The following is a 71,652-nucleotide window of genomic DNA, read 5'->3' as shown; positions in this document are numbered from 1 at the left end:
CTAGGTGTCCATCAGCAGATGATTGGATCAAAAAACTATGTTATATCTACACAATGGAATATTATGCTGCCATAAAAAAGAAGTAATTCTCATCATTTGCAGCAACCTGGATGGAATTGGAAAACATCATGCTGAGTGAAACAAGCCAATCTATGAAAGAGAGACACCACATGACCTTACTCATTTATGTATGATAAAGAACACTATAAACTGAAGAACCAAAAGATAGATATAAAGACAGTAAAGCAACAAACAGACTGTCAAATTATAGCAGGGAAGAGAGGGAGATCTGGGGGAGATAATAGATCAACCGAAGGACTTGTATACATGCATGTAAGTACAATCAATGGACACAAAACTCTGGGGAGGGAGGATATGTATGGGGGGGCAATGGTAAAATATGTACAAGATAATAATTTAATTTAAAAAAAAAGAGAGAGAAATTTTATTTAGAAAGTCACATAGGTAGAAGAAGTGAGCCATAGAAGCAATGGGCTCAGGAAATAAGATACACACAGATAATAATTTAATTTAAAAAAGAGAGAGAGAAAATTTATTTAGAAAGTCACATAGGTAGAAGAAGTGAGCCATAGAAGCAATGGGCTCAGGAAATAAGATACACAGGCACAAGAAGGGCTCTTGGACTTAGGAAAAAGAAGCAAGGAAGCCATGCCTGAGGGGGAGGGGATGGGGAAAGGCTTGGGGAAGAGAGAAAGCCACGCTGAAGCTGAAGAGTCCTAAGGGCTTCTAAGGGTAGAGGATTTTATGGTCAACCCAGGGGAGAATCTCAGTAGAATATTCATCAGCTTTCCAGGTATGAACTTTTAGGGTTGTGGTCTCCACTGTCAATGCAGCTGGCCCTGATGTCACCCATGGTGTGGGCATTGCTGCTTTTCTAGGCCTGGAGCAGAAACACAACTGAGGCCCAGGCATTATCCCTAGAAGTTAAAGCTTAAGGGAGTGGTCATGCAAGGGTCTCCATGGGAGTCACATGTGGCCACTTTTTGGCCCCTTGTTCTACCTTCAAGGGTGTCTACCACAGGATTATCAACATGACAGGGGAGGAAAGGTCGGGAAAAGGTCAGAACCACATGCCCAGTGACCTACAATAGGGGTCCTTGTTTTCCCAGTTTTGCCTATTGCTAAGCACCCAGGGCTTTCAGCCCCGTTGTCCTTCTGCATCAGGCCCATGTCCTTGCTCTGCTCATGCCTAACTGTGTTACACCCAGACTTCATGATCCCCAAGGACCACCAGGGAGCCGAGTCCGATGCAATAAACAAAAGAGCCTTTTCCGTGCTAGCATGGGCTCTGACCCACTCACGCCAGCAGCATGGTGGAAAAGACCAAATTTCGCCCAGCCCAGGGGTTTTACTCTGGTCTGTGGTGATGTCACTGCCTCGGCTAACCCTGATTGGTTGGGTGAGAGCTAGGGTTCAGTTACAAAATGGAGAATAACTCCACCCTGCCCCACAGTGGAGACAGGAGTTTGTCCTCGCCCCGCCCTGCCCTCTTAACTGTCCACCACAATATCTTTTGCACCCTCTGGGGGACTTCTCTTTTGTCCATAAAGTTGTTCAATATTGGCAAGGAATATTTACTGTTTGTACCAGCTGATATTGGAGAACATTTTTTTTTTTTTTTTAAGTAGCTCCGGGGTCAGAAATTACCCAATTGGAAGCTGATATTCAGAGCCTGATAGGAACTTTTTAAAGACTTTCGCCCCTACCCATGTGAAAATGAAACTATGTACCCTGAGGGAAAGAAAAACATTCTAAAGCCATTGTGGAAACATTTATAAAAACATTCCAAAGACACAGAGATCTACAATAAATCTAGAGTATAGAAATCTTGACTTCTTTTTTTTATTTGGAAATCTTCCTGATACAGGGGAGCAAATTGAAAATAATGTAGTTGGATGGCTGAGTCAGTCTCCCAGTATCATTGAGGTTGCAACCAGTTCTTGGAGGAATAAAAAACAATAGTACTTGCCTTATAAATCAAATTTTTAAATGAACAGATATGCAGTTCTATGAGCAATATTATGCCTACCCATCCTTTTCACCAATCCCAAAACGTCCCTATTCATCTCAAAGGACTTGGAGATATGGTAAAAGATCTGGGTTTGGGAAACAAAAAACCTTCTGGGAGAAACTCATTCTTTATAAGTGGCTTTCAGATTGAAAAATCAACATGGTCTTCTCAAAGAATGCAGATTTACCTCTTTGAAATGTTACATTCAGATATTTAATGTTAACTATAATTTTTTAAAAATGAAATGCAAACTCAGGGAGGTAATTCTTTGTTGTTGTTGTTTTGTTTTATCCTCACCGGGGGATATTTTCCCATTGCTTTTTAGAGAGAGTGGAAGAGAGGGAAATACAGAGAGAAATATCAATGTGAGAAAAATACATTGATTGCCTCTGCATGTATCAGGATGGGGTCCTTGACTGGAATGGAATCTGGGACTGGCTAGGGCAGGGAAGTGATTTTTATCAGAGGAGAAAAAGAGAAGCTATTTAAAAATTAGGCAAATTTTTAAAATCTTAAAAGTGTTTCCCACAAATTTAAATAAAAAGCTTAAGCCATCTGCCCTAGCTAGTTTTACTTAGTGGATAGAGTGTCGGCCTGTGGACTGAAGAGTCCTGGGTTCGATTCTGGTCAATGGCATATGCTTGGGTCGTGGCTTGATCCCCTGTGGGGGTTGTGAAGGAGGCAGCTGATCCATGATTCTCTCTGAACATTGATATTTCTCTCCCTTCCTTTGTGAAATAAATAAAAATAAAAAATATATATTTAGCTGAAACCTGTTTTGCTCAGTGGATATAGCGTCAGACTGCAAACTGAAAGGCCCCAGGTTCTATTCCGGTCAAGGGCATGTACCTTGGTTGCGGGCACATCCCCAGTAGGGGGTGTGCAAGAGGCAGCATATCGATGTTTCTAACTCTCTATCCCTCTCTATTCCTCTCTGTAAAAAAATCAATAAAAATATATATTTAAAATATATATATATATATATATATATATATATTTTTTTTTTTTTTTTTTAAGATAAACATTAAAAAAAAAAAAACACCTTAAGCCATCTGAACAGGCACTCTTTACTTATTTCATCAGCCAGAGACACAATTTCCATCCAACTATTCTTTTATAAAACTAGTGAGTTTGGCATTAGTTTACCAGTCTTATGGCTAAAATTTTAAAACATAGTTGAAGATCTCTGTATCTATCTGTACATTTATGTATATTAATATAACTATGTTATAAATGTGTGCTTTTTTCCTACCTTCAAATGATATGCCAAAATTAATTTGTAGAAAAGTGTATTTAATTGACTTTTTAAAATCTATGCTTACATAAAAGAAGTATACTCTCAGAAATATAGACTTACCTCAGTGTTTTTTAAAGCTCATGTGATCTAGCATAATTTTTGGTCAAAAAAAGCGGTTTTTAAGTTTGTTGTTTAATTAAAGCACACATGTTGCCGTGGCTGGGTAGCTCAGTTGGTTGTCCTGATATGCCAAGGTTTAAGGTTCAGTCCACCAAAGTAGGTTTGGCTCAGTGGTAGAGTGTCGGTCTGCAGACTGAAAGGTCCCAGGTTCGATTCCAGTCAAGGGCATGTATATTGGTTAAGGGCACATCCCCGGTAGGGGTGTGCAAGAGGCAGCTGGCCGATGTTTCTCTCTCATCGACATTTCTAGCTCTCTATCTCTCTCTCTTCCTCTCTGTTAAAAATCAGTAAAATATATATATTTTTAAAATCTATTAAAGGTTCAGTCCCTGGTCAGGACACATACAAGAATCAACCAATGGCCCTGACTGGTTTGGCTCAGTGGATGGAGCGTTGGCCTGCGGTCCCAGGTTCGATTCCAGTCAAGGGCATGTGCCTTGGTTGTGGGCACATTCCCAGTGGGGAGTGTGCAGGAGGCATCTGGTCGATGTTTCTCTCTCATCGATGTTTCTAACTCTCTATCCCTCTCCCTTTCTCTCTGTAAAAAAATAAATCAATAAAATATATTTTACAAAAAAGAATCAACCAATGAATGCATACATAAGTCCAACAACAAATTAATGTCTTTCTCTCTCTCCCTTCGTCCCTCTCTAAAATCAATAAATACTTTTTAAAAAGTAAAATAAATAAAGCTCACACATAACCATGCAGACACTTCATTTCTTCAATATGCCCTTTTTCATTTCTTTCCTTTTGATTCAGAATGGTCTCACCCAGCACCCTGACCATCTGCTTCCTTCTCTCTTGCATATCCACTCCCATAATCAGTAAGCCCTCGGGACAATGAAGCCTGGTCAGCATCATACAATGTTGAAACAAAGTCTGGAGTCTAGTGACCACAGAGGAACATAACATCTAGGCTTCAGTTGTGTTTCAGCTCCAAACCCAAGAAAATGGAACCTCCTATTGATCAAATCCTTACAAAACCAGACAGAATGATACCATGGCTGACACCAGACTGCTGGCCGAAGGACCCCACCAGTGCATGAATCCATGCACCAGGCCTCTAGTGATACTATAATGGTAGATACATATTATTATATATTTAGTCAAAATCCATTGAATATACAACAGGATGTACCAAAAAGGTGCATTTATTATAACAGTTGAACCTACAATGACACATCATTACTACTCAAATCCTAGAGTTTACATTAAGAGTTCATTTTACTGTTGAACATTGTATGGAGGAGAATGTACGTAGATGGGGCAGAAGTAGTGGTATAAGGGGACTCTGTGCTTTCCACTCAGTTCTGCTATGAACATAAAACTGCTCTAAAAAATAAAGCCTATTTTAAATGAAAGGGGGGGAAAGCAATATGCTTCAGAGGAGCATGCTTCTCCGGCCATCCTAGAATTGCCTGGGTTAGAATTTGCTGGTTTGGTGGTGATCATGCTTTTCAAACATGTCAATCATTTGGGAGATCCTAAGTTTCTATTTTTTAAAATATATATATTTTATTGATTTTTTACAGAGAGGAAAGGAGCGAGATAGAGAGCTAGAAACGTCGATGAGAGAGAAACATCGACCAGCTGCATCTTGCACACCCCCCACTGGGGATGTGCCTGCAACCAGCATACATGCCCCTGACCGGAATCGAACTTGGGACCTTTCAGTTCCCAGACAGATGCTCTACCACTGAGCCAAACCGGTTTCGGCCTAAGATTCTATTTTACTTGTACCCAACAGCTCACTAACCTCTCCATTGTATTGAGCAGCCATTGCTACTGATGAAAATGGTTTAAATCACTTGTTTCTCATTTGTCAGGGAATAAAGAAAATTCAGTCACTTTCCTTTCCCATTCAAGTCTTAATTCCTTGAATTTGGAAACTGTTTCGTGTTTTTAAAAATTACCAATACTTAGGGAAGTGTGTGGTGTTGAGAAATGAATGAAATTCAGTTATAAGTCATTAGGAATCTTCCATCCTGTCAGGTATAGCTCAAGAGTCGTTCTAGTTATGAACTACATAAACAACACGGTTGAAAGAGTAAATGGGATGTAGGAAAAAGCAAACTGTTAAGAACAATACTGGTCTAGAGAAGTTATTTGTTGCCCTCTTGTGTCCAGTTTTAGAAACTACAGCCTCTCCCCTCCACGCAACGCATCTTTCCGGTGTACAGTGTGTGAGTCTCTGTGCTTGGTTTGGGGTCTACAGCGGTAAACAAAGCATCAGTCCACAACAAGGCACACACCGCCCTGGAGACCCTCTGGAAAGTACTCCAAAGGGGTATTACCTAAGATGGATTATAAAGTATGAGTAGAAATTAGGCAGCTGAACAACAAGGATTAGGGGGAAATAAGAATTATGGTGGAGGTGTTGCAAATAAAATATAGCATGTCTAATGACTTAGAAGCAAACAAGAGCTTAGAGCTTTTTGCAGAACTGCAAACAATTCATTATGGCTGGAAATCAAAGTGCGAATGTATGGATGGAGTGAAGAGATTCCTGGAGAAAAGAAATAAAAGCATTATAAAGAGCTATGTGTGCCAGACAAAGGAGTTCCACCCATATCCTAAAAAGTTTTTTAAGACTTTAAAAAAATATATATTTCTTTTGATTTCAGAGAGGGAGAGAGAGGAACATCAATGATGAGAGAGAATCACCAACCAACTGCTTCCCACACGCCCCTGCCCCCCCCTCCCGTATGAGCCTGCAACCTGGTCATATGCCCTTGACCAGAATCGAACCTGGGACCCCTCAGCCAGCAGGCCAACATTCCATTTACTGAGCCAAACCGGTTAGGCAAATCTTTAAGACTTTTAAGCCAGAGAATTATGTAATCATATTCATGTTAGAAATCTTACTCTGGCAATGGAAATAATGAAGAGAATGGACAGATTTGAAAGATAATGAGGTAAAATCAATAGGATTTTGATGACAATGGTGTGTGTGTGTGTGTGTTTGTGTGTGTGTGAGACGGAGTGGGGGAAGCTAAGGTGAGGGGAAAAGAAAAATTGTGGAAGCTGAATCATATATTTCAGTTGGGTAACTGGGTAAACATGATACCATAGTCCTGTGGTTGGGGGCTGTGCAGGGAGCATGGTGACTCAATTTTAGACATGCTAAATATTATAATTTAGCTTGCTCAACATTTATTCAAACTTCCTTCTTGTGTTCCTTCCTGCATTACAGAGAGTGGCAAACTAAAAAGTACATACTCTAGATCCTGCTATCGCTGGAGTTTTCATGTGAACTAGGTTCCAGCAGCCATGAGCACATTCATGAGACTTAATTCAAAATCAAACTAAATGAGGAGAGAGGCAGAGAGTGAGGATCCATCTTGCTGGTATGGATTATAGCAGAGCCAGGGTGGTTCTGGAGCCTGAGTGGAGACATCTCAGTTTGGAAGGTGGCCTCCAGCTGGTAGGAGGAGCAATTTATTCTCTTGATAGCTGCTGTTGGAAGCTCAGCCTAGAGACTGTTCTTCTGTTATTGTTGTAGTTAATATATTTTTATTGATTTCAGACAGGAAAGGAGAGGGGGAGAATCATTGATCATCTGCCTCCTGCATGCCCCCTACTGGGGATTGAGCCTGCAATCTGGGCATGTGCCCTTGATTGGAATCAAATCTGGGACCCTGCAGTCCCCAGGCCAATGCTCTATCCACTGAGCCAAACCAGCTAAAGCTTAGAGCATGTTGTTGAGCTTTCCTGATTAAGGATTCTATCTGCTTAAACATTCTACTTTCTATAATTAAGGTTTGACTGACTCAAGGTGCCTATGGACATCCAAATAGAAGTGTGTTCCTATACATTCTGACAAAGAACTCAGGAGATCTTGGTACATATCTTGGAGCATCTATGTATACAAAAGTCTAAAATGCAACTTGTCCCCCCGGGAGTTCGACAAGGAGCCCAATCGCTTGCTCTGACATGTGCTGACCATCAGGGCATGGTGCGGAATGAAGGAAGGCCCTGGTTGGCAGCCAGAAGTTGGGGAAGGGAGGCCCTGATGGCAGCCAGAATTGGCCCTGATTGCTGGCCAGGCCTAGAGATCCTACCCATGCACGAATTTCATGCACCACGCCTCTAGTAAAACCAATAAAAAGTAAATAAAGACATGGGAGTGGGTGTGATTAATAAAAATGAGAGCATAGCCTGGCTTAGTGGTTGAGTGTTGACCTATTTCCGGTCAGGGCACACGTCTGGGTTGTGGGCTCAATCCCCAGTAGGGGGCATGCAAGAGGCAGCCGATCAATGTTTCTCTATCATTGATGTTTCTATCCCTCTCTCCCTCTCCCACCCTCTCTCTGGAATAAAATAAAAAGAACAAGAGTATAGTCGAAAGAGAGGTGGCCAGGGCATGAACTTTGAAAATATCCACATTTAAGTGTAAACAAGAAAAATAAATGTACAAGAACACTGAGTGAAGCTAAGAGGAAAGCAAGGGTGGTGATGTGATAGATGTCAAGGGAAGAGGACATTTCACAAAGGAGGTATTGATCAACAGTGCTTAATGTTGCAGAAAACAAGAAAATAAGACTGAAATTTATCTATAATATTGAGCCTCAAAGAGGTGCTCGTGTGACTGCTTTTCTTGAGTCGTCAAGAGAAGTGAATTAGGTTTCAGGGAAAGAGCAGGCTACAAATGCCCATGTTTGTTACTTATCTAGTACACTGACTTCAGAGGCATTGAGATGGATTTGTGAAGGTTATTTGGGGTGCAACCTAAGTCTGTGCCCAGTCAAACCTGCTTTCCAATGCATATGCATACAAGTCTATATTTAAGCCCCAACCCCCCTACCTCCTAGCTAGCCTTGCAAAACCTATTTCCTTGTGTCCTAGCTAGCCTTGCAACACCTATTTCCCTGGATGCTTATCTTAACAGGAGCTATAAACCATACACAGCCCCACAATGGGGTTTGACTGCCAGCACCAGACAGGGTCTTGTTCACTATCTCACTTCCCCCCCTTACAACCGTCACAGGGGCTGCAAAAGCCGCAAAAAGTCCAAAAGCCTGGTCCATATGTGGGAGACAAGAAACTGGGGAGATAAAAGGGAAAGCCCCGCTGCATTCAGTGCTGTTTTGGGAACTGATTCCACTGAGACACTGGCGCTCCTGCTATTAAAGTGCATTTTCTGGATCTTCCGAGTGCCTGTTGGGTGTCTTCCCGCTGCCTGGTAACTTCTATAACAGATTGAGGATGCTACACACTTTTTGCCACTCCTCCCATCAAGGGGAGGCATCTTTCTCCGGCCCTTGCATTGGAACTGAGTCTGTACACTGATTTGGACCAATAGAACCCGGCAGGAGTATGCTAGGTAACTTCTAACGCTGAATCTTAAGAGATCTGCAGCTGCTTCTCTTGCTTCTTGGAATGCTCCCTCTCCCATGCTGCCAGCAGGCCGTGGGAGTTAGGTCGAAATACTACATGGAAGAGAACTCTGGCTGGCAGTCCCATCAGAGATTCCTGATGGCAGGCAGCACCAACTCGCCACCTGAATGAGGCCACTGTGGATCTTTCAGCCATCACCATGAAAAGCAGAATTTCTGCCTGACTGGCATACAATATGAGGGAAAATAAGAAATTTGTCTTTTTTAAATCACTAAGTTTGGGTGTGGTTTGTTAACACTATTAAAATAATTGGGAAGAGGCAAAGATATCCAAGGTTCACGGTAACCAAATGGTATGTAGTGTTTGAAAAAGAAACACCATCAGCATGTTCAGGACAGCTCGGTTAGCCTTATTCACTCATACCAGACACTTCACATGGTGCAGGTGATCGAACTAAACAGCAGGCAAATTCCGACTTCCCCGTGATGAGATTCAGTTCGAACCTTTAGTAATCATCCAATCCATCATTCTGTTTCTAGCAATATATCAAAGCCAAATCACTAGAGAAAAAGTCTATCTCCAAAGAACTAATTCCTTAGACAATGTAAGCAATATAAAAGTGAAATGTTGTCTACTTTATTTCTGCTATATCCCAAGCGCTTATAATGGAAAAGCTAGCATATAGAAAGTTTTACATGTTTGTTGAATGAATAAATGAATTATTTGTGGTTATTTATTCAGGAAGTCACTCCAATATATAATTTAAGCTCCAAAATAAATTTATTTTCTTTTTAAACCATGTTTTAAGTTTTTCAATTATAGCTGACATACACTATTATATTATTTTAGGTGTACACCCCAGTGATTAGACATTATATAACTTACTGAGTGACAATCCTGATAAATCTCAGACCTATCTAACACTTACATAGTTATTAGAATATTATTAACTATGCTGCACTTATGCTGTGCTTTACTAAATTTATTTTATTCTGTACTAATTTTTGCAGAAGCAGTAAATATTATTAAAGTTTGATTCATAGCGAATATTAAAGGATAATTCTATGGTTTCTACAAATTCTGTTTCTCCCTCCCTTTTTTTCATTCTTAGTGTCCATGTCTCTCCCTTTTTTCTGTCCTTCCTTATATCTTCTTTCTTTTAACCTCTTTTTTCTCTCTGCTTTCCTTTGAATGGACTAATTCCAAAAGGAGCATAATCATACTTATGCTCAGGACCTAGCATATTGTGTTTCATAAACATTAGTTAGTTGTTATTATTAACTAGCATATAATAACTAACATAATTAATAGTCTTTCATATTAATAAAGTTATATCAGTATCATGACATTACTATAAGCTAGTTATAAATATATACATTATATTTATATAATAGATACATAAGTATGTACAGTATTATAGTTATAGGACATACTAGTTATCAATTTAACAGCTTAAAAAAGCAAACATATATTTTGCCAAAGTTTCTGTTGATTAGGAATCCAATACAGTTTAGCTGCATACTTCTGGCTAGGGTTATATCATAAAGCAACATAAGTCAAGATATTAGCTGGGAAAAACAAATCTTTTTTTTTAATTGAATTTATTGGGATAACATTGGTTAATAAAATTATATAGATTTCAGCCCTGGCTGTTGTGTTCAGTGGTTAGAACATTGGCCCAGACATCTCTGTCTCAACCCATCCCTTCTACTCTCTCTAAAAATCAATGGAAAGAATATCCTCAGGTGAGGATTAACAATAAAAACAAATTACATAGGTTTCAGGTGGACAATTCTGTAATACATCATCTGTATATTGTAGTGTGTTCCCCACCCCAAGTCAAGTCTCCTTCCACCACCATTTACCCCCCTTTACCCTCTTCTACCTCCCTCCACCTTTCGGGTAATCACCTAACTGTTCTCTTTCTCTGAGCTTGTTTTTGTTTTGTGTTGTTTTTTTCACCTTTTCCACTCAGCCCCCCAGTCTTCTTCTCAAGACCCAACAGAGAGTATCCACTTCCAAGTTCATTCACAGGGCTTTTGACGGGCCTTAGGTGCCTTTGTTTTTATTCTTACCACATGGGCATTCCTATAGAGTAGCTCACATTGTGGCAGCTGGCTTTGTTCAGAGCAAACAAGCAAGTTAGGGGTCAGGAGAGAAGCCTAGAACGAGAAGCCAATCTCTTTGTTATCTAATCTGGGACATACACCACATTGTCTCTGCTGCATTCTATTTGCTAGTGGCCCCTAAATTCATCCTGCACTCAGGGGGCAAGAATTACACAAGGGGGTAAAAAATAGGAGGTAAGGATCATTGTGCCCAGCACATATAATCTATACAAAATATAAATATATGCCCTGGCCGGTTTGACTCAGTGGATAGAGCATGACTTGTGGACTGAAAGGTCACAGGTTCGATTTTGGTCAAGGGCGCATGCCTGGGTTGCGAGCTTGACCCTCAGTGGGGGGTGTGCAGGAGGCAGGCAATCAATGATTCTCTCTCATCATTGATATTTCTATCACTTTCTCCTTCTCCCTTCCTCTCTGAAATCAATAAAATATATTTTTTAAAAGCACTAATTTTTGCAGGTATAAGTTACATATATTTTATATGCACTGATTTTAATTACAGCCTTTGTGCTAAAATCCCTTTGTTAAAAAATAAATAAATAAATAAAATCCCGTTGTTCCTGGAATAACTTGCTCACTTCCTCTGACTAGTTCCCTTCCTTCTGTTCCCCTCCCATCACACTTCAATGCGTTGGCTAGTTGTTCCACTTGCTGTGCTCTCAAATTACTTTCTTCTTTAGACCTTAATCCTCTACTTCTTTGCATTTGACTCCATTTTTGAATGTTTCTGTCTCAAAATAGGAAGTCACTATTTCAAGTCTTCATCTCAACTCAATTCAAATGTTGAAATTTTGAGTTGTCAGGTACTGATCGTGCTGTCAGCTAGAGATGAGTAAAACTGAGCCTCTGCTATCAAGGAACTCTCAGTCTAACCCGAAATATGAATAAGTAAAATCTATATCATAAAAACCTAAGCAACTGTTACAGGGGGAATGACTGACCAAGGGGGGGCAGATGCTCGACTCATGAGCTGCCCCCTGGTGGTCAGTGTGCTCCCACAGGAGGAGCGCCGCTCAGCCAGAAGCCAGGCTCACGGCTGGCGAGCACAGCAGCAGTGGTGGGAGCAGTGAGTCCAGTGGTAAGGAGCCAGCAGGTAGGTGGTAAGAGCAAGGGGTCCCAGACTGCGAGAGGGACTCCCCACCCCAGTGCACGGTTTTTTGCACCAGGCCTCTAGTAAATAATAAATAAAGATGATGGTATAATCATAAAAACAAAGAGGTCCCTCCGTAGAGGGGATGGTTAATCCTTCAGAAGCAAGGAGGTCAGGAAAGGTTTCTGGGAAGAGGCAGGACTAACTAAGCTGGGTTGTCATGTACATAAGCATTTAGTGACCAGAGTTGGGAAAAGGATATCACAGAAAGTGTCGTGTTCAGAGGCAGGTCTGGGGTGCTAAGAAGCAGAAAGTTCTCCCTTGCCCAAGTTTTCTGAGGACATATGTTGGCTGCCTCTGAGTCCTGTGGTGAGTCCATCTTTTAGGTTTGGCTGTCTCTACTCTGTTGCTTCATTCCTCTGTGCACACTGTTTTCTCTTCCCTCCCTCTCTCTCCCCCACCTCATATAAACCCTCCTCCCTATTTTTCCTTCCTTTTATGGAATATTTTTGTGTGCCTCTTTGGGCCCTGGATTTAATTTAGTTGGATTGGACTGTAGTAATAACGTTTCTGTACCTTTGCCCAGATGCCTTCAACTAACTAATGGGTGTATTCTTGCAGGCCAATAAACAGATGAATAAATCCAGTGTGCTGTCTTGTATCTTTGCCTCCCTTCTCTTCCTTTGCACTTTGCTCCATCTTCCACATTGCTTGGAGACCTTTTTAGAAAACTAAAACTTTCCTAGGGTACCGCAAACATCAGGTTGCCTTCACGAAGTCACTTGTGCACCTGCCGCTCAATTCCATGGAGGACTTCCCATTAGAGGGACCCAGCTTGTGTCTAATGGGAGTTCTGCTGCCCCTAGGCCTCCTCCCCAGTGTCCGCGAACCTCGGAAAGTTATAGGTTCACATCTGTGAATGGCACCTGCTCATTTTTGACCACTGATGCTGATTATCATGTAACTCCATGTTAAACTGATAATGTGATAGAACAGAGGCCGACCAAATCACCTTGGGCAAAGTAAATCGGAGGTTCTTCGAACAGGGGGATACAAGCCTGGGCTCTAAAAATAAATGGGGAGCTGCCATGAAGGGTGGGGGGAAATTAACCAAACTACTTTAAAACCAACTGCACTTCTGCATGTTGATTAAGCCCAAGAATAGATGGTGGTTTCTGTTCTTCAGCCAGTTCTTGCCTTGCTTCGTCTCCTTTCCTTTTCTCCCTGTCTGCCTTCTTCTTCTGCGCTGCTCTAAACATTCTGTTCCATTTCCACTGACCTAACTTCAGGCTCCCTCCCAGGACCCCAGGAGAGTGCCCCCTCCTATTGCCTGGGGAGGCTTTCTTGCACTCCAGTCTCTAGCGAGGCCAGTACATTGAGGTCATTGCTCTCCCTGCCAAATGATTGGCCTGAGTTCAGTTTCTCCATCTGTCTGAGCTTCATGGAAAACATGATTGTTGCTCTAGGCTCTTTATTGTATGACCTGCTTCAGATTGTCTGCTTTGCATCTGCTTTTTTGTTTTTCCCCCCATCAGCACCCCTGCCTTTCGCCCCCTGACTCTCCCCAGACTAGAATCACATCTGTTTTCCAGCCTCTGCACTCTCACTGCAGAGCAGATGGAAGGAGAGCAAGTTCTGGGCCAAGCAGATGAGGACAGAGCTGGGTTTGTACTCAGATTTGTTCTAGGGACTCACCAGAATACATGTATCTCAAAAATGACACAGAGTTCCTTCAAAGGAGTCAGAGATGTTATTCACTTATTTCTCATATCCATCGCTCTCTCTTCCTTCTAGCTAGACAGCTAGTTATCTTTCTTCTTTCTTCCCTTACTCCATCCTCCCTTCCTTTGCCTTCCTTTCCTCTGGTCTGTCATTTGTTAATTCAATCTGCTCTGTGTCCATCTGTACTTTTCTCTAAGTCTGCTCATCAGAGTGATACACATAGGAGCTAACAGATGCCTTCACATTTGACAATTCTAGTGCACATGAGATTAACCACTCCTCCTTATTCCGTTTCTATTGATTCTCTCTAAAGTGGAGATATTTTATGGTCTAACCACTAGGGTTTCTATGAATAAGAGCAGATATAAAACGTTTTTAATAAAAATCCTGGATCTGAGAAAATGTCATCTGTGGAGAAGCATGGGACTTGGTTGGAATGTCTGTAGGAGGATTCTCAGAAAGGCCGGGGACTTCAGGGGGGGACCTCGCCGAAGGTGGCAGCCCCTATCTTGACTTTTCCAAACAAGTCCAACCCCCACACCCCCGAGGTACTTTGTTAAAATCTCTATGTTTAGTGTTTCAAGACCAGACCTTATAGAAGCATATACTTTCTCAAGGATACTTACCCTGCTGATTGTATCTAGGGGTTAATTTTAGTTCAAGCTGTTGTGATGATAAAAGCCCGAGCAGGCAGGCGCACAGGACTGCTTTTTACTCCTAAAGCAAAACAGTCCCCTAGCCCTCTCTTTCACAGAAACGTGTGCCAGAGTCATCTGGTCATCTGTCACTCAGGGTCTTCTGGTCAGCCCTGGCAGTGATCTACATGTTACAGATGTGAGAAAAAGCACTGGTGGAGAGTAAGTCAAGCAGAACCAACATAAACTTGGCCCTCAGTTTTCTTTGGGCTTCTGATGGCATTTTGTCCTTAGGATTCCAGACACCAAGATTCTTAGCATAGACTTAGAGAAAGCCAAAGACCAAATACAGCTGGCATCTCGTCCCACAGAACTGCTCCACATTCCAAAATGATTTAGATGGCACTGTATCCCTCAACTTTTTTTGAACCCTAAGACAGACAGTATAAGTATCCTTGAGAAAGCTCTTGGGCAAAGCTCATGTGGTGTCTGTTTTTGCTTGGATGTGGGAATAAATGGGATTTCTAGAGGAATAAAACAACAACAAGAAGAGTCTAAATGAGTGGGTCAAGAGAGAGGTACAGAAAGAAGATAAATTCAGGGATGCAAAGGAGTGTGTTGGTCTTGAAGAGATGCATGTCCAAAAAAGAACAAAAATGAGAAGGGAAGATGCAAAAAATGATTCAAACATGGAAGAGAGTCAGAGATAGGAACATTTTCTGACGATGTGCAGAAAAACATTCCAAGGATGAGGTAGAATCGATTAGGTAAGAAGGAACCCAGGGAATGGGGTGGAGGGTGCCAAGGCCAGATTGCGAGAGGGAAAATAGGCTCCTGGAAGAAAGGCACATGTGGGTTTGGGCCAGCCCTTCTAGGGAGCAGCAGCATCTATCACCCATGTGGTAATAACCTTTGGAATGAGGGTGTGAGTGACTACAAATTCCCATCCCCCTTCTCATCTCAACCTCATTGCCTCATTACTCTCCTCTAGCCTGCCTCTCTCTCTCTCTAGCTCTCCCTCATCTCATTGTTTCAGGAGGCCAAGTTTGAAGTCCTTCCCAGGGAGTGGCCCTGTTCATCTTATTCTCCAGCCAAAGTAGGAATAGCGTGAGAAGGAGAGAGACACAGTCAGCAGCCAAAGGACACTGTGGAAAGAGCAGAGGACCATAGACAGTGAGTTGTTTCATTGTATAAAACCCTAAGTGAGGGGGGAGGGGGAGATTGGAATGGGGGGTTGAGGACAAATATGTGATACCTTAATCACTAAAGAAATTAATTTAAAAAATAAAAAAATAAAACCCTAAATAAACAGGAGGAGTGTGTGTGTGTGTGTGTGTGTGTGTGTGTGTGTGTGTGCATGTATATACATTGAAGGGCTGGAGGGGAGCAACTGGGAATCTCATTGGACAACTTAAAATTGAGCAGACATCTCAATTAGCCACTAAATTCAAATGAAAGAAGACACAAGGTGAGCAGATGACATAATCAAGTCATAGATGCAGAAAGAGAAGGAGATCAGACCCTAAGGGTGAAAGAGACCACCGGGCAAGGAGAAAACATGGACCATTCAGCATGTGAAATTTCCTGTGACTTGGTAGGAAAGAGTAAGGAGAGTGAAAATAATGGTAAGTGACCAAAGAATAGAATTCGAATTGAGAAATAAATGTCGGGTGAAAAATACGAAGAGGGAAAGGGTTTGAGTGATATGGGGGACCAGGAAAGGTCCTGGGAAGACAGAGATGTGGGCCACAGACATCCTTCCCTGGAACTAAAATGCTGATGTGTCCCTGAGTGTCACAATCTCTACTCTCCCCACCATCCCTGTTAGATATGCTGCTATTTGGACCCAAGGTGCTGCTATTTCTCACTGCACTCATCATCCCCTCAGGTGAGTCCCTACCTTTATTCTTTTCTCCCTAAGATGCTAGCTTCCCAGCTCTACACGTGTCTGGAGGTGTGTTTTACAGAGTGAAATGGAAGGAGATTGGAGGGGAATTGGGAGAGAAATGCTTGCTCTTGAGTTCTAGAATTGGTATCAAAAAGAAAAACAAAATAGATTTGTGTGTTGTTGTGTTGTTGTTGTGTGTGTGTGTGTTTGTGTGTTATTTTTAAAGGCAGAGATATGGAGAGAGAGGACCTCAGACTTAGGAAAAGGTATCCTGAGAAGTTTTGAAATTAAGGTGAAATACAAACTAACACATATTAACCAAAAGAGACTCACACACATAAATACCCAAGTACACAAATATCAAGGGGAAAAGCAGCTCACACACACACACACACACACACACACACACACACACACACAAGTACAGACCACCTAATGATGAAGAGAACAAATTTAAACCCTATAGAAAAAACAGCAACACATACCAAACACTAGCACTAGCATATACACAAGTATATTCACTTGCACAGCAAAAATATGAGCCAAATCTATACACAAAGTAAAATGATCTTCACAGATTTCACAGAAGCTGGCTAGAAGTTTAATCATGGAAAATATACTTGGGTTTAAAAAGAAAATCCTACTCTTGTTTTTCTCATTCTGCCACATACGGACTGTGAGAAAATAATCTTTTTGACTTGTACCGTAGTGTAGCTAGTGGGATGGCTGTGGGCATAGAAGGACAGGACAGGATAGAATTGCTACTGGCTCTCTCAGTGAGACAGGTCCCCATTCCTTCTGGCTGGGAATGAGGGCAACAGGGCAAGCTGAGTCAGGGCATAACAGAGCAGGGGTTTGTTCTCAGAAATTTGTTGTCTTGCTTAAGCGTTTCCACATTTGTGTGTAGCACTACTGATCTGAGTAATTTTGTAATGAACCATATAAAAATAAAACACAGAACGATAAAGTAAAACTATTTCCCCATCATTTTCTGGTTCGTTTTATAAAAGCTTTCTGGGGCTCTAGCTGGTTTGGCTCAGTGAACAAAGTGTTGGCCTGCGGACTAAAGGGTCCTGGGTTCCGTTATGGCCAAGGGCACATGCCCTTGTTCAGAAATCAATTTTTTTAAAAAAATTTAAAAGCTTTTTTGGGGGGGTTTGGGCTGGAGTCACTCACATCCCTTTTCTCTTTCCTTTGATACAGACTGGACACCTCTAGGGGTCAGTGGTCAAGAAAGTAAGTGAACTTTTGAATCTGGGCTTTGCTAAGGTTATGTAAATGAATGGTCAGAATTAAAAAATCTGTAATACAACAGACATGTATTGCCACAATGTGGGAAATAGGATCTAATTCACCAGTTTCCCTAGTCCTATCATCCTATTCATAAAATCTTGTCTACCGAAACACTTTTCCCTGAATCTCCTCTTTACTCATCTCTTCCTTACACTCTCTTTTGTACATCTCTTATCTCACCCAGAAAATGCCCACTAATCCTAGCAGAAAGCTTTTTCCTATCCATGTGACAATGGAGAAACTAAAATGAAAAAGACAGGATTAGAAATTATCTCAGTACTACAGCCAAGTTGTGGCATAACTGAACAGAACTCAAAGGTTTTGGCTTCCAAAGTACCACTTCCTTCATCCTAATGAAGGAAATTCCAAGATATTCAACAAAATTATAATTTATCTCTTACTATTCCCAACCCTTGTGAGTACAACATATACAACTCACTAATGGGTCATATAATCAAGTGAGTGGGTCACAACTGGTATTTTTATAGAATTAGGATAGACTAATTTAAAAATAGAGTACAGGCAAGTCCATTGAAACAGTAAAGTATTATCTTTAAACTTGTTTCAGTTTTATGTGTGCCCTCAGGCATGATATAACTTCTTCTATCATGAGTTCTAGATGGAAGATAAAAATATAGAAATATAGATTATATATAAAACTTCTTTTCTGTTGTGAGTAAATAGGTCTGAATCCCTAAATTTCTGAACCTATATCAGATTTCAGTGCTAGCAAAACGAAAAACCTGGATTCATTTCTTTGGCCCGGGTAACGTCCAGTCTGGGACCTTATAACTAGAGGCCTGGTGCAAAGATTTGTACACTGGTGGGGTTCCTTAGCCTGGCCTGCACCCTGTTGAAATCTGAGACCCCTCAGGGGATGTCGGACTGCTGGTTTCAGCCTGATCTCCAGCAGTCTGTCATCTTCTGAAGGATGTAATAGTGCACAAAATGGCAGGTGGCCAGGGAGGAGCCCGAGCCTGGGCACCTGGCTACTCCAGCTAATCCCTGCCGGGCTGTGCCTGTTGCTGGAGTGCACTGACCATCACGGGGAAGCTCCTGCATTGAGCATCTGCCCCCTGGTCACTTAGGCTTTTGTATATACAGATATTTATGACTTTGTGTTGTTGGGTTTTTTTAAATTAATTTTTTATTAAGGTATTATATGTGTACATATCTTACCATTGCCCCCCCCACTCCCATACATGCCCTTACCCCCAATGTTTTACATCCATTAGTTATTCTTAATGCATGCATATAAATCCTTCAGTTGATCTCTTTTCTTTCCCACCTCTCCCTAACCTTCCTGCTGTAATTTGACAGTCTGTTTGATGCTTTACTGCCTCTGTATCTATCTTTTGGTTCATCAGTTTATAATTTTTTTTATTGTGTTGTTTTTCTATCAGAAATACTATAAGATAAAATAAAACTGTCTCCTTAAAGATTTCTTTCAAAGAACATAAATTCTAGATAAGTATTTATATGGTGATAGCTCATGGAAAAGGGGGTGAATTGAGGAATATGCAGAGAAGCAGTATTCTGCCCTGAAATACTCAACCCCTTTGCCCTCACTGCTTCTCTTTGTTTCTGTGAGTGGCTGGACTGGAATATGGCTATAGAGAAAGGAAACAGGGCCAGATTAGCCTACACCCCAGAGGTCCCATAGTCTCCGGAATGATTCAGGTCAGTGGTTTTTTAAATATCCTGTAGGACTGAAAGAAACCTGGATTCCTCTTATCAAGAGTTGCTCTAAAAGGAGAAAGTTTATACTGAGCAGTAAAGATAAAAATGCTCTATTGTCATAGCTGATTTATTCTTCTGTCTGGAATTTTTTTTTAATGAAGTAAGCAGTTATCAGGGGAAATTCCTTTATAATGCTTTATTTTTGTTTTTCCCCTACTACAATAATCAATAACTCTTGTGTACTTTATTAAAATGCTATTCTCACTAACTTTAAATCTGACATTTAGACTCTGAAGTTAAAAGAAAGTCAAACCAAATTATGTGAATTTGCTGACCCCTGGTGGGTAAAATAGATTATGACTATAAGCTTTCTACAGTGGAGGATCATTCTAGCTAGGATATTTGCTATTAGATATTAACACTGCTGTGCTAATTTTTTAATTGAAACAAGTTGTTCTAGGAAGTGCTATTATTTAGGGTTTTAAATACAGTTTTATTTATTTATCCCAATAGATTCCACCTTAAGACCTGGACCATTTTTATTCCTCTTCCTCCTGCCTGTACTTTTCAATGATCACCTACAAGGCATTGTTGACTAACACAGGCATTTCTCCTCCCCTCCCTTCACTTCGCTTCTCACTGAGCATCATAAAATTACCAACATGTAAACACTCCTGTATATAAACATATGAGCAGACTGATATCCAATTACATCAGTTATAAACAGCAAAATCAAGGTTTTTGGTAAAGATAATTTTCATTTTCAGTAAGCATTGCTAGAAGGTCACCAATCCACTGTACTTATTAGCAAGTTCTCTGACTTTGTGTAAATTATTTATTTTTCTGGTGCTCAGTTTTTATCATCTGTAAAAATAGGGACTTAAACAGTGTCTGGCACATAATTAACTTAGATTATGTAAATTGTATTATTATCTATTAGGACAATAAAAATAATAGAAATTATTCCTGAAGTCTAATGCTTAATCAAAGTCCAACTGAGAAAGGGGTATCTCTGGAAGATTATCTGATGGGCATGTAGTTTAACTTATTTGTTTCTCTATAATACAGACAAAGGAAAAAAAGACATTCTAGGTCAAGGACTACAAGAGCATATTCATGAAAATAGGAAAGTGACATTTGTTTGGGTTAGTGGGGAAAGAGAGGCAAACAAAGAAAAGCAATGGTGGAATATTTACTCCGTGTTGGCCACTGTGCTAGGCAATTTCACTTACTGGGAGGGGTAAAAATAATACTCAGAGGAGAAAAATGCTCAGAAAATGTTTTCTGATTTATTTTTTTTTTCACTCCAGCAACTACAGAACCATTAACAGATGCACCTAGTAAGTTTTCCTGTACTTATTTCCTTGCTTTCATATTGGGATTGGAAGGATTGATACTGAAGTCTGTAAAAGAGAGGTTGGTGGGCACTCTGAGTTCATGTGGAGCTCCATTGTCTATCTTAGATGCCACCGATGCTGTAAGCATGCCCAAACGTTTTCCCTCCTCCATTTTCTTCCTTGAAAGCCCCTTACATTTACCCCCACAGTCCACATTCTTTCACCTCAATCTTTCTTGCCTCCTTTTAGACCCTCATCCCTTATCCTGCTCCCCTTTCCACTTTTCCTACTTGCATTTTTACATTCTCTGTGTTTTTACTATTGCAGGTTTGCTAGTTGGACCCTCTGCAGGTCAAACAGGTAACTTTTACTACACCTCTTTTCCCAGGACCTCCTCCATATCCATCTCTTGCTTACACTCTCCTCTGTACATCTCCTATCTCACTCAGAAAATGCCCACTAATCCTAGCAGAAAGCTTTTTCCTATCCATGTGACAATGGAGAAAATAAAATGAAAAAGACAGAATTAGAAATTATCTCAGTACTTTAGCCAAGTTGTGGCACAACTGAACAGAACTCCAAAGTTTTGGCTTCCAAAGGACCACTTCCTTCACCCTAATGAAGGAAATTCCAAGATATTCAACAAAATTATAATTTATCTCTTACTATTCCCAACCCTTGTGAGTACAATAGTATACAAATCACTAATGGGTCATAAAATCAAGTGAGTGGGTCACAACTGGTATTTTTATAGAATTAGGATAGACTAAAATAAAAATAGAGTACAGGCAAGTACATTAAAACAGTAAAGTATAATCTTTAAATTTGATTCAGTTTTATGTGTACACCGGGGCATGATATAATTTCTTGTATCGTGAGTTCTGGATGGAAGATAAAAATATAGAAATAAAAACTTCTCTTTTCTGTTGTGAGTAAATAGGTCTGAATCCCTAAATTTCTGAACCTATATCAGATTTCAGTGCCAGCAAAACAAAAAATCTGGGTTCATTTATTTGGCCCGGGTAAGGTCCAGTCTTGGACCTTATCTTATAACTAGAGGACTAGTGCACGGATTTGTGCACTGGTGGAGTCCCTCAGCCTGGCCTGCACTGGGGACCCCTCAGGGGATGTCGGACTGCTGGTTTCAGCCTGATCTCCAGCAGTCTGACATCTTCTGAGGGATGTAGTAGTGCGCAAAATGGCAGGTGGCCAGGGAGGAGCCCGAGGCTCATCCCAGGCCAACTGTTCCTGCTATGTGAATGCACTGACCATCATGGGGCAACTCCTGCGTTGAGCACCTGCTCCCTGGTGGTCAGTGCATGTCATAGTGACCCGTTAATAGGTCAACAGGTTGAACAGTAGAGCCACTTAGGTTTTATAATATATAGATAGATATTTATGACTTTGTGTTGTTTTTCTATCAGAAATGTTATAAGATGAAAATGTCTCCTTAAAGATTTCTTTCAGAGAACATAAATTCTAGATAAGTATTTATACGGTGATAGCTCATGGAAAAGGGGGTGAATTGAGGAATATGCAGAGAATCAGTATTCTGCCCTGAAATCCTCAGGCAGCTGGGATACACTCTCAACTCCCTTGCCCTCACTGCTTCTCTTTGTTTCTGTGAGTGGCTGGACTGGGATATGGCTATAGAGAAAGGAAACAGGGCCAGATTGGGCTACACCCAAGAGGTTCCACTCCCCTCATAGTCTCTGGAATGATATCCTGTAGAACTAAAAGAAACCTGGATTCCTCTTATCAAGAGTTGCTCTAAAAGGAGAAAGTTTATACTGAGCAGTAAAGATAAAAATGCTCTATTGTCATAGCTGATTTATTCTTCTGTCTGGAATTTTTTTTTTAATGAAGTAAGCAGTTATCAGGGGAAATTCCTTTATAATGCTTTATTTTTGTTTTTCCTCTGCTACAATAATCAATAACTCTGGTGTACTTTATTAAAATGCTATTCTCACTAACTTTAAATCTGACATTTAGACTCTGAAGTTAAAAGAAAGTCAAACCAAATTATGTGAATTTGCTGACCCCTGGTGGGTAAAATAGATTATGACTATAAGCTTTCTACAGTGAAGGATCATTCTATAATAGCTAGGATATTTGCTATTAGATATTAACACTGCTGTGTTAATTTTTTAATCGAAACAAGTTGTTCTAGGAAGTGCTATTATTTAGGGTTTTAAATACAGTTTTCTTTATTTATCCCAATAGATTCCACCTTAAGACCTGGACCATTTTTATTCCTCTTCCTCCCGCCTGTACTTTTCAATGATCACCTACGAGGTGTTGTCGAATAACACAGGCATTTCCCCTCCCCTCCCTTCACCTTGCTTCTCACTGAGCATCATAAAATTACCAACATGTAAACACTCTTGTATATAAGCATATGAGAAGATTATACCCAATTACATCAAAGTTATAAAAAAACAAACAAACAGCAAAATCAGTGTCTTTGGTAAAGATAAACAGTGACTTGAACAGTGCCTGGCATATAGTTAACTTAGATTATGTAAATGTATTATCATCTGTTAGGACAATAAAAATAATAGAAATTATTCCTGAAGTCTAATGCTTAATCAAAGTCCAACTGAGAAAGGGGTGTCTCTGGAAGATTATCTGATGCGCATGTAGTTTAAGTTATTCATTCCTTTATAATATAGACAAAGGAAAAAAGATATTCTAGGTCAAGGACTACAAGAGTATATTCATGAAAATAGGAAAGTGACATTTGTTTGGGTTAGTAGGGAAAGGACTTAGGCTGGGAAGCAAAGAAAAGCAATTGTGGAATACTTACTCTGTGTTGGCCACTGTGCTAGGCAATTTCACTTTCTGGGAGGGGTAAAAATGTTTTCTGGTTTTTTATTTAGCTCCAGTAACTATAGAAACATTCACAGAAGATCCTAGTAAGTTTTCCTTTGTTTATTTCTTTGCTTTTATATTGGGGATAGAAGGATTGATTCTGTCATCTGTACAAAGAAAGCCTAAAAGAGAGGTTGGTGGGCACTCTGAGTTCATGCGAGCTCCATTTCTATCTTAAATGCCACCAATGCTGTAAGCACGCCCAAACGTTTTCTCTCGTCCATTTCCTGCTATAAAAGTCCCTTACATTTGTCCCCACAGTCCACATTCTTTCACCTCAATCTTTGTTGCCTCCTTTTAGACCATCATCCCTTATCCTGCTTTCCTTTCTACTTTTCCTGCTTGCATTTTTCATTCTCTGTGTTACCTTGGCAGATTTGGTAAATGAACCCTCTACAGATGAAACAGGTAACTTTTACTACAGCTTTATAAAAATGGCATGATTCTCACAGTATTTATTCCAGTTCTTCAGTGAATCCTATATATATATATTTATCTCTGGGAAAGGCATAGAGAAATTGTGGGCATGTTGTTCAGTGACAGTGGGGTAGAAAGAGGTGGATTAATAGTTCAAATAAGTCATGGATGATAAAGGCTCCCCAAATTAGTATAATGCCAATAGGACAAATATTTTTCAAAAATATTCACAATTACTTCAATTAACTCTCTTTCATTGGACATAATACACAAACTCAGCCAGAGCCTTGACCTTGACCTAGTATTTCCATTATCCTTAATTCTGCCTTCCCCCTTGCCAACTCAAAGCCCTCCTCCTCACACCTGCTGTTTTGTGCCTTTTCAGTTCTGGCTGATATCGTGCCTTCCACAGATGACCTGGGTGAGTTCAGATCTGGGATCCCAGGGCCACCGGGGCCGTTCTGGGCTCTCCCCAGAGCCTATGATGGAAGGCATTACAGCTGGTGAAGGATCCTAACTAAACAGGGTTACAGTGTATTCAGTTTAATGACCTTTTTTTTTTTTATATCCTCTAATAAGCATAACTATGGCAAGTGTTTGATGTACAAAACCCCAACCCATGATCTTTTAATGTTTCTAAGACTAAATGAGTAAAACAAAATGTACAAACCAAGAAATGTATGGGAAGATAAAGAAGAACTTTCTAGAAGTAATGGTCACACTAAATCTTGAAAGAAGAATTGGAGCAAGCCAGTCAATTATGGGACGGGCGTGCATTCCAACCAAAAGAAATAGCTGTTCAAACATGTGAAAGCAAAAGAAACTTGGCACACTGGAAAAACAGATTTTTTTTTAATTTATTTATTTTTAGTGATTAGGGTCAAACCCACAAAGAATAAGTGGTAGGACATGAGAAAAGTAGATTGCAGCTAACATTATTTTAAGCAAATATTTACTGAAAACCTGCTATGTAGGTGCCAGGGATATAAAGGTAAACAAAACTAATTTTCTTCTACTAGATATTTTTTGTCTAATAGACAAGACAGACAAATGAACAGATAAAAAAGAGCCCTTGACTCTATTCAGTGTTGGGAGTGAAGAAAGGCTTTTCTAGAGAGCACATTGTCTAAAATGCTTCTTGGCCAAAACCAGTTTGGCTCAGTGGATAGAAAGTCCATCTGTGGACTGAAAGGTCCCAGGTACGATTCCGGTCCAGGGCATGTACATTGGTTGTGGTCACATCCTCAGTAGGGGGTGTGCAGGAGGCAGCTGGTTGATGTTTCTCTCTCATCGATGTTTCTAGCTCTCTATCCCTTTCTCCATTTCTCTCTGTAAAAAATCAATAAAATGTACTTAAAAAATAAAATGCTTCTTAGAAGACAAGTAGAAGTGAATCAAGTGAATAGAATGGGAAGATGTAATGAAAATAAAGTGGGCATAGGCTTAGGGTGGAAACAAAAACCAATCAGAGTATAGTTCATGCAAAGAAAGGTTCAAATCAGACTGATGGATTGGAAAACCAATGAGGATGACATTGCGGTAGTCCAAATACTGATGTGTTAAAAGATGGTGGCCTGACTGGGTGGGCGTGGCTTAGTGGTTGAGCTTCAATCTATCATATAAACCAGGATGTCATGATGATTCCCAATTACAAGCTTCTCCCCCAGTAGGAGGCGTGCATTTGATTTCAGAGAGGAAGAGAGAGGGAGAGGGAGAGGAAGTGGGAGAGGGGGAAAGAGAGAGAGAGAGAGAGAGAGAGAGAGAGAGAGAGAGAGAGAGAGAGAGAGAGAGATGATGATGATGAGAATCATGGATCAGCTGCCACTTGCATATCCCATACTGGGGATGAAGCTTGCAACTTGGTCATGTGTTTTTGACTGGAATCCAACCCAGGTCAGTCCACAGGCCGATGCTCTATCCAGTGAGCCAAACTGGCTGGGGCTGAAATCAATAATTTTTTTTTTTTTTTTAAAGATGGTGGGCTGAACTAAGGTAAAGGTAGTGAGAATTGGATGTGAGATGCAAGAGGGAGAAGACTGTTGTCATGATGTTCAACTTTCCATCAGGTAGATGGTGGCTATTGTGTGGATGGCACTACTATTCACTGAAAAACAATTTGAATTGGAAAAAATAATTCCATTTGGGAATGATGGATTTGAAAAACCTATTAAGTCTTTTATAACACAGTGGCTAGATTTATAGGTCTGAAGCTTAGAAGAGATCTGGGCTAGAAGTACAAATTTGAGAATTCTCAGAGTATAAACTTGGAAGTGAAACCATGGGATAGATGAGATCACCTAACACACTTCCTATAATATCCTGTTAGCAACTCTGCCAATCGCATTTTTTACTGATAACTCCCATAGTTAATTCTCTCAAGGCCCATTTTGCTCCTTAATTTGTTCTCCAGTCTTCAAATTAGGCTATGGCCATGAACTTTGCTATTCTTTATTGAATAAATTTTTATCAAACACACATAATAGTGTATCTGTTTTAACAGAGAAGAAATTTTCTTTTTTGAAGAACTTTTACAGCAAAAATCTTTTCTCTTTTTAGCTCTAGGATGGAACTCTTCTGAGCATGTGGCTCTTTGTTGTGTCCCTACTAAATTTGTTTATTATCAATACAAAATCCTCAATATAATAAAATTTTCACCTCCCTAAGAAAAGCAAAAATCATATTTACCATCCTAACTTCTAAATCACTGCAATTGTGTGAATCAAAACAAATCATTATGGGTTTGCTTGTTCCTTAGAAGTTGCTAAAGAGTTAGAGGCACTAGAGGCCTGGTGCACAACATTCCTGCACTGAGGCGGGGGTGTTCCTTAGCCTGGCCTGCACCCTCTTGCAGTCCAGGACCTATGGAGGGATGTCTGCCTGCCACAGAGGTAGGAGAGGCTCCCACCACCTCCGCTGTGCTCACCAGCCATCAGCCCGGCTTCTGGATGAGCAACACTCACCCTGTGGGAGCCACCTAACCAGCAGAGAGTAGCTCCTGCATTGAGCGTCTGCCCCCTGGTGGTCAGTGCGCATCATAGCAACCAGTCTTTTTGTTGTTTGGTTGATTTGCATATTAGGGTTTTATTATATAGGATTTGTTTCTTATCTACATGGTTGCCCCACATGGGTCTCAGATGAGGTAACATGACAGTTACAGAGGTAGTTACTTCTAGAACAAATAATAACTGAATAAAATTTCTGCCTTCCAGTCTCACCCAGTGATAAAAACACCTCAGGTATGACTGTCTTTTTCCTAAGCTTCTTTTTTGTGTGTGCGTCTGTGGGTTGATTCAGAGGATTCCTTATCTCTTTGTTCTTTGGAGAGTATATATATATATCTATCTTCTAGTTTACTTGCAATTTTTTCTCAAAGATTATTTTTAGTGTCCTTAATTCTTCCTCCCACAGCCCCACCCTTGCCTTTTTATATAAGCTTCTGTCCTAAAAGCCATAGTGAAAAGATTTGACCGCCCCTTCATGATCCCGAAGCAATCCTTTGGACTTTATTTGGTTATGGGGTTGGGAACTGACTACAAGTACTCAATACTATTATAGACATCAGGACTAAAATTGCTTTCCCTAATGTAGTGATAATTCTAATGTGCAGCTAGAGTTGAAAACTATGGGGACAGAAAAATGATTACCCATCTTAGAATTTTCATTTTTCAGAATGGGATTATCAGCACTTTTTGTTTGATATATCACCTGTATAATGCTAGGAGAACTTTTTCCTAGAAAACCCCTCAGCGATTATTTTAGCCACATCTATTTCCAGGTAGGAAAGCACCTAAATTTCATTTTAGTCAATTTTCTATCACTCTGCTTTGGTGAGCAGGAAAGAGACGCCCCAACTTACAATGATCTTCTGTAGAGACTACCTTGTATGCTTTTCCCAATTTTTCTCTCAAATTTTATCTTTCTTGTTGTATTACAGATGTCCCCCCATTGTTTGTGTGTGTTTTTTTCCTCTTCGATCTCTTTAATCCTTTGTTTATAACTCTCATGTTTGTTATACCTCTCCCCATTTTTTTGTGTGGGTTTCTTCAGAGTGCCGGGATGAAAAATTTGCTTGCACAAGACTCTACTCTGTGCATCGGCCAATCAAGCAGTGCGTTCATCAGTCATGCTTTACCAGGTAAGGGGCACTAGAATACCCAGAAAGCATCTTCCATGATAGTGTTTTCATGTCAGCAACTATTTAACGAGCTCCCACTATGGAATTTGTTTTTGGACAGACAGAAGATTTTAGCATAATCCTCTAGCTCTCACTGACAGTACCAAATAGAACCTGGAGTCTGGACTGAGCTATTCAGAGAACTAGCTGACTAACAAGTCTAGATGCTAGAGGGCAAATAAAAGTAAGGGCTGGAGGAAGGATAGTCATGAGGTAAACACAAGTATGTTGAATTTACTACCTCATAGAAAAAGGCTGAAATGAAAGATTCAAGTATGAAGTTAGAAAATAGTGGGGAGGAGTTAGTATTAAGCTTGATTCTAGGGAGAGTATGCAAAGTGTTGCTAAGAAGAATAATATTTTCTGAAATACTTTAAAAAAAAACCACACAGGTAAGAGTGGGGAATACAGCCATTGAAAAGGCATCCTAGGCAAGTTCTCCCTCTCAACACCTCTTTCCGTCTCCTTCTTTAACCATGACTTTGGGACTACGGCAGTGTACGACGCATGTACATCATCAATAATGAGATTTGCTCCCGTCTTGTCTGTAAAGAACATGAAGCTATGAAAGGTAAGATGGATGTCTATGTTTGTAGTGGGGGGAGATAAGGAAGGACACAATGCTAATGGATCCCAGGTCTGGCTTTGGTGGAGGGCTGTAGGCCACCCTTTTAAGTCACATCAGTCCCTTCTCTTCCAAGTTACTCCAAAGTGAGGAATCTAAGCAAAGCAGCATGCTTATTACATAAACATAAACATAAACATAAACATAAACATAAACATAAACATAAACATACAAAAAGCACCCCCCAGATCTCTTTCCAATTAAGATGGTAACTCCAAATCTCTCCTGTATATAGTCAGAGCTCTGGCTGCTTTCAAGCTCATTCACTGGGGTTCTAGGTAAAAAGGCCAAGCCAATCATTACAAATAGTAGATTCTATTAGTCTGCAGGCAGGTTTGTAACTACAAAAAAAAAAAAAAAAACTGCACAAAACATTAATTTGGAGACAGTAATGTTTGGGTAGGCCTTTAATTAAATCAGAAATAGATTGGACATTTAGAAACTGGCTACCTTATAAACAGTCCACTGCTTTACCCTTTATATTGCTCATTGTGAAATTTCTGAGGTAGAGGAAAGTAGAAAGACTTCATAAAAACAATTAAAAGGGTCGAAAGTGAGTGACCATGTATGATGGGAACAAAGACTCTTCTCATCTTCCCCATCGCCTGCCCCCAAAGGTGGCTGTGGTTGGCGAGCGCACCACAGACAAGCCACTTCTGACTAAGCAGCCCGCCTTGTGCGGAGCTCCTGACTCAGAGCTGTACTGAATTTCGGAGAAGGAAACTTGCTGCCTGTCCCCACTGGCTCTGTGCAAGCCACCTGCAAGGGAAGCACCTTGAGATTGAGGTTGAGTATTTGGGACTCTAGGCACTTTCAAGGGTCTCCGGGGACTTAGTCAAGTCAGCTATTTGCAGGTAGTAAACACTTAGGTATCTATTGAGTGATTGAAGCTCATTTTTTTGGTTATTCAAAAGTCCATGATTAGAAAAAGTGGGAGCTAGGTGTAGAAAGGAAACTACCATTTACTGACCACCTGTGCTAGGTACTTTGCATACATTATTCCATTTTAATACAACTAAACTGTTGAGGCAGGTATTTTAATGCTTTATTTTATAGAAAGGATATTGAAGATCAGAAAAATTAAGAAACTTTCTAATGAGTCTCTAGTGGCAAATAAGTGGAAGAGCTGTGATGCTAACTCAGTTCTATTCCTCCCCAGCCTTTCACTCCATCACGCTTTCCCTTAAAACATCAGTTTAAGGTCTTCCCTTTCCAAAACATCAGTCCTTGCCAAAACCGGTTTTGCTCAGTGGATAGAGCATCCACCTGGGGACTGAAGGGTCCCAGGTTCGATTCCAGTCAAGGGCCTGTACCTTGGTTGTGGGCACATCTCCAGTAGGGGTTGTGCAAGAGGCAACTGATGGACAATTCTCCCTCATCGATGTTTCTAACTCTCTATCCCTCTCTCTTCCTCTCTATAAAAAATCAATGAAGTATATTAAAAAAAAAATCAGCCCTTTATCTACCCGCATTCTAATACCATCATGCTCTGCTTCTTTTCTAGATGAGCTTTGCCGCCAGATGGCTGGTCTGCCCCCAAGGCGACTTCGGCGTTCCAACTACTTCCGACTCCCTCCATGTGAAAATGTAAATTTGCAGAGACCCAATGGTGTGTGATCATCAAGGAAAAGGAAAAAAGAAAAAAGAAATGTATGGGTGGGATGAAGAGAATGCTCTAGGAAGAGGGAACTCCTTGTCTAACATTGGCAGCAAACCCATACATTAGTATTTCTTAGACCAAACCCTTCTCAATGTTTAATTTTTGCTTTACTCCCTGATGTTTCACCCAGACTGAAACATTGACCTTATTTTTGGTACTTACAAAACAAGGTCTATATTATCGCATAGTTTTACTGCTTCCCAATATCATAGACATAGTAGATAAAATGACCAGGCAGTTTAAATGTAACTTCAAGGGAAAGTAAACTTAAGGTTAATAATATGTATTATTGAAGTTGTCTGAGAGAGTTCTTAGGGTGGAAGAAATTATCATGGTCTATTTGGGCTAGCATAGAACTTCATTTACTTTCCTTACAAGAGTTTCCTATATTAACTACCCTTTTGTTTATAAAGTAGTCCTCTTTACTCTTATTTTAATTATTTTGCTGACTATCATAACATTTACTTGGTAGGTTCTCTTTATTAAAAAGATCATGACAATTTTTGTAATCCTAGAAAATTCTCCAGAGCCAATATTTATACAATTCTACTAACAATATATAAAGACCCCAAATGTTGCCTTCTGCTAAGCTCAGAGGCTAAGGCTAAAGAGGAGTATGCCAGGTATAGAACTTGGACCCATAATTCCCTATTCAACTGTTGATATGGTTGTCTAGTCTGCAAATAGGGCTTGAAAGTAAATCTCATTTTCTTACTCATTTTTGGTAGAATTGGTGTTAGTCCACCTCCACATGTGAATTAGATGACTAATGTCAAACCATGTCACTGGTCTGAGTTTTTGTGAGTGTTGCTACTTCCGTTCTCACCTCTTAACAAAATCTGCAGGTATTATTATTCAAATAGGTTCCAGAATAGTCTAATTTGGGGCCTAAGAAGGGCATTTAGACCTGAACTTTGACAAGCAGGCACAAAGTTTATCTAATGGTTTATAGAAAAAGACTAAAAGAAGCACAATAATAGGCAACCCACACCCTTATCCTGATTCTATGTCATATTTCCTTACTAGGCCCTGGTTTAATTCCCCTACTTTTAACAGAAGGTTTAATGTACATTAGTTTCTTTTAATTCTATGATTCTCAAAATTTAAATGTGTTGTTAATATTTCTTGAAACCTAGAGATTCAATATAACTCACAACAAACATGTTTGCTTTATAAAGGGAGGGGGGAATAGCCTGTATTAAATAAATGGACAATAGTCCATAGTATAATAGAACAAAATTTCACTACAAGTGACAAATTACATATTATGGGCCTTCTATCTGAATAACTTCTGAGTAACCTTCTTAAAAAGCCAATAGAATTCAAGTAGGAGCTAGAGGAACCTGAGATAACAGTTATATATAATAGAACACCACTTGTAGGGAGTGAATTTCTGTCCTATTTCTGAGAAAACTACCTGAGGATTGGATTCTTGCTGTTGAGCCATTTAGTTTAATGGGATTTGCACAATTTACTAAAGAAAAATGTTAGAAAAGGCCCCAAAGCATCTAATCTCTGCTCCACAGCCTCTACAAGTAAATGTTTTGACATATAGACAGACATATTAAATGCTTATTGTAGCTGCTGTAGAGAAATCTCCTGGGCACAGAGTTTCCAAGACTCGTGTCAAAATGTCTTCATGAACTTGACCCTCCTACAGCATACTGAACGAGAGGTAGCATTTCCCACCAGAAAGCACCTCAATCCCAGTCGGTGTATATTGCAAATTAAACATTTTAAAACAATTGTTCCCAAGTTTCTTCTCAGAAGAGAGAAGTGTGTGTGCGTGTGCGTGTGTGTTGTTATTTCTTTTCCTATTTTACGTTTAAAAAGGCCTGAATCCATGATTTTATTCCATTTTGAAAACTAAATAACAATGTTGCTCCATTTTCTCTATTCCACTATCCTCTTTGTATCCTTCTTCACTCCATAACTTTACTGTTGGGTCCTCCAACATCCCAAATTTACGTCTTTTCCTCCTCACGCCCTTCCTCAGTTCACTGGAAAATTCTTTCTTATCTGCCCTTTTCAGGACTTGCAAGGTGAAGTTTTGATGCTTTATTTTCACTTCTCTTTTGCATGATCCATAATCAAATTCCTGTGTTTTGCCGCTTCTCATTTTTCTTATGTTCCCTACCTATTTTCCTCTTCTTGGTAAGTAAACCAACTTGTCTAACTCACTTCCCAGCCTTTTTCCTCCTTTTTATAAAATACTCTTCTCCCTTATAGCTTGCCCCTAAAAATGGCCCCAGGTCAAAGCTTCTGAGGAGTTGTTTTTGGTACCACTTCTTAACCTCTATACTCTCTTCTCCATGGGCAGAATCCCATTCACCTCCTTTCCATTTTTTGTTTGTTTGTAGGGTGTGTTGTTTTTTTAAGCCTTGACCCATTGTGAAACAGGCTAATAAGCCAGAACAATCGGAATAGGGAATCTGAGACAGAGTTAAATAGTAGTTTGCAGCCACCTAGAAAATCTAGATGCCATGCAGTTTGTAGCCATTTAGTAAATCCTATCTTCCATAAGCCAGGGACACTTTAAAAATGAATGGTTTGCACTTCTCCTTCCCAATCAAAGGGTAATGACCTAAATCACCCTATTCAGGGAGGCGGATAGCAGAAATCCAATTGGTGCCATTTCCCAATATCTGTCCATTTTCCAAGGACAGACGAAGAGAATAAACCTTGTTTTAGTACATCAATATAAAGTTGATGAATATTTTACTGAGATCTCCCTTTAAGAACTCTGTCCTAGCCGAAACCAGTTTGACTCAGTGGATAGAGCGTCGGCCTGTGTACTGAAAGGTCCCAGGTTCGATTCCATTCAAGGGCATGTATCTTGGGTTTGAGCACATCCCCAGTAGGGGGTGTGCAAGAGGCAGCTGATTGATGATTCTCTCTCACTGATGTTTCTAACTCTTCTATCCCTCTCTCTTCCTCTCTGTAAAAAATCAATAAAATATATTTTAAAAGAAAGAAAAAGAACTCTGTCCTAGCCAAAACCAGTTTGGCTCAGTGGATAGAGCGTCGGCCTGTGTACTGAAAGGTCCCAGGTTCGATTCCGGTCAAGGGCATGTACCTTGGGTTTGGGCACATCCCCAGTAGGGGGTATGCAAAAGGCAGCTGTTTGATGATTCTCATCAATGTTTCTAACTCTCTATCCCTCTCTCTTCCTCTCTGTTAAAAAAAAAAAATTCAATAAAAAAGAACTCTGTCCTAGCTGGTTTGGCTCAGTGGAAAAAGAGTTGGCCCTGAAGACTGAAGGGTCCCAGGTTCAATTCCCGTCAAGAGCACATGCCTAGGTTACAGGCTCAGTCCCCAGTTCGGGGTGTGCAAGAGGCAGCGGATCAATGATTTTCTCTCTTCATTGATGTTTCTATTTCTCTCTCCCTTCTTCTCTGAAATCAATAAAAATATACTAACACGCGCACGCGCACACACTCACACACACACACACACACACACACACAGAGCCTTTAATTAATTTATTCATTTTAATATATTTTATTGATTTTTCACAGTGGGAACCTACCAGCTGGCCCCAGGCAGACCCTCTCAAGGCCAGGTTCCATTTCCAGTAAAAATTGCAGGTTCCCAATGGTCTAGTTTTTACCCCTTGCTCTTCCCACAAAAGGATTTGAAAACCTTTTATTCTTTAAAGTATTAATGGGCCATAATTGGTTTGGCTCAGTGGATAGAGCATCAGCCTGCGGACTGAAAGGTCCCAGGTTCAATTCCAGTCAAGGGCATGTACCTTGGTTGCAGGCATAATCCTGTGGGAAGTGTGCAGGAGGCAGCTGATCGATGTTTCTAACTCTCTCTCTCCCTTTCTCTCTGTAAAAAAAAATCTAATAAAATATATTTTAAAAATAAATAAATAATAAATAAGAGGTATTAATGGTATCCTTTTTTTCTGGTCAACGCAAATGACAGTCTTCTTAAGCAAGGAACTTAAATTTTGATGAGAAAGAATTATGTGAACCAAAACAGTGGATTTTTAATGTTGGATTTAAAGTGTTTGGCTCAAAGTTAGGCAATTGGAATGCCTTCCTGAGACCTTGAAGAGAGAGCAGGCTTATCTGCCTACTATAAGATTCACCCTTATTTTCTCTTCCAAAATTGAATAGATCCTGCTGTGAGTCTAACTTTTTCCATCTTTCATGCTTATAACAGAAGAAAGTTCTCCTTGAATGAACAAGTAAGTTCTGGAAATTCAAGCGTGCTCTGCACTCTCTAAATATAGCTCCATGCACACTTTCTCTGAGTATTCTTTTGACTTACAGGCAGGTGGTGCAAAGCCCAGCTGGTCTCCGACTTCTGGACCTTATTTGTGATGACATCAAGCAGTATATTCTGCTAGTCACAAGCTCCACCCTCCTTTGCTTTCCGTGCTGTGGCAAAAAGTTGAATGTTTGACCAAATACTTTACACCTGGTCAGAAGGTGCAAGCGATTTGCACCTCTAAGATTCTCCCTTCCTTCTGTACTGCTATAACACAGTGAAGAAAGAAATCAAAGAAACAGAAAAGAAGATAGCAGAGCAAGGATACGGAGATGGGAGAGTGGTGACAGATGGCCCTCAGGGCAGGGGAACCAGGAGGCTACAAGTCGGGAATTCACAAATCTGTGTGGGAGCAGGGAATTTGGAAAGTGTGGTGAAGGGATCTGAGAGATTTGGAACCTTATGGGGGAGGATGGGAGGATATTGGGAGCACAAAGGAGAGAGGCGTGGCTGTCCTTATAGTTCTGTCAATTCAGGGAGGCAAAGATTTGGTTAAAGATGCAACATCCCAATAAAAATTGAAATCCTTATATCTTTTAGTGTTTTCACCAGCCAAACATCAGTGAAAGTGACTTGTTGCATTTCTCGGTGGAGGAGAAACAGGTGGCCACAGTGTGTGTGTGTGTGTGTGTGTGTGTGTGTGTGTGTGTGTGTGTGTGTGTTTTCTAAAGCCAGTCAAGCAAAACCAGAGGCATCAGTCAAATGATAACTTCTGGGCAGAACCTAAGTTGAAAAAACAAAATGTTTATATAAATAGAGGTGCAAAGCTTATATCTTCCTGTTGACAAACCGAGCTTCACTTCACTTCAAACCATCAAATTTTTTTAAAAAATAGCTTCTCCCCTCCACCCACCCCCACCCAATTTGTGCAATCACTCAGTAAGGTTCTAGTATTTTCCTAACCCAGGGGTCCTGGAATTTTTTCTTTCTCTCCTGTTTTTCTCTCTCATTACCCTTTTCCTTTGTTTTGTTTGTTTACTTAGCCATACATCTACTAATGTACTGTGTGGCTTCATGGAGTACTTTATTAAATTTATAAAATAATCCATAAAGATTGAATTCAGAATGATCTCAAATTTGTGGGAGACTCACCTTTCCCAATAACCCCTTAAAAAAGATAATGATGAGCTTTGAGCAAACATATGGAATTATTATAATGGAAACAACATGAATTATATCTAAGGGATTGATGACCATTGAGGAATCAACCTACATCACTGTCATTATATAGTAATCCCTAATATTTTGTTCTGTCTCAAATGGTCAAAGCCAGGAGTTACAATGAAGGGTAAATAAGAACTGCACAGAAAAACATTGCTTCCATTTGTATAAAATTACATCCATGTATGTATTCCTCCACTCTTGAAAATAGATGAGATTTTGGAGGAGAAGGGAGATAAAGTAATATTAATACAAATAAACTTATGAAATGTGTAATATTAACATCAAAGTCAATAGGTATTGAAAACAGGAATTACTATAAAAATTTTTCAGATAAAATTATGAATGACAGTTGCTTAATTAATTTAGAGAAACCAATTTCTTTGTTGAAAAGTAACCTCTAATTTTATAAGGTTAAACCACTATATGCTCTTTTATATTGCCTTTATCTTAGAGAAACTGAGATAAATCTGACATTCAATATAATAAAAGCCCAGTGACCGAATGGCGGAATGACCTAAAGGACCACTGAACCAATCACTATGAGGCACACTGACCACTAGGAGGCAAACACTTAACACAGGAGTTGATCCCAGGTGGTCAGTGCACACCCACAGTGGGGATGAGCAACTGCTCCCACAGGCCATGCCCCTCCAAGTGCACCAATCCCGTGCACTGGGCCTCTAGGAGTATAATAATTGATCACTAAGATATAATTCATAAATACAACTATAAATTAAATCATAAAGCATAATTCATAAGAATTACTATATGTTCTAATAACATAGAGCAGGGATAATTTCTCTCTTGACATATAGAAACTAAAAAATATTGTATCTGGAGAATCCGGGGAGAATCCAAGATGGCTGCACAGGTAAACACCTAGCTGCAGCCGCACACAACAATTAAATTAAAATACAACTAAAATATAAAATGGACATTACCCAGAACTACAGGAAATCGACTGACTGGAAATTCTACAATGAGAAGCAAGGAAAAAACCAGAAGGAAGAGGGGAAGAGCTGTAAAAGCCTAAGGTACGGAGACACGCGGTGCGCGGAGAGGACAGAGCCAGAAAGAAGGGGCGGTTGAGTGCCTGGCATTCCCTAGCGGGAAGGAAATAAAAGCTCTGACTGTGCTGAACCCCAGACCCGACAGCGCTGAACCCCAGTTCTAGGCCAGACCCTGGGGACCCAGGCCCAAACGAGGGAGCCGGGATTGTGAAGCGGAATCCCAGGGGAGCGGCGAAAGGTAGAGCCCCCGGAGGCGCACAGGTTACGCACAGAGGACGGACTGTAGACTCCGCTGCCAAATTGCCCTAGCAGGAAGGAGACAAAGGCTCCGGACTGTGCTGGGCCCCAGTTCCGACTCCTTTGAACCCCAGTTCTAGGCCAGACCCCGGGGACCCAGGCTCATACAGAGGGAGCTGGGCTGTAAGGCGAAACCCCGGGGGAGCGGCGAAAGGAGGTCCTGAAGGTGCGCACATTGCGTGCAGAGAAGGGTCTGTTGGCTGTGCCGTGGGATTGCCCTGGTAGGAAGGAGACAGGGGCTCTAGACTGCTCTGAACGCCACCTCCAACTCCACTTCCAACTGAACTGAACCCCAGTTCTGGGCTCATTGGGGGAGAGCCTAGACTGTTTGGTAGCAAGCAAAAATCGAGGGCACCTTTCTCTCAGAGGTGCTTGCAGTGAGTACCGAAGGACCCGGGGGATTACTGAGATTCAGGAACTGCATAGGGCGTGGCGGACAGAAGCCAAGCCTGTAGGCTCCACCCTGAAACTCTGCCCCATCAAGGAAGCTGCGAAAATGACGAGACAATGAAATAGATCACAAACGAAAGAAATGGAGGACAAAAAGTGACTGGATATAGAGTTCAAAACCACACTTATAAGGTTGTTCAAGAATCTCCTAGAAAAGGCCAATAAAATAAATGAGACCTATGAGGATATAATAAGGGATTAAATAGAAATAATAAGGGATCAATAAGAAATAATAAAAAGGATAAACAAGAAATAATAAGGGATCGACAAGAAACAAAGAATACATTGTCTGAAATAAAAAATATTATTCAGAGTCCTAAAAACAGAATGGAAGATCGCAAGAATCAAGTCAAAGATTTGGAACATAAAGAGCCAAAAGACACTCCTCCGCAGAAGCAAGAAGGCAAGAGAATCCAGAAAATTGAAGATAGTGTAAGAAACCTCTGGGACAACTTCAAGCGAACCAACATCAGAATTATGGGGGTCCCAGAAGATGAGAGAGAGCAAGATATCGAAAACATACTGAAAGAAATAGTGACAGAAAACTTCCCCCACCTAGTGAAAGAATTAGACTTTCAAGTCCAGGAAGCGCACAGAACCCCAAACAAAGGGAATCCAAAGAGGACCACATCAAGACAAATCATAATTAAAATTCCAAGAGCAAAAGACAAAGAGAGAATATTAAAAGCAGCAAGAGCAAAGCAGGTAGCTACCTATAAAGGAGCACCTATACGATTATCAGCTGATTTCTCAACAGAAACCATGCAGACCAGATGGGAATGGCAAGAAATATTCAAGGTGATGAATAGCAAGAACCTACAGCCAAAAATAATCTACCCAGCAAAGCTATCACTCAGAATCAAAGGCCAGATAAAGAGCTTCACTAATAAAAAAAAAAGCTAAAGGAGTTCATCACCACCAAACCAGAATTATATGAATTGCTGAAGGGGGTTCTTTCAGAAGAGAAAGAAAATAAAGATAAAAATTATGAACAACAAATATGTAACTATCAACAAGTGAATCTAAAAACCAAGGAAATTAAAAAACAAAACAAAAAACTGATGAACAATATTAACTGTTGAATATAATAGAATCAGAGGTATGGAAGGGGAGTGAACTGACGATTCTTGGGGAAAAGGGGAGAGGGGGATGAGGGAAGAGACTGAACATAAACTGTGCACCTGTGGATGAAGACAATGGGGGGTGGAAAAGGCAGAGGGTGGGGTGGGAACCTGGTGGAAGAGAGCAATGGAAGGAGGGGGGGAGAGGAACATTTGTAATAATATGAACAATAAAGATTTAGTTTTAAAAAATTGTATCATTTATGCAAAGAACATCTAGACCTCAAATCAACATAGCTCTAGGATAATAAAACATATTTATATCATCCTGTTCATCTTAATATATGGAAGAATTGGTCCCCTGGCAGGGTAGCTTAGTTGGCTAGAGCATTTTCCCCATATGCCAAGGTAGTAGGTTCGTTTCCTAGTCAGGACACATACAAAAATTAATCAATGAATGCATAAATAAGTGGAACAACAAGTTGACCTCTCTTTATTATGTTTTAAAATTATTTGTGTTCATATCAGGGCCAGTCCTGTCATAGTACTCACAAATTATGTAATATTAAATGAATAACTTCTCAACTATAAATTGCTGGCAACACATCTGTCATTCTGAGAAGTAACAAGATCAGGTTTTTCAGAGGTTTCACACCTATAATATTATATAGTTAATAAAACTATAGGACATATTTTTCTACTTAGGCTGACTGGTTTCTCTAACTGTTCTTGAATAGGTTGACTCTATTTTTTTCTCCTATATGACAAAACAGAGGCGATTTTTGCTGGTTAACCAATGAGTATGCAGGTTTGGAAACCAGCAAGGGGTGTTTCTCTACAGTTCAAGGTTTTTAATTAAATTTTTTTTTTCAGCATCCAAAAACATTTAAGCCCTAGCTCGTTTGGCTCAGTGGACAGAGTGTTGGCCTGTGGGCTGAAGGATGGTCAATTTGCATGTTTCTCTTTTATAAATGTAGATTGTTAAGAGAGCTAGAGGCCCAGTGCATGAACTCGTGCATGGGTGGGGTCTGACCGACCTGCGGAGATTGGGCCATTAGGGCTGGCCACAGGCAGTTGGCCAGCTGGCCCCACCCACTGGTTGAACTCCTAGTCAAGGGGACAATTTGCATATTGGCCTTTTATTACATAGGATACTTTGTGAAAACAGTGGTTCTTTTTTTTTTTTTCTTTTTAATATATTTTATTGATTTTTTACAGAGAGGAAGAGAGAGGGATAGAGAGTTAGAAACAGCAATGAGAGAGAAACATCGATCAGCTGCCTCTTGCACAACCCGTACTGGGGATGTGCCGCAACCAAGGTACATGCCCTTGACTGGAATCGAACCTGGGACCTTTCAGTCAGCAGGCTGACGTGCTATCCACTGAGCCAAACTGGTTTCGGCGACAGTGGTTCTTTATAGAATTTCTTCCATGCACTAGGCAACATGTGACTCACTTGTTTGCATTACTTGCAACAATCCTGCAAGATAATTGTCTCAACTCTTGAGCCTCAGTGTCTGAAAATTAGGATAATAACCCCTACCTGTTGGGATAATAATAATACTCAGTATGCTTAGCAAAGAACCTGGCATAGTAAAGGCTAGCTGTTATCACAATTATTTGTTCACATTTACACATAGAAAAAATAAAACCTAGGGTATTAGGCAATAGTCAAAGACACTTTAGTCGAGATAAAACTCAAGGGTTAGTGACTACAAAACCAAGCTTTTCCCACTACCCTCTACTATATATTGTATGTGCTTGATCAATGAAGCCTCCTTAATTAATTTTCTCATAAAAAAAAAAATAACTTTCTTTAGCCCTTTGCCCATGCGAGGCTTTTGATGAATGCTTGCTTAGTTGCTCTCTTAACCTCAATAAGTCTTAGGCAGCCGCATAGCAGAAGTTGAGTAATTCCTGTATATGATTAAAGATCTGTCCCTCAACTTCTTCATACCCCAGCAAGGTAGCTGGCAATAAGCTGAGAAAAACAAAAATCAGGAAAAGCAGAAGTTGAAGCACTCCAAAAATCAGCTTTCACCCACACAGACTCTTTTTTGGGACTCTTTCAATAACAACAAAGTATCGTATTGAACAATCTACCTGGTGTCCAAAAATAGTGGGCTGGGGAGTCAATGTCTGAGCATCTTGGCTTTCAGACACAGGAATGTACTCCCTGGAGGAGTCCCAGGAGGCCCTTCTGGGCTCACATACTGGCCATAGTGAAACCTCACTTCGTGCTTCTCGTGGTGAAGGTTAGCAGCGGCGAAGTCCAGATGTCCAAGGCTTACCTCACCATCTAAATTTCCAAGTCAGGTTGCTTTTGCTAAAAATAAGCTAGCCAGGTTGTCCTGGGGTTTTTCAAGAGAAGTTGGTAAGGGGAGAGGGTAGTTAGTGAGAAAAATAACTTTTAAAAATAGCTGAGAGAAACCCCATAAAATTGTTTATTTCAAATACCCAGAAGTGCAAAATGCTATTCTAGAAGTGCAAGATGCTATTCTAAAAGCACTTTGTGAATTGCCCCCAATGGGGTATAACATAAAAAACCAGTAGGCAATTGGTTGCCTACTGCATGCACTCCTTCTCTCCTTTAAAAGAAAAGTGTGCAAGAGAATACAACTTTTGGAGAAATAAAAGTTATTTCTTATGCTTGACAAATCATACCTCTTTAATAACTTTTTTCTTTTTTTGAATATATTTTTATTGGTTTCAGATAGGGAGAAGGAGAGATAGAAACATCAATGATGAGAGAATAATCCATTAGCTGCTTCCTGCATGCCCCCTATAGGGTATTGAGACTACAACAAGGGCATGTGCCTTGAGCAGGAATCGAACTGTGATCTCCTGGTTCAAGGTTGACACTCAACCACTGAGCCAAATATTTTTATAATATAAAAAGTACTGGTTTCTTCTAATCTTTGGACAATTTACATTTTAGGATAGCATGAGATGTTTACCCAGGCCTTGACTAACTCCTAGATCTATTGCCAGGCATAGGTCTGTCTACAGACATGCATATACTATTTAAAGAAGAACTGGGCTACTAAATAAACACTAAGGTTCCTTCAACTTTGAGATGCTATGATTTTGCAATTTTCAGATTTGTCTTTTATTAACATTTGATTCTTTTATATTGTCATTTAAGTATTGTCTGTTTTTGTTGTTGTATTCCTCACCTGGGGATATTTTCTATTGAATTTTAGAGAGAATAGAATGGAAAGGAAGAGACAGAGAGAAACATCATCGATGTGAGAGAGACACATCAATTGGTTGCCTACTGCATGCACCCTGACCGGGAATAGAGTTTCAAGCCTGCAACTGAGGTAGGTGCCTTTGACTGGAGTCAAATCCACAAAACTTCAGTCTGTGGGCTGATGCTCTATCCACTGAGCCAAGCTGGCTAGGGTGGTGTTGTCTATTTTTAAAGCTTTTAGCAAAATTATAAATTCCTTAAAGAACTATAATGTACAACATTGTTTCCCTTCAAAGCTTAGCTTTATGCTTTCTCAAAATAAGTCTCTAATAAATAGTAAATGAATTAATTTCAGTTTTCAAAGATGGCGTTTATTAATCACTTATAAAAGCACTTTGTGAATTGCCCCCAAAGGGGGCAATAAAAATAAACACAACAGAACCTTTTGCTTTCCAGAACTTTTATTTTCAAATACTAAATATCTAAAACATATATGTTGGAGTCTTCTTTATGTAGTCTATGCACTAAAAGGTAAGATTTTCAAGAAAGAAGGTATTACAGAAGAATGAGTATTTTGTGTGTATTTATTAGATTTTGCCAACACCTTATCAAATCTACTTTATAAAATTGGATAAATAAATATCCACAAATAATTCTGCTTTAGAAACAATTTGGAGACATTAACTCAATAGTCACCTTTCTAATATTCTCTCCCATACGGCCTGGTCTTATGTTTCCAAATATGCATAATTCTATTTCCCTTTGGATGAGGTTCATGAGATTCATCATTGAACTGAGAGATGAAGAAAACATTCCAGCTAAAGATGTGGTCAACAGATACTTTTAATATTTTTTTATTTTTAAAAATATTTTATTGATATTTTACAGAGAGGAAGGAAGAGGGATAGAGAGCTAGGAAACATCAATGAGAGAGAAACATCAACCAGCTGCCTCCTGCACACCCCCTACTGGGGATGTGCCCACAACCAATGTGCATGCCCTTGACCAGAATGGAACCTGGGATCTTTCAGTCCACATACCAGTGCTCTATCCACTGAGCCAAACTGGTTTCGGCTTAATATGTTTTTTAAAAAATTGATTTTTAAGTAGAGAAGAAGGGAGATGGAGCGATGGAAACATCAATAAGAGAGAAATATTGATGTGCTGCCTCCTACATGCCCCCTACTGGGGATCAAGCATGTGCTCTCACTGGGAATTGAACCAAGACTTCTTGGTCCATGGGATGATGATTAATTCACTTTGCCATACCAGCAGGGCCAGATGCTCTTTTGATAAAAGAAAGAGCTTAAAGTCCATGTTTCTATTAGATTTAGATTTAATTACTTATTTGACCAACTGTCTATATTTTTTTGTGAGAGAAAGGTTATTTGTTGCATAAGCCATTTATTGAATTTGCCCGATATATGCAGCCAATGTTTGGAAAGGTTTACTCTGATCGCACCATGGAGAATAGACAGTAACTGAAGAAGGACGAAAGCAGGAAGACCAGTTGGGAGGCTCGGTGCATTAATTCAGGCTGCTTGGAGATGATAAGAAGTGGCCCACTTTATAAGCAGAGTGTTAGCAAGATTTGCTAATAGATTGGGCATGGGATTTAAAAGGAATAGAGCAGCCAAAAAAGGTTTGGCTCAGTGGATGGAGCGTCAGCCTACAAACTGAAAGATCCCAGGTTCGATTCCGGTCAAGGGCACGTACCTTGGTTGCGGGCACATCCCCAGGTGGAGGTGTGCAGGAGGCAGCTGATCAATGTTTCTCTCTCATTGATGTTTCTAACTCTCTATCCCTCTCCCTTCCTCTCTGTAGAAAAATCAATAAAATATATATTAAAAAAAAAAAAAAAAAAAAGGAATAGAGCAATCAAGTAAGACTGCCAGCCCTGGCCGGGTAGCTAAGTTGGTTTAGAACATTAGAAATCAGTGGTTTGAGAGGCAAAAATTTCCATGTCCTACATAACTGAGTGAGCTTACTTAGTCACAAACCAGGACTATTAGTGGACTTTTCTATTGATTCAGAGAAACTGTGTAACTAAATGAGGAAATAGACGCTTTCAGCTCACAGAACACAAGATGCTATTTCAATGAACATTGCTAGTATTATGTTTTCTAAATTCAAGATATTATTCATTACCATAATTAAAATATACTGTGTCTACCTGTCTCCTGATCTGTTACCTGTGGAGCATGGACTGAGAGGCAGACCAAAAGAAACCTACACATTACGCAGAACGGCCCTCAGTCATTTTACCCGTGTGACTCTGCCTATGTCAGCCCCACCCATCTTCACTGGACCCAAACAGGAGGAAGGCCTTTGGGGTACCTGGTGGTGATGCTGTGGAGGGAGGAGCCCAAAATGGTAAGCTCAAATTTGAATGTGTAGGGCCAATGCATTATCAGTCAGTGAAGCAACCGTGCTTGAGGCAAGCATTCCTCGGCCTAAGACTTTTGGGGAGCCAAGAAAGACACACTGGAACCTACTATGGACAGGTAAAAGGACAGTCTCCTCTTGGGTAGCTGCATTGGCTTTTCTCCCAGAGCAAATCTGAGTAATGAGATTGGTACCTATCCCTTTTTTATCACTATCTGATTTACAAGATCTGCCTGGTCGACATGCAGATTTATTTCTCTGGTTCTGTCTCATCTGTTCGGATCTCTCTCTCTCTCTCTCTCTCTCTCTCTCTCTCTCTCTCTCTTCCATATTCAGAAGAGCTTTTTGACCATATATTGACTTGTTCTGAGATTTGTACTGCAGTTATAACTAGTTTGTGGTAATTATATCAACACAGTAAATGGTTATAGACTCAAATCATGAAAAGAAAACAGCAATACTACACTAAAAACAGTAGTGGCCATTGCGGTAATAATTTTGTAAGTATTCAACTATAAAAATCACTTGAAGATAAACTTTCCTAGGGAGATTCTACTGAATAACTTTGTTACATAGTGAGGAAATTATTTTTTAAATGCCAATATTAAAAATTAATTACTTAAAAGTCACTATGATTGTGTCTATAATAAGGAGGAAAATTCAGTCAAGCAAATTATTTAATGTTTTATGTCCAATTGTTAGGCAGTGAATGGCATTTTTACTATTTACCTAGTCTTTCAATCTCTTTAGATGTGGCTGAACTTACTTTTTCTGTGTGTATTCTGTAAGATTTTTCACAATGTCTTCGCATGCAGTTTATGTCAGTTAAATTACTATCACAGAACTTAGTCTATTCCTGTTTTTATGATTATTATAAATGTTAAGAGAATGATACCTAATCTATATACTTTATGTCAATTCACCTATTACAAAGAATGTACACAACACAATTAAGACTTTTAATGGCAGCTTAAGTGTTCTTAAGAAATTTTTTTTTTTTTTTAACTCTCATCCAAGGATTTTTTTTTTTTTTTTCATTGATTTCCAGAGAGAGTGAAAGGGAGAGAGGAGGGGAGAAGAGACAGAGAGAGAGAAATATTGATGTGAAAGAGACACACTGATTAGTTGCTTCCTGCATGCACCCCTACTGGGGCTGGGGAACCTGCACCAAGGTATGTGCCCTGGACCAGGAATCAAACCCAGGACCCGTGGGTCCACAGGCTGGCACACTAACCACTGAGAAAACCAGCCAGGGCAGAAAATTTTCTGGAGAGCAAACATGTTGAATGAATGTCTGCTCAGTTTCAGTGAAATTTTGAAAACTAATCTGAGGTACAGGTCAGAGGTAAAGGACTCAGTAGAGATACTTGTGTATAATGAATTGCAAAACAGTGGCAAAATCGATAGTAGAAATTCAGAGAAAGACAAATAAACAAGGAGAAAAGATGCAATTCAGTAGGAGGAAAAGGGAAATGTGTGATTATCATTCAGGAAAATAATATCTGAGAGCCCATTAGTGACGGTACCGGGCAGGAGAGGAGGGCTTTGTCACGGTTATTTTTAACCTGTCTGCCTCCAGGTTTGCATCGCTGGGGGTGCTGCTAGTGTTCTGCCTCAGGGAGTACAGCTGTGCAAACAGCTGTCAATCTGGAGGGGGGGGGGGGGGGGGAGACTGCCTCTGCAAAGTCCCTTGTGCCCAGAAAAGAAACCAGAGAAGAACAAGGTGCTAGAAACAGGCTCCTCGCTACAGCTGAAGGGAATGATGGATCAAGCAAGTTAACTAATAGGTCATGGTCATGCAATTCACTTCAATGTGACTAGCAACTTCTGAAACAGTGTAGAGCTATTGGCTTTTCCTGTGGAGTGCGAAGTAAAAGTCCGTCTGAATTCCTTTACCTAGGTCATGTCATTTTCTATAACTTTCAGAACACTTTGTCTGCATGGTAACAGGTCCCTGCCACAATGGCTTCAGTGCATGATATAGTTCCCATACCCCCTCCTCCTGCCCCATTCCAGCCTTTCTACTCCCCGCAGCCCAGAAGGGTAGGTTAAATCTAAAAGGAACTTATTAGTACAAGATGATGCTTAACCTATCTAAAACTGATTGGGCCTTAAAGAGATTTTTTTTTTCTTTCTCTTCAGTATTTATTAAGCACTTGTTATGTATTCAATTTACATATGCTTTGGGTTATCCTATATAATAAAAGGCTAATATTCAAATCGACTGAATGATAGAACCTGGTTGCTATGATGTGCACTGACCACCAGGAGGCAGATGCTCAATGCAGAAGCTGTGTTCAAGGCTGGTGAGTGCAGGAGCCTTTCCCACTTCTGCAGCAGCGCTAAGGATGCCCTACTACTGGTTTAGGCCTGCCACCCAGGCCCTAAGCTAGGGGTGTCAAACTCAATCAGAGAAGGGGCCAAAATCTAAAATCCAGCCTAAATCGCGGGCCGAATGGTTTACTGAAGAGTCATAAACTGTCATTGTGATGGAAACGCAGTGGAGTGCAGTGATGACAGCGTGGTGCGGGCCACATTGCAAGGCCTGGCGGGACAGATTTGGCCCGCGGGCCTTGTGTTTGACACATGTGCCCTAAGCCCTCAGTTGGATATCTCCACAAGGGCCCCCAGACTGTGAGAGGGCACGGGATGGGCTGAGGGACACACCCCAGGTGCACAAATTTTGTGCAGTGTGCCTCTAGTTATATGATAAGTATATAACCACAGTAATAGTAATGATTATCATAATAAATCACTTTCATTTTAAGATAAAGCCAATTATCAGATATCTGTTACCATCCATTTAAGATCTTTGCCAAATATGCATTTTTAATTCTACAATGATGTAACTGCCTGATTTTTCTATTGTTTGCCATTCATAATGTGTATATCGGCCATAAGTTTAGTTCTCTGCCTCGGCATTTAAAGGGAATTCTAATAAGCTCCATGTGTATAAATTGATACATTTAAATTGTGGCAGCTATAAAAAGCTCTTGTCCTTGTTTATTAACTTAATAAGATTGACATTTGAGTACTTAACTTTTAAATTCAGTTATATACCACATGTATCACTTTATTAAAATAAATATTCTTAACACATGTCCACACGAAGACTGGCATATGAATATTTGCAGAAGCTTTATGCAAAATAGCCCCAAAGTAGAAACAATCCACAGGTCCAGTATCAGGGGAGGGTATCAACAAAATGTGCTCTATCCCTGCGATGGAATACTGCTGTGCACTGGAAAGGCACAACCGACCGATACATGCAACATCATGAGTAAATCCCAAGGTCATTAAGCCAAGTCAAAGAATTCAGACACAAAGGAAGGGACAATGTATGAATCATATGAAATTCTGAAAATGAGAAGTAATTTTTAGTTACAGAAATCAGATTATCAGTTGCCTGTGGGAGAAGTAAAGAACCAATGGGAAAAAGAGAATGAGGAAACTTTGGGGGCGGGGTACCCTAGCAGTGTCCTATATCTTGATTGTGGTAGCAGCTTGTGGTATTTACATCTGCCAGTATTCATAGAACTGTACATTTTAAATGGGTGAAGTATGTAAATTATACTTCAATGTAAAAAACTAAAAGTAAAAAAAAAGTTTCAATTCTCTTGCCAGCAAACGGTATTCAAATCCCTAACTGGGTGTTTATTTTTACAAATTCTTTGCACTTCTGCCTAATGCCATTAGGTGGCAGCATTATTTTCACAAATTGGATAAATACATTTCTGAAAAAGACAACTAGTAGGATAAAAATCAGACACCATGAATGCTTTGGGATCAACCACACTGTATCGTGTGTTATGTTCACCACTGCAAAGAATTTTGAGTAAGCAGAGAGTATTTCTACACATCCAATTCAATATAGTGCTTATGATATGCAAGACACTGTCCTAGGAACTAGGTAACAGAAAAAAGACTGGACCCTGTGTGTGAACATAGCATAATATTTAGATCACATTGTCAAGTTAAAAAAGCAGCAGAATACAAAAATTACACATGAAATCAGTCTAATCAAAATCATGTATATATAATCTTGCAAAAGACCAGAAGGAAAAACATAATTTTAACAGTAATTGTCATTAGACACTGATATTTCAAATTGTAAAATTCTTTAATATTTTAAATTTTATAACTTTTTACTTTTCTGTAGTATTTAAGGTGAAAACCCTCAAATATTGCTCTTATACTTTTAACTATACATATTATATATATATATATCAATATATATACATATCATAAAGTGACACTTTCAAAACAGAGTCTAGCCTGCCTGGTGTGTCTCAGTGGTTGAGCATTGACCCATGAACCAGGAGTTTGTGGTTCGATTCCTGGTCAGGGCACATGCCCAGGTTTTGGACTCAATAACAAGTAGGGGGCATGCAATAAGCAATGGATCAATGATTCTCTCAGCAGATTAATGATTCTCTCTCATCATTGATGTTTCTCTCTTTCTCTCTCCCTTCCTCTCTCTGAAATCAGTAAAAACTATTTAAAAACACACACACACAGACAGAGTCTAATTGGAGAGACAGATATCAGCAAGCAATTGATAACAGAGGAGGAATGCTTTGATAGCAACAAAATGGGTGACAATGGGAAACTACAGAGAGGTTCTTGTTATTGTTTGATTTTTGCTTAGTAATCTTGGGATAGTGGTGGTCGGAAAGATCTTACTAGGACAGTTGAAACTGTGGTTAGGTTTTGAAGGATAGGTAGGTTTGCCCAATGGAAAAGGGTAGGGAAGCTCTTAGAGGAAGTGCCATCAGCAAGATATCTAGAAATAAAGAGGAAAGGAGATTAGTGCCAAGGGCCCTGCAGTAGGAAGGGGCCTAACATGGCAGGGAAAGAGGGACATAGTAGGAAGGGAGGCCAGAAATGTAGATTGATGTCCCATGTAAAAACTGGCCTAACTACCACATTAAAGAGTGTGGAGTTTATCCTGTGAGCCAAACAGAATCCGTGGTTAGGGATATTTCAGCATGGGAATGACATGGCCATACCTGGGCTTTGATGAAATCACTCTGGTACAGCATGGAAAATGTTACTGTGGAGGGACTTGGAGGTAGAGAGACCTCCATGGTAACAGATCAAGTGAAAGAATGAGGGATTAGACTGATGTAGAGAATAGGGAATAGAACAGGTACAAATTTAAAAATATCTGAAGGTTTGACCAATGGACATAAAACTCTGGGGAGGGAGAGTATGTTTGGGAGAGGGGGGGGAAAATCAATAAAATATATATATCTGAAGGTTTGAATCAATACATTTAGATCATTAAGTACGAGGAATGAAGAGGGAGAAGAAGCAAAGATGATGCCAGTATGATCTGAGATGGGGAAGAGGGAGAAGAGGCAGGACATGCAGAAAGAGGGCAGGTTAGGAATACTGTTTTGACCATCTTGAGTTTGAAGTACAGTTTGGGCTTTTAGGTTAAGATTGCAAAGGAAATCTGAAAATATAATTATGGGACTGAGGAACATGTCTGTCTTCTAAATTATCAGCATCTAGAAGATAGTTGTGGGAAGAGATGATCCTGTGAGCTCAAATAGCTCTGGGGTCCTTGCTATCTCTCAGTGCGTCTTACATATAATCAGAAAAGGAGTTTATCATGGATTCCAAGCTCAGGAGGTCACAGGCTTCCGGTAACTGAAACAAGAGCATTTTCTCTGGTTTGGCTCAAGTCATTGCATATTTTGAAACAGCGGAAGGAAAGCCATGAATGACCAGAGAATGAGCTGTACTCCTTCCTCCTCTCTCCCACAGCCTCCTGATGAAGCAGAGGAAGTTTCTCTACCACTTCAAAAACGTCCGGTGGGCAAAAGGTCGCCATGAGACCTACCTGTGCTATGTGGTGAAGCGGCGAGACAGTGCCACCTCCTTTTCATTGGACTTTGGTCACCTCCGAAACAAGGTATCAATTAATATTCGCTTCCCAGATCATTGAAAGCGAACACTTTTCATTAGTGTGAGCACTTTTAGAGCTACCTACCTGCGAACGGTACTACTTTTAGTCTATTTTGCATTTGTTCCCACTAGATTCCTCGAATCTATTTTTCTTCTTTCTTACATGTCCCTGCAACCATAATAGATATGCCCCCCCCCCCCCGCCCAAAAGATATCATTTAATGTTCTCTTCACCATATCGGGCACATTAATGCCACACCTTATTTCAATGCCAAGAATAACATAACTACCCCCAAACATTCCTCCCCTAACCCCAGCATCCAAATTGCCTTTGAGATTAAGGAAGAAATCAAAGGTACGATGAGCTTTGGATTTTAGGGGGATATTATCAACTCATTCAAGCTAAATTTTAAGTGTGAAAAACAAATTGTGTCTTTAGAATTTTTGAAAATTAAGGGGGCAATTTTCATGAAAAATTATTGTGGACCAATTCTGTTTTTCAAATGATCTCTGTTCTCTCCTGCTCACAGGGAGCATAGGCCAGGGAGTGCATGGCACACGGCACACCCCAGAAACAGGGAAGTCTCAATTGGTTGGTTAAATCAGTCTCTCGGCATCTAGAACATTTGAGAATGACATTTCCAGGAAACTTCTTCACCCCAATCCCGATGGGTTTACATAATCTTCTGCCAATGAATACATCCTCTTTCATAACATCTGGTCTTGGGTTCCCAGGAAACCCAAGGGTGGAATGGCACTGATTAGTGCTTACTTTGCCATTTAGTTCTCTTTGCCTCCCGGTACTGTGTAAATTTTCTCACATTGTTTTACCTTCTAATCTCTTCTATTTGGTGATATGGCTAACTATAGAAGGTTCTGTTGATAGCCACCCTTGACTTCTTTAAACACCAGCCCGGCCTATTTTATTTACTTTTTTAAATTACAATTTACTTTTTTATTTTATTTTATTTTATTTAAATATGCTTTATTGATTTTTACAGAGAGGAAGGGAGAGAGATACAGTGTAGAGAGTTAGAAACATCAATGAGAGAGTCATTGATCAGCTGCCTCTGGCACACCCCCTACTGGGGATGTGCCTATAACCAAGGTACATGCCCTTGACAAGAATCGAACCTTTGATCCCTTCTAGCCTGCCCCAGGCCTTCACCAGGCTATTGTCTGTGTCCATGGGTTATGCATAGGTGCATACAAGTTTGTTGGTTAATCTCTTCTCACCCAACCGCCTATTTTACTGATAAGATTAGAAGATCCAAGAATTGGATAATGATTTAGCACAGCGTTTTTCAACCGCTGTTCCGCAGCACACTAGTGTGCCGCGAGATGTTGCCTGGTGTGCCGTAGGTGCAGACAAGACAAGAATTTTATAATTTTTCACTATTTTGTTTACTTAATATTTCATAATAAAGTAATTATAAAATACTTTCTTTGTGTTTATTTGATTCCTATTCAAGAGAATTACTTTATATATAGTCAATATAGGCACAGAGTTACATTTTTTAACATTTTCTAATGGTGGTGTGCCTCGTGATTTTTTTCATGAAACAAGTGTGCCTTTGCCCAAAAAAGGTTGAAAAACACTGATTTAGCACATGAGGGGCAATGGAACCAAGGTCTTCAGATTCTAAGACTTATGACTTCTCTGCAATACTAAGTAGACTTGCTATGTCTCACTATTGCGGATATTATTACAATCACAGGGACCATACAATGAGCAAACAGATTATTTAATTTGCTCTTGCAACACTCACTGTCTGCCTCATCATCACCCATCTTCCCTTTTCCAGTTCTCCCACCCATATATTTCCCACCTAGTGGTCCTGTGTGTTTGATGTGCATATGTACACTTCATGTATGTTTGTAACATCACTAGGCACTTACAAGCCATTTTCCTCCTCCTCAAAGTCACAAAACTAACTTCACAAACACAAATTAAATCTCTACTGAGATAGTGGGTTGCTACTCCATTCAAACTCCACTCACTTGCCAAAACCGGTTTGACTCAGTGGATAGAGTGTCGGTCTGCGGACTGAAAGGTCCCAGGTTCGGTTCCCGTCAAGGGCATGTACGTTGGTTGTGGGCACATCCCCGGTAGGGGGTGTGCAAGAGGCAGCTGGTCGATGTTTCTCTCTCATTGATGTGTCTAGCTTTCTATCTCCCTCTTCCCTCCCTTCCTCTCTGTAAAAAAAAATCAATAAATTAAAAACAAAACAAAACAAAACAAAAAACCTCCACTCACTTGGTCCTCCCCACGCGACACAAAACCCACAGCCTTTGCCCGCTCTGCAGGGCCAAGGCTCACCTCTGCTTTTTCGGGCAGTTGTTTAACCTTTCAGTCACCTAAGGACAAAACCGTAGACGCTCCAAAAAGGATCCTCGTGGGAGGGGGATGAATGAAAGCCTGCAAAGCTATGGGCACAGGTAAGCAGGAGCCGCGTTCTCTGCTCTCTCCGCAGTCGGGCTGCCACGTGGAATTGCTCTTCCTGCGCTACATCTCCGACTGGGACCTGGACCCAGGCCGGTGTTACCGCGTCACCTGGTTCACCTCTTGGAGCCCCTGCTACGACTGTGCCCGGCATGTGGCCGACTTTCTCAGGGGGAACCCCAACCTCAGTCTCCGGATCTTCACCGCCCGCCTCTACTTCTGCGAGGACCGCAAGGCTGAGCCCGAGGGCCTGCGAAGGCTGCACCGCGCGGGGGTCCAGATCGCCATCATGACCTTCAAAGGTACCAGTGGGAGGGGGACCTTTTTGGCCAGCTCAGGGCTGTCATTCAGGATGGCAAGTCAGACTGAAACAGTGAGATGGGAAACTTGAGGGATGGAAGAAAATACCAGGATTCTAGTTCCCTTTTGGAGCCCAAGGTTATCAACTAGAATTGGAGGGAAAGAATGGCTTGGACACAAGAATGAGGATTAAAAAGAGGCTGGAGGTTTCATGATTTCCTCTTGATTTTGGATCTGAGCTATAATGGTAACACCTTCTCCCTCTTCTTTTTTTTACAGATTATTTTTATTGCTGGAATACTTTTGTGGAAAATCGTGAAAGAACTTTCAGAGCCTGGGAAGGGCTGCATGAAAACTCAGTGCGTCTATCCCGGCAGCTTCGACGCATCCTTTTGGTAAGGGGCTCCTTTGTTTCTCGTTTTCTTTCTCCATCATCTTTCCCTGGGGCTATTATCTTTGCTTCTGTTTCTTACATTTTCCTGTGTGTGTTTGTACATTTATCACTCTCTCCTTATTTTTCTTCTGATGAAAACCTTATTCTCTCTCTCTCTCTCTCTCTTTGTTGTCATTCTCCTACCTGTGAGTCTGCTCCTCTGTTACACAATTCAGAACCCTCTGCTAAGATGCCTTTTCCTTCTCCTTCCTCACTCACATGTCTTTGTTCTGTTAGACTCTCCTCAGCATTTATTTCCCTCCAGGTAAAACTCCCTCCTCTCCTCCTCCCTCCCAACTCAGTTCCTTCCAAAATGTCACAAAGTCATCGCTCAGTTAATCTCTCTCTTTCTCTACAGCCCCTCTATGAAGTTGATGATTTACGAGATGCATTTCGTACTTTGGGACTTTGATACCAACCTCCGAGAATGTCACGTACAATGAAATGTCCCTGAAGATAGTGGACAAAAGAACAGTCCTTCCAGAATTCTGTTTTTCTTCAACTAACTCTTAATGTTTTAAAGTTTAGAGAAATAATATTTATATCTGACTTTAAAAAAATATATTTCTTGAAAATAGAGAAGGAATGCAGGCCCAGCAGAGTAATGCTGCAACTGGTGCTGTTTTTAATGCAACTGTGACCCCTATTGGGAAAGGACAGAACTGCAGAGTCTGGGAGCAATTAAGGTGCCAGTATTCTATGACATTTTAGGCAAGGAGGAAGCAGAAGATAAATCCTTAAAAGCATGGTGAGAGGATAAACTGTTTTCAGAATCAATATCCTCTTTTATTTGATTCATTCTGAGTTTTCAATGATATCAGTGACAGATTTTTCCATTCTTTTCCATTGGGGTGCACTTTCAAATGAACAAGCTTCTAGTAGGCCATGATCTACAGACCTCTTTGTCAGAAAGTCTGGGTGAAACTCTAGGCCATCTCTTTAAAGAATTAATATTTAATAATGTACTGTATGTTTTAACTGTCTGAGGCATATTTTTATGTTTGCTTATAAGAGGTTTTCTTGGTATGGAATGTCATGGTCACCTTCAGGCTACCCTCCTAGATAATAAAAGGCTAATATGTAAATCAATCACTGGAGGAATAACCGATCACTATGATGCGCACTAACCACCAGGGGGCAGATGCTCAATGCAGAAGCTTCTCCCTCATGGTCAGTGCACTCCCACAGGGGGAGCACCGCTCAGCCAGAAGCTGGGCTCACAGCTGGTGAGGGCAGCAGCAATGGCCGGAGCCTCTCCTGCCTCCTTTGGGGGATGTCCAACTGCCAGCTTTCTAAGTTATATAATAAAGGACCTTAAAATGAATAAGAGGGTTATAAAAATGATAATCAAAATGAGCAGATGCTTCCAATAATAAATCTGGAAACACATCCTTTTAAAAAAAGTTAGAAACCACAACCAAAACTTCACACATTAATTAATGCTTAGAAGGGAGTGGCTTAAATACTGACAAGAGAAAAACCTATTTTGTTATGGGTCTTTAACCTCAGCAATTCAACCAAGTCATGGTTTTCTACATGTATATATGTATATGATACTTCTCTCAAAGAAATGTTCACTATGTAAGAGAATAATTTTTGAGAGGGCAGGGAATATCAAATGTACAATTGTGTTGTTTTATTCTTATTGTATATGTTTTTCATGTATCCATTCATATTTTATATTATGCTATATTTTTGTTATACTTTTTTTCAGATATATTAAAATTGATTCCTTAATGTCTCATAAATTTATACCTTTAGAAATGAATCCTAACAAACTATATAATTATAACATACCTAACATGTCATAATGTTACTATAAAACCATTTTCTTGATTTTTAGTAATTTTTTCCACAGCAAATTTAATTCTGGTTTATTTCAATCAACTAAATAAATGACAGCTAATTTTGGAAGCTTTGGAGATAAAATGTTTTAAAAATAATTCTATAAGTGACTTATAAAGTTAAACTTAAAAGTCAGTATGATGACATAGACTTCAGAGTCCAAAAATTAGTCTGTTCGTCTATGTTCAAGTGATTTCTGACAAGGATGCCAGGACCACTTAATGGGAGAAAAGTCCTTTCAACAAATGGTGCTGGGACAACCAGATATCTGTATGCAAAAGAGTAAATGTGGGCCTCTGCCACATGCCATACACAAACATTAAGTCAGTATTTATCAAATGCCTAAATGTCAGGACTAAAACCATAAAAGCCTTAGAAGGAAATATAAGTTGAAGTCTTCATGACTTCAGAATGAGTCTTAAATGACCCCAAAAGCACAAGCAACAAAGAAGAAAACAAAAATTGAACTTCATCAAAAATTTTTGTGCATCCAAGGACAATAGTATGAAAGTTAAAAGACGACCCCAGCTGGCGTGACTCAGTGGTTGAGTGTCATCCCATAAACCAGGAGGTCAACGAATCGATTCCCAGTCAGGGCACACGCCCAGGTTGTGGGCTCGATCCCCAGTGGGGGGCGGGAGGCTGCCAATCCATGATTCTCTCTCTCTCTCTCTCTTTTTTTTTTAAATATATTTTATTGATTTTTCAGAGAGGAAGAGAGAGATAGAGAGTTAGAAACATCGATGAGAGAGAATCATCAATCAGCTGCCTCTTGCACACCCCCTTACTGGGGATGTGCCCACAACCAAGGTACATGCCCTTGACTGGAATCGAACCTGGGACCTTTCAGTCCGCAGGCCGACACTCTATCCACTGAGCCAAACCGGTCCCGGCCCACGATTCTCTCTTATCATTGATGTTTGTATTTCTTTATCCCTCTCCCCTCTTCTCTGATATCAAGAAAAATATGTACATACTAGAGGCCCATTGCACAATATTCGTGCAAGAATAGGCCCTTGGCTTCACTCCCAGCAGCCCTGGAGCCAGCAAGTCTCTGCTCTCCGGCCGCCTAGTGGCTGGCAGCAGGCATATCCCTGCTCCCAGGCCGCTGGGAGCTGGCACATCCTCCCTTCTGTCTGGAGCACTATCCCAATAGCTTCCTCATAGCAGGCTTCACTCAGCTCTGCGCCTGCATATGCAAATTAACCTCCATCTTTTTTGGGTTAATTTGTATACCGTACTCACTCTAATTACCAGTGGGTGTAGTGGAGTGATGGTTAATTTGCATGTTTCTCTTATTAGGTAAGATTTTTAAATGATCTGGAATTCAACAGCAGTGACTATGCTAAAAATCACGTATCGAATAATTGTATATTTTAAAATAGTAAAAACTCACATAAATGTATATTTTATTTCAACATTTTTTTAAAAAAACTCTATATAACTGTGGAGTCCAGCCATCTTGTATTTGAGTTCTGCTTCCATACAACAGTTGGACCTCTATAAAACCTTCATTTCGCATTTGTAATATAGGTATGATAATGTTATCTTTTCACATACAGATAGTCCCCAAGTGATGACAGTTTGAATTAGGGGTTTTTACCCTCAATACGCATTCAGTAGAAACCATACTTCAAATTCTGAATTTTCACCTTTTCCCAGGCTAGCAATGTGTACTTTGACACTCATGAAGCTGAGCAACTCTTAGTCAGCCACATGAGCATGAGGCTAAACAACCAATCCTCTGCAGTGAACTGTGTTGCCAGCATTTTATAAATATAATTCTGAGCACATTTAAGGTAGGTTAGGCTAAGCTATGATATGTGATAGGTTAAGTGTACTAAATGCATTTCTGATTTATAATAGTATTTTCAACTTTCAATGGGTTTATTGGAATGTAGCCCCATTATACCTTGAGGAGCATCTGTATATTAAGTATTAAATTGGAAGATAATACAAAGCTGGTATTATCTTAGTGAATAGCATTGCCATCCTCGCTGTTTAAAGACAGAAACCTAGAGAGATGCAAATCAAAACGACAATACGGTACCATCTCACACCAGCCAGAATGGCTATAATCAACAAATCAACAAACAACAGGGGTTGGCGAGGTTGCGGAGAAAAAGGAACACTCTTGCACTGTTGGGGCAGCCTCTGTGGAGAACAGTATGGAGTTTCTTAAAAAACTGAAAATGGAACTCCCATTTGACCCAGTAATCACACTCCTAGGAATATCCTAAGAAACTAGAAACACCAATATAAGAAAGAATATATGCACCCCTATGTTCATAGCAGCACAATTTACAATAGCTAAGATTTGGAAACAGCCTAGGTGCCTGTCAGTAGATGACTGGATCAGAAAACTATGGTACATCTACACAATGGAATACTATGCTGCCATAAAAAAAAATGGAATTCTCATCATTTACAGCAACCTAGATGGAATTGGAGAACATCATGCTGAGTGAAATAAGCCAGTCAATGAAAGAGAAACACCACATGACCTCACTCATTTATGGATAATAAAGAACATTATAAACTGATGAACCAAAAGATAGATATAGACACAGTAAAGCAACAAGCAGACTGTTAAATTACAGCTGGGAGGGTAGGAAGATCTGGGGGAGATAAGAAATCAACCGGAGGACTTATATGCATGCATATAAGCAAAACCAATGGACTAAAAAACTCGGGGGGGAAGGGGCACGTATGGGAGTGGGAAGGCAATGGAAAGATATGTACACATATAATACCTTAATAAAAAATGGAAAAAGTTGCCGAAACTGGTTTGGCTTAGTGGTAGAGCATCGGTCTGCGGACTGAAAGGTCCCAGGTTTGATTCCAGTCAAGGGCATGTACGTTGGTTGTGGGCACATCCCCGGTAGGGGGTGTGCAAGAGGCAGTTTGTTGATGTTTCTCTCTCAATGACATTTCTAGCTCTCTATCTCTCTCCCTTCGTCTCTGTAAAATATCAATAAAATATATTTTAAATGGAAAAAATAAAAAAATAAAATTTCATAAATTATCCATAAAAAAAAAAAGAGACAGAAACCTAGAAATTACCCCTGGCATCACTTCCTCACCCTCCCCTCCATATGCAGTCTTGTAGATATTGCATACAGGATGTTTCCTTGGATTCATTTACTTTTCTCCAAATTCTCTACTAGCACCTGAGAGTGGGCAAAAGCAGCCCCTGATAGTCAACAGCTGACCTGACAATCAAAGCCATGGTATTTTCCAGTTGGACATACACAATCTCAAAGACCACCAACCTCAGATAAGATTACTCTGAACACATAATAAAATGAGAGAGCAAAGCTACTTCATACTTTGTCTTGAGCCACCGGAAAATACCAAATACCCCCCTCTCTTATCTAAAATGAATAACTACCACTTCTTAGAATTTATAGATCCAATCATGGAATTGCCCCCATTGTCTCACAACATCTAATCTAAAGCAAATCCCTGTATTCTTAAATCCTCCCCCCAAATTTTTACCAGCACAAAACCCAACTCCTATAATTGAATTTACAGTCATGGAGCATCTTAGCAGGAGAACCACCCTCATAAGCAACAAATACCTCATCTGTTCATTCATTGCTCCTATATTTACTAGGTGCATAGCATTATGACTAACAAGTCTAGACTTTACAGGGCTCTATTTATTCTACCTAAAATAATAGAATTTAGTATCTAAGATGGACTGGGAATTCAAGACAATAGTGTATCAGAGATTGCAGACCAGAACACGGAATCTGAGAACTGCATAGTTACCGCGCTTAGAGTAAGAAAGAATCCATGGGCCCTTTTATTTATTTTTTTATTTGTTTTTTTGTTTGTTTGTTTTTGTTTTTTGAGCTTCCAACTCAGCGCTTTACAGAGACCAGTGTCGGGGCAGGCGGGGCACAAACAGTTCAGCTCCGCTGCCTAGAAGCCATCCACCAGGTTTTCCTCGCAGACATCATCGTCATCGTCGTAGACCCTCTGGGTCCTCCTGTCCCGGTGGCAGCCCTTAGGGCTGTCCCGGGCGGCGAGGGCGCCCCACACACACTTGGCACGGAAGGCACCGCTGCCTTCGAGCGGCCCGGACTCCGCCCGGGTCCCGGGGAGCTCGGCCTGGTCTTTAGTCTCCATCTCTTCATCTGGGACAACGGCACAAGTCCTGGGCGGGTCCACGGAGAGGTCAATGATGTTCCCAAACGGGGAGGAGGCCCCTCGGAGGAGGAGGGGGGTCATGTCTTCCTCAGACACGTGGAGCGTGCTCCCCTTGCGAGGGGCCCGGCGTCCAGGGACCGAGTCCGACCTGCGGACAGGGGCCTCTCGGTGTCGGTGTCGGTCCTGGTCCCAATCTCTGTCCCAGTCCCATTCCCTGCCCCGGTCCCGGCCCCGTTCCGGGCTGCGGCCTCGGGGAAGGGAGACTGGGGACCAGGCAGCCCCAGGTGCTCCTGGGCCCCGTTCACAGCTTCCAAGAGGAGGGCCGCCCTCAGTCCCCGTGTCCCCCGTCGCTCTCCCATCCGGCCCCAGGACCCGAACCCAGTCCCGGGCAGACACGGAGCCCCCGTCCAGAGGCTGCCTCTGGGCACATCGGGGCGGTTCCTGCACAAGGTCCTGGGCAGAGACGCTCCCCGGGAACAGCGGGGCGGTGGGCACCAGCCCCTGCTCGGCGTCTCTCACCCTCCCCTCCCGGGCTCGGGGACGCTTGAAGCCCGAGGTCCTGGCCTCGGCCTTGACGGCGCGCACGACCCCCGCCTTCACCAGTTGCCTGGCCTGCTCTGTGGCCTTGGCTGCGTCCACTGCGGGCGGCTCCGGCAGCGGGCGTGTCCTTTTGCTGGCTGCGCTGCTGCTGCTGCTGCTGCTGCTGCTGCTCCGCTTCTTCAGGGCCAGCAAGGCCTTCTTCTTCCTCTTCAGTTCCTTGAATTTCCTCTGCAGAGCCACCTCCTCCTCGCTCAGTCCTGGGGGGATCACCACCATGGTGGCTCCTGAGAGGGTGTCAGCCGGGCCAAGGTCTCAGGCACTGGCCTGGGGGCTGTACTTTATTTAAAAAAAAAACAAAACACTGGGAGCCCAAACCGGTTTGGTTCAGTGGATAGAGCCTTGGCCTGTGGACTGAAAACTCCCAGGTTTGATTCCGGTCAAGGGCACATCCCCAGTATCCCTCTCCCTCACCCTTCTTCTCTGTAAGAAAATCAATAAAATATATTTTAAAAAATAAAATAAAATTCATTCACTTAAAAAAACACACACTGGGAATCAAACCCACTATCACAACGCTCCAACCAGCAGAGCCACCCACCAGGATTTCATGCGCCCTTGGATAAGGTTGATTTGTCAACAGGAGATTCCCAATTCCTCAACAACTAAATTTTAGTTACCAGATTTGGATGGATGAAATTCAGCACCCCCTATCAAGTTGCAGCTAACTTCTTGATTGGAATTATCTACCGTATAAGACAACCCCCTAATTTTAGTTAAAACATAGGTTTAGGCCTTCCGAGGCAACACCAGTTCTTTTTTTAATTAAATTTTTAATGAATGACATTTTTCGAACATTCCGTAATATACCGTACATTGATACGATAAATGGAAGGTCTCTTCACAAATGGCAATGCCATGAACTTGACCAAGAAACAAGAAATCCAAAAGAGAACATTAACAATGATGGCATCATCTGGAAAGAATTACATGAAGAACTTGCAGAAAATGCGTTTGTGACTGACTGATTGAGACGATAAGAGGTTTTTTCTAGGCAGAGGAGCATTGTGAGCTTATCCTTCAAAATCCTCATCATGCTCTTCTTCTGACAGTTCATCAATGACCTCTTGTGGTAGTACTTTCCCGTCAAGATCTGCAGGTAATTTTTGTGCAATTTTGTTTTTTTGCCTCAGTTCCAGATTGTGCCTTTCCAAGAACCTAGTACTCCAGGATTCAGTGGCCTTAAATCCTTTGCTGTTATCTGGGTTAGATTTGGCCCACGGAAGTGCAAACATACGTATTTTGTTTCGTGTCACTACATAACCATTTTGACGATGCTCAAGAACCATGTCTGCTACATGCTTTTCGAGTTCTGGCCAATAAGGGGTGCCTCTTCTTAATGCACACTTACTCCTTGGCATACTCTTTAATGCATCTTCATTTGCTTTCCAGTCTCGGACCATCTTTTCTGTTACTCCATATTGTCTTGCCGCAGCACAGTTATTGTGTTCCTTGGCAAAGTTTACAACTTTCAGTTTGAAACTGGCTTCAAATTTCCTTCTTGCTGGAGCCATGATGGGTTCTTTTCTACCAGCCATTTGTTGTACACCCATTAATCTTTTAGGCCGGGGTTATACAGTACTGTAGCTTCAGCTACACACAGAATGTTCTATTCCGGTACCTTTTAACTCACTGTATGTGTCCTGATACAGCAGCTTTGGCTACACAGAACGTTCCTGTGCTGCAATTGTATGTACCACGGTGAGCCAATCACAACAAGCCTCTCTGACTCTGGCCAATCTGAGTAGGCTTTTTACTAGAACACAGAGTAGCTTTGGGTACAGAACATGTATAATTTGCATGCATAAAAAGCCTGCTTGGATTGGCTGAGTTAGAGAGGTGGTCCGAGCAGCCTTGCAGTAATTGGTGCGGGAAAATTAATGCAATTACAATGCAGGTGAAGAACTTGCTATATGACTTAATGATAAATGTCTTAATTGTTTTTGGATTTCTAGAATACCATATTTTCCGGCATATAAGACGACTTTTGAAACGAAAAAGTCAACTGAAAATCGGGGGCAAAAGACCAAAATTGCACAAAAATTACCTGCAGATCTTGATGGCAAAGTCTTTTCTTTGAAGTGGGGGGTAGTCTTATACAGTGAGTATAGGCCTAAACCTATGTTTTAACTGTAAAATTAGGGGGTCGTCTTATACGCCAGAAAATTCGGTAAGTTATTGTGAGTTGAATAAATCAAGAACGTATTGCTAGAACAGGTTGAAATTTACCTGGGCCTTGGATAAAATGTTAAGTAAATACATTAATATGTTTCCACAGTTCCTGTGTGTAGTGATAAACGGCCCAATTGTGACCTTTATGAACTCAGTAAAAGTATTTTAAGATTGATTAAACAGTAATCCCATATACTTTTGTGGCCGTCAACTCCTATAATCTAATCTGCAGAAATATCTCCTTTATATTCACCCTATGTTACATAAACTATGATATTTATGCCAACATTATAGTAAGGAGAAGCTGAAAGTCAATAGTGGAATGGTAAACACATCATAGAACAGTCATACTCAGTAAGAGTATGCAGCAAGTTAAAGAAGAATGATGTAAAGTTATATATATATATATATATATACACATATAGGTATACAGAGAGATATAGAAAAATATCTAAGATAAATATGCTAAAAGAATAAAATTGCTTTAAGATTTTGTATATTATAGCTTCTCACGTATGCTTTAATGTGTATGTATGCCTGTGTCTATAGACCTTTTTTTAAACACAAACATTCATATACATATATGCTTAGCAAAAAGGCTAAAGAGATCAAATCTACATTGCTAGCAATTGCTATCTCCAGAAAGAAAACTGGAGAGGAGGAGGAAGCTGAAGGAAAAAAACAAAGAATTTCATTTTTTACTTCATATATTTTTGCAAAGTATAACTTGTAATTTTTTAACAATTAAAAAAAAGAAAATTTCATTTAAGACTTAGAACTTAATAGGAATTCATTATTTCCCATTCTCCAGTGTTCATTTACTAATATATAGAATATCCCACAGCTATAAGGAGCCACTACATTTTCAGTAAAACAAGTCCAGCAGAGGGAATGCCATGGGTCTTTCTGTGATGTCTAGAAACTTTCATCCTAAGTGGGGATGGGAGGGTGGGAGGGAGGAAGTAACCAAACTTTTTCACCTACTACCAATGAAACACTGAGGCTTGGACAATTGGCAGGAGACGGAGTCTATCAGCCAGGGTCCCCCCAGAATAAGAAAAGCCAGCAAGAGGTACCTTTTAAGAAATCGGCTTACTTGATTGCAGGAGCTGGTAGGAGAGCAAGTCCCAAATCTGCAGGAAGGGCCAGGAAGAGCGTGCTGGAAGGCCAGGGCTGGAGTCCTCAGGTGAAACTGCTCTGTGGAGAGCAGCCTCAGTTCTGTTCTTAAATACCTCAGACTAATTGGATCAGACCCACCCACATTAAGTAGACTATAGTCGATTGGATTTGGACCGAACTTCAAAATACCCCAGAGCAACACCCGGATTAATCAGTTGATTAAACAACTTGGGCCTACCCAAGAGGACACAGAAAACCCAGTATCACCAAGAGTTAACATTTTTGAGTGCTTATTGTTTACTTGTCACGTGCTAGTTACTTTACATACTTCACCTCACGCAGTCTTTACTATTTAACCCACAGGTGAATTTAAATTTCAGTACCTCACCCAGCCCAGCCCGTGTAGCTCGGTTGGATTTTCAGTGTTGGTTCGAATCACATGCCCAGACTGTAGCTCAATCCCCATTAGAGGCTGTGCAGGAGGCAAACAACTGATGTTTCCCTCTTAGTATTGTTTCTCTCTCTCTCTCTCTCCCTACTCCCTTTCTCTCTCTAAAAAAAAGTTTAAAAAAAATAAAAATATATAAGCATCAGTACCTCTGACTCTGAAGTCTGTAATTGACTTAGTGTAGCTCATTAAGTTGCAGATAGCAACTCAGCTTACTCATAGAGAGGATTTATTTTATAGCCATATGCAGACAGTAACTGGAAAAGTGAGATCGTTTTGTTAAGTGATTGAGATGTTTCTAGTGACTGGGTACTTTATCTGTTTCTTTTCAAGAGACCTCTGTTTTGGTGTCTCCTTTTCTCCCTAAATGTTCCCTCTGTTCACCTCACTGATTAGCTGACTCTCTCTACTTACTCAAAAGTGTCTGTTCCATAATACCTTAACTTGCATACAATCATCCATCATGGATGCTCCTGTTCCCTCTTTTTTATTCTTAATCCTTATAGCTAATTTGACAATTTTTTTTCAAATTCCCCAAAGAAGGACAAATTAATTGGCACAACTAATCTTTTGGGCCATTCAAAATATGTTATTACTGCCAAAACCAGTTTGGCTCAAAGGATGGAGCGTCGGCCTGCGGACTGAAAGGTCCCAGGTTCGATTCCGGTCAAGGGCAAGTACTTTGGTTGCGAGCACATCCCCAGTAGGGGGTGTGCAGGAGGCAGCTGATTGATGATTCTCTCTCATTGATGTTTCTAATTCTCTATCCCTCTCTCTTCCTCTCTGTAAAAAATCAATAAAATATATATTTTTTTAAAATGTTACTACTTAGGTGATATCCATGGGAATTAGTAGAAATGGGAAGCATGAAACAGTTCCAGAGGCTTTATTTGATGAGGTGAATGACTAGATATGAGGGCTGCAAAGGGTGAGTGAATGAAAAGCAAGTTGCTGATTTCTCCACGGACTCGAGCCGTAGTTGGCAAACTGCGTCTCGTGAACCACATGCGGCTCTCTAGTCCCTTGAGTGTGGCTCTTGCACAAAATACCAAGGCTTGGGCAAGTCTATTTTGAAGAAGTGGTGTTAGAAGAAGTTTAAGTTTAAAAACTTTGGCTCTCAAAAGAAATTTCAATCGTTGTCCTGTTGATATTTGACTCTGTTGACTAATGAGTTTGCCGACCACTGGACTAGAGCTTTGCTCCTTGATCATAGTTGTACTTGAGAGAAATATATTGCATCTGAGCCCCCTACATCTTATCCAGTGGCCTCAGTCCCTTGCCTACCTGGCTGTCTCACCTCTCCCTAGTCCCATAGCCAGTGTGACTTGCACACATATATTAACAGCACTTAAACTTTAAACACAAAGCCCAAACATGAGCTGTGTTTCTCACAATCACCCCAGGACTCCTTTGGCTTCTTTCTGACCTGTCTGTTCTCTGAACTCTAGTCTCCTTGAATAGCCTCATCTGGGCTTTCAGTCAATACGGCTATGCCTGAAATTTGCTTCTTGATTCTCCTCTACTACTTGGGCTGAACTCAGCCCTTCGGTTTCTGGTGAAAGTTGTTGATTTCAGTCAGAGGAGAACTCTGTGTCAAAACTCTGCGGAATCTGATCCCATTTTCTCATGACAATGATTGATAAGGCTGTCCATATCTCCCTCAGAGGAGAGAAGACATGAGTGTCTGTATCACACATCTTTTGAACACCTACTATTTTGTTGAACACTGCGGTAGGTGCAAAGTTAGTGAGAAACAGACCTAGATCAGGGAGAGACCAACAGTTCACAATTATACAAAATTTGACACAAGTATGCAGAGGTCATTTTAATTACCGTATTTTTCGGACCATAAGACGCACTTTTTTTCCCCCAGAAGTCGGGGGGGAAAATCCCTGCGTCTTATGGTCCAAATATAGCCTACACATATACTTTTAAAAAAAAGTTTTTTTACTTGCCCTGCTCTGTGTGGTCTCTGTGTGCTTGCCCAGCTCTAAAATGGTTCTAAATGCTGCTGTTTACTTTACAGGGTTGATTACATGTGTTTATGACTGTGATGTTGGGTTTTAATGCACATAAAATATTTTAGGACACTATTTGTTTCAGAATCTTTTTTTCTTCATTTCCCTTCTCTAAAAACTGGTGCGTCTTATGGTCCGGAGCATCTTATGGTCCGAAAAATACGGTAGCTTGAAGGTTCAAGAAGGCTTTCTAGGGCAGGATACCCATGAGCTTAATCTTTTTAAGTTTTAAATAAATTTTTTTCTTTAAACCATTATGACAGAGAAAAGTGCATGAGTCATATGACAAAGATTGAAAAGTTTTGTAAATGCATGACAAACACTAAGATCAAAAAATTCCAGAAGCAGCCAAAACCGGTTTGGCTCAGTGGTAGAGCGTCAGTCTGCGGACTGAAAGGTCCCGGGTTCGACTCCGGTCAAGGGCATGTACCTTGGTTGCGGGCATCCCCGGTAGGAGGTGTGCAAGAGGCAGCTGGTCGATGTTTCTCTCTCATCGACGTTTCTAGCTCTCTAGCTCTCTCCCTTCCTCTCTGTAAAAAAAAAAACACAAAACCAAAAAACCCAGAAGCTCAGCTCTTACCTGTTGCTTAAATTAAAAGTGAAAGGGGTAAGGATACACATGGCAGAGAGAACAGCAGTCTGGAGCTTGAGAGATTTAAAGTAGTGCAGACGATTTCAGGGGCTATAACTCACTGTGATGGGAGAAGAGGGTGGCTGAAGGTAAAGCTGATCTGCACCAGTGGGTGCTGGATCATGAAAAACCCTATATTAAGTGGAGGAGTGTAAGCTGAAGGCTATGGAGACCATCTGAAAGGAATTTTTTTTTTTAAGGGAGAATAACTTGATCCAATTTTCAACTGGTATACATTCTGGCCACAGCGTGGAGGGTGAATTAGAGAATCAGCTGGGGACTGGGATGTTTCCTACACGATTGCAATTAGGCCAGGCTGGAGGCTTTAAGGCAGGGCTGGAGTCACAGATAAGGGAAGGAGCTAAGGATACTACCGTGTTTCCCCGAAAATAAGACATCTTCCGAAAATAAGACCTACTTACAGGTTTCCTTCTGAGTGAAATATAAGGCATCCCCCCAAAAATAAGGCCCCTCCCCCCCAGGCTCTGTCTCAGAATGAAAATTAATTTACTGTAAACTTTGTGAAACCTAAACTGCAAGAAGTTGTGACTTGGGTGAAGAATTCATGGGAGAAAATCACTACTATTTGCATTGCAAATGCACTGCGAGCAGGCTACCTTGACAAGAAGTACTCATTTAAAGACAGTGCTATTGCTAAACATGAGAGATTTGGTCCACGGATTCTGAAAGAAATGGAGTCACAAGAAATTCACCAGGAAATTCAGGAATTGGATTGTTATGATGATGTTCCAGAAGATGATGACATGATTGTCATTGAATAAATGAGTAAATTCTTGATACTGTAGAATTCACAGTTTGTCTGATTTGTGTTGACAACTACTGTACTACTGTACCGTATACAGGTAATCAATTTCCTTTATTTTCATTTAACAATAAATGTATACCGTATTCTTCTTCATGGAAAAATAAGACATCCCCTAAAAATAAGACCTAGCGCATCTTTGGGAGCAAAAATTAATATAAGACACTGTCTTATTTTCGGGGAAACAGGGTAGAGAGTAGCTCCTTAGTCATGGAACAGAATGTAGTTGAGGATAACTCAACTTTGTTGAGGTTTTCATTTTGAAGAATAACCTGATGGTAATCAGAAAATAGAGGAAGAAAAGGGTAAAGGAATAAAGAAATGAGTTAGCCAAAACATGGTTTAGCTCAGTGGATAGAGCGTAGGCCTGAGGACTGAAAGGTCTCCAGTTCGATTCCAGTCAAGGGCATGTACCTTGGTTGCGGGCACATGCCTAGTGGGGGGTGCAGGAGGCAGCTGATCAATGTTTCTCTCTCATTGATGTTTCTATCTATCTCTCTCTCCCTTCCTCTCTGTAAAAAAATCAATAAAATATATTTTAAAAAGAAATGAGTTAATCTTGGGACTTGTTAAAGTATGTATATGGTTGTACAGGGGGTGGGCAAGGGTAAGTTTATATTACAGTTGTAATACAAATAAATAATAAAATATTAAATAAATAATAATATATGAATAAATTGTATTTCATGTACTCATAACTGCAAACTTACTTTTGCCAACCCCTGTCTATAGAAGTCTGAGTTGGAAAAAAAGGTGGTTGGTATATTCAACTCACTGATACATGCATCAGTATTATTAAATGAATACGTGCATGTATATGATGTCCCAAAGGAAGAAAGCGTATTGAATGAGAATGAGACAACTGAGAAGCACAGGAAGGTGCAGGAAGAGAAAGAAGAATCTACCAGTGAGTCTCAGAAGGCACACCCAGAGGAAAAATGGAGAAGAAAAAAAGGGAAATCAAAGGAGTGGCATAAATGAAGATAAAATAGGGTGTGTTCAGAAAGAGGAAGTGGCTAGAGGGAGATAAGGTAATAAGGGCTGCTGAGACCGGTTTGGCCTGCGGAATGAAGGTTTGATTCCGGTCAAGGGCATTTACCTTGGTTGCAGGCACATCCCCTGTGGGGGGTGGGTAGGAGGCGCTGATCCTTGTTTCTAGCTCTCTATCCCTCTCCCTTTCCCTCTGTAAAAAAAATCAATAAAAATATATTTTTAAATGATAATAAGGGCTTCAGTGAAATGGTGGGTTGAAGAATAAATGGACAGTAAAAAAATGGGGCAGTAAAAAATTGGGAATGGGTAGCAACATTCAGAAATTATTCTTTCATGAAGTTTGATTGTGTATGAGAGAGGACAGGATTTTTATTGCTTTGATTTGCCCACTATTTGCCCTTAGAAGGTTATCTGAATATAATAAGCCCCTGATACATGTGCTGTTTGGATTGATTCAGCATCTTAAACTAGGCTACAAGTCAAGCTCATCCTTAATTCTACTGAGATTGCTTGCAACCAGACTGTAATTTCTCTTGCCTGGGAGACCACAAATAGTAAATAGCTGCTGGTTCCAGGGAAGGCAAGGCAGCTGTGTGTTCTGTGATGGACTAGGTCAGTTGATGCCAGGAAATTATGCAGTGAATTCATCAAGGGCAATTCTGTTTGGTCCTACTGAGTTGTAAGGTAATAAGATACTCATCAAAATTTAAAGGTTACCAGAACCCATCACTCCTGAAAATGTCAAGGTAGATTAAGGGGGGAAAAATATTATTATTTGTTTCAGAGAGGAAGGGAGAAGGAGAGAGGTAGAAACATCAATGAGAGAGAATCGTTGAACAGCCGCCTCTGGCAAGCCACCCACCCATGTGCCTTTGACTGGAATCAAAGCTGGGACCCTTCAGTCCACAGGCTGACACTCTACCCACTGAGCCAAACCAATCAGGGCAGATTAAGGATAATTTGATAGACTAGGTTATGGTCTTGGCATTTGAGCTATCCTAGGGTTTATGAGTTTTTTGATCGTTTAAATCCATATTTGAAACTGAAAATTAACTAAACACTTCTAAAATACCCAACTCCCCATTGCTAAGTTCCTGTAACATCAAAATAAAGAAATGTTTTGTTTTGTTTTGTTTTGTTAATCCTCACCTGAGGATATTTTTTTCATTGATATTTAGAGAGAGTGAAGGGAGAGAGGAAGGGAAGGAAGGAGAGGGAGAGACACAGGATTGGTTGCCTCCTGCACATGCCGAGACCCAGGGATTGAACCTGCAACCCAGGTACTTGTCCTTGACTGGAGTTGAACCATTGACCCTTTGGTGGGCAGGCTGGTGCTCTAACCACTGACTCACACAAGCCAGTGCAATAAATGTCTAATTAAGTGTCAACAAAACATAACCAATTGTGCCGGAACTGGTTTGAATCAGTGGATGGAGTGCGGCCTGTGGACTAGGGGGTCCCAGGTTCGATTCCGGTCAAGGACATGTACTTGGTTGTGGGCGCATCCCCAGTGGGGGGTGTGCAGGAGGCAGCTAACTTGATGTTTCTCTCTCATCGATGTTTCTGATTCTCTATCCCTCTCTCAAAATCAATAAAATATATATATTTTTAAAAACATAACCAATTGTAACTCAATTTATATGTAAATTTATTTTTTTAAATATATTTTATTGATTTTGTACAGAGAGGAAGGGAGAGAGATAGAGAGTTAGAAACATCGATGAGAGATAGACATCGATCAGCTGCCTCTTGCACACCCCCCACTGGGGATGTGCCCGCAACCAAGGTACATGCCCTTGACCGGAATCGAACCCGGGACCCTTCAGTCCCCAAGCTGACGCTCTATCCATTGAGCCAAACCAGTCCTGGCTCAATTTATATGTAAATTTAATGTTACATATATATATATATACATATAAATGTAAATATAGACAATTGATGTGTAGTAGGGTCCCTTATATTATCTATATTTAATTTTTTTCTGTATGTTATTATGTTTTGACACCTTAAGAAACCTTTCTAGCTGGGGAGAGGCTGATCCTCCGGTGGCTAGCCAATTCTGAGAGATAGCAAGAACTCAGCTAGCCCTTGATATGCAAACTAACTAGTCCAGAGCCATCCCTCCTCTGTTTGGCCTGTACATCCCCAGGAAGCAATATTCTTCTTCCTTCACCATCCCAGGCCAAAATACTAGGAAAGTAGGGAACATCTCTATAGGTTAGAGCCCAGTGAAATTATTTAAACTAGCTAGCTAATCTTAAACTATTTATCCTGTCCTGTCTTGCCCTTCTCCCCGGAAACTCCAATAAAGGCTGTGTCCTACACCTTCTCTTTCCTCCTGTCTTCTGTCTCCTGACTGCCCTTCCATGTGGCTCTATGTGGCATGCAGTGCCTTCTGTCTCTAGGATCCGTGAATATAGTAAACTTTTTCTAAGTCTCTTTTTCCTCTTGTGGCTGCACTTGACTGATCATCTCATAAAAGAATATAAAACACACACCCCTCAAGGGCCCAGCTGGCATGGCTCAAGTGGTTGAGCATTGACCTGGAAGTCACAGTTCAATTCCTGGTCAGGGCATATGCCCAGGTTGTGGGTTCAATCTCCAGTGTGGGGCATGCAGGAGACAGCCAATAAATGATTCACTCTGCTCATTGATGTTTCTATCTCTCTCTCCCTCTCCCTTCCTCTCTGAAATCAAAGATATATATATATATATATATTTTAAAGAGGGTTACTCTGACTCTCCTTTGTCTCCTAGAATGCATCTCTCATGTAAAAAATACCCTGCCTGTAATAGGAGAGTAAAAGGTGGGAGGCATCCTTATCACTAGGTCAGGGAATGAGGGCCCAGAAAGCTGTATAAACAAATTTTGTTACTTCAATTTACTCCCCAAACCCAAACCCCATTTGTTTTGTCAATTATTCACAAATATATTGTTCCTTTGTCTAAAGATTTAAACTTTCCTGTGTTGATCACTTCTTTGAGTCACATCTATATATATACAAGCCTAATGTGCAAAGTGTCCCCATCGGTAGTTCAACCGACCAGGAGTTGGATCACTCACTATGATATGCTCTGATCACTAGGGGGCAGCACAAAATGAAGGATGGCCCTGCCAGCAGCTAGCAGCTGGCAGCTGCTAGGGACCCTACCCATGCACGAATTTCATGTCCTGGGCCTATAGTAGGTTTTGGTTTTGGTTTTTAATTGATGTTTTACAGAGAGGAAGGGAGAGAGACAGAGAGTTAGAAACATCAGTGAGAGAGAATCATCAATCAGCTGCCTCCTGCACACCCCCTACTGGGGATGTGCCCACAACCAAGGTACATGCCCTCCACTGGAATCGAACCCGGGACCTTTCAGTCCACAGGCTGATGCTCTATCTACTGAGCCAAACCGGTCCTGGCTTCTTTCTTATTTTTAATCAATATTTTTATTGATTTCAGAGAGGAAGGGAGAGGGAGAGAGAGATAGAAACATCAGTGATGAGAAAGAAACATGGGATTGACTACCTCCTGCATGCCCCATACTGGGGATTGAGTGCACAACCTGGGCATGAACCGTGACCTCCTCGTTCATGGGTCAATGCTCAACCACTGAGCCACACCAGCTGG

General features: G+C 40.7%; 3 protein-coding genes across 9 annotated transcripts; 2 read left to right on the top strand and 1 right to left on the bottom strand.

Moving 5' to 3' along the window:
* The first annotated feature begins 15,745 nt into the window (after positions 1-15,745).
* On the top strand, positions 15,746-32,062 carry MFAP5 (microfibril associated protein 5). Of its 6 annotated transcripts, XM_045587722.1 has the most exons (12): positions 15,750-15,990; positions 16,194-16,253; positions 17,457-17,489; positions 20,537-20,566; positions 20,891-20,923; positions 23,443-23,478; positions 23,810-23,842; positions 24,237-24,272; positions 27,061-27,087; positions 27,899-27,986; positions 28,523-28,596; positions 30,155-32,062. In XM_045587722.1, the coding sequence occupies exons 1-12, from the start codon at positions 15,924-15,926 to the stop codon at positions 30,265-30,267; spliced, it is 630 nt and encodes a 209-aa protein (XP_045443678.1). In that variant the 5' UTR covers positions 15,750-15,923; the 3' UTR covers positions 30,268-32,062. The 6 variants fall into 6 exon arrangements, with proteins under 6 accessions (XP_045443679.1, XP_045443680.1, XP_045443681.1 ...); XM_045587723.1 differs by lacking the exon at positions 23,810-23,842 and having other exon boundaries at positions 15,746-15,990; XM_045587724.1 differs by lacking the exon at positions 24,237-24,272 and having other exon boundaries at positions 15,748-15,990.
* An 11,795-nt stretch (positions 32,063-43,857) lies between these two features.
* Positions 43,858-54,392, top strand: AICDA (activation induced cytidine deaminase). Of its 2 annotated transcripts, none has more exons than XM_036457302.2 (5): positions 43,858-44,136; positions 49,921-50,068; positions 52,536-52,806; positions 53,084-53,199; positions 53,596-54,392. In XM_036457302.2, the coding sequence occupies exons 2-5, from the start codon at positions 49,928-49,930 to the stop codon at positions 53,647-53,649; spliced, it is 582 nt and encodes a 193-aa protein (XP_036313195.1). In that variant the 5' UTR covers positions 43,858-44,136; positions 49,921-49,927; the 3' UTR covers positions 53,650-54,392. The 2 variants fall into 2 exon arrangements, with proteins under 2 accessions (XP_036313195.1, XP_036313193.1); XM_036457300.2 differs by having other exon boundaries at positions 44,130-44,267.
* Positions 54,393-58,905: 4,513 nt separating this feature from the next.
* LOC118729808 (negative elongation factor E-like) lies at positions 58,906-60,103 on the bottom strand. Its single transcript, XM_036457298.2, has one exon. The coding sequence runs from the start codon at positions 60,051-60,053 to the stop codon at positions 59,010-59,012; it is 1,044 nt and encodes a 347-aa protein (XP_036313191.1). The 5' UTR covers positions 60,054-60,103; the 3' UTR covers positions 58,906-59,009.
* Between the last annotated feature and the right edge of the window lie 11,549 nt (positions 60,104-71,652).

Source organism: Pipistrellus kuhlii, unplaced genomic scaffold (genome assembly GCF_014108245.1).
Source record: "Pipistrellus kuhlii isolate mPipKuh1 unplaced genomic scaffold, mPipKuh1.p scaffold_m20_p_3, whole genome shotgun sequence".
NCBI classification, from domain to species: Eukaryota; Metazoa; Chordata; class Mammalia; order Chiroptera; family Vespertilionidae; genus Pipistrellus; species Pipistrellus kuhlii.
The sequence above is the reverse complement of the archived record's forward strand: the minus strand, read 5'-3'. Positions and strand labels throughout refer to the sequence as shown.

What these genes read in the sequence shown, in the direction of transcription:
- LOC118729808 (XM_036457298.2), bottom strand. Translation starts at nt 60,053, where the DNA reads ATGGTGGTGATCCCCCCAGGACTGAGCGAGGAGGAGGTGGCTCTGCAG.
- MFAP5 (XM_045587722.1), top strand. Translation starts at nt 15,924, where the DNA reads ATGGACCATTCAGCATGTGAAATTTCCTGTGACTTGGTAGGAAAGAGT. An exon ending in AGGGGTCAGTGGTCAAGAAA is followed by an intron (nt 17,490 to 20,536) that starts GTAAGTGAACTT and finishes TTTTCACTCCAG; the next exon opens with CAACTACAGAACCATTAACA. An exon ending in AACATTCACAGAAGATCCTA is followed by an intron (nt 23,479 to 23,809) that starts GTAAGTTTTCCT and finishes TTACCTTGGCAG; the next exon opens with ATTTGGTAAATGAACCCTCT.
- AICDA (XM_036457300.2), top strand. An exon ending in TTGGTCACCTCCGAAACAAG is followed by an intron (nt 50,069 to 52,535) that starts GTATCAATTAAT and finishes CTCTCTCCGCAG; the next exon opens with TCGGGCTGCCACGTGGAATT. An exon ending in CGCCATCATGACCTTCAAAG is followed by an intron (nt 52,807 to 53,083) that starts GTACCAGTGGGA and finishes TTTTTTTTACAG; the next exon opens with ATTATTTTTATTGCTGGAAT.